The 72,089-nt window shown below is 39.7% G+C and overlaps 1 protein-coding gene across 1 annotated transcript; it reads right to left on the bottom strand.

Annotated features, from left to right (window-relative positions):
- Nucleotides 1-22,476: 22,476 nt before the first annotated feature.
- Nucleotides 22,477-62,866, bottom strand: LOC133550037 (protein TUNAR-like). Its single transcript, XM_061896034.1, has 2 exons — nt 62,251-62,866; nt 22,477-25,327 (listed from the first exon to the last, which is right to left on the bottom strand). Exons 1-2 carry the CDS (start codon nt 62,278-62,280, stop codon nt 25,142-25,144), a joined length of 216 nt encoding a protein of 71 aa, XP_061752018.1. The 5' UTR covers nt 62,281-62,866; the 3' UTR covers nt 22,477-25,141.
- Nucleotides 62,867-72,089: the final 9,223 nt, after the last annotated feature.

The following is a 72,089-nucleotide window of genomic DNA, read 5'->3' as shown; positions in this document are numbered from 1 at the left end:
ATCGAAGGATTTAAGTTGCTCCAGTGTCACAAGATGCGAAAGTCCTGATCGTTTGGTCCGCGCATTTTACCAGCGATGCTAACGCAGGTATTCGGCCATGCTATGGCTATGAATAGCGTCAATAGCTATTCGCTCAATAGTTTCAGTTTCTTCTTCAATACTTTCATACTCCAACCATCCGTTTCAATACATGCGTAATCTGTTGAATCGTTTAAGCCACTGAGATCCGAGTCTGAATCCGAGCTAATGTCGCTATATCTTGCTGTGCTATTCGCCATGTTTGTTTACATTGGCAGCACTGTATGCTGTCACAGTGAAATGGATAGTCGCATCGCAAATAGCGAAAATCAAGCACTTTAAAGATTTTTTTAGGGATATTCGGGGACCGGTAAAATTTTGAAAAAAACTTCAAAAAACACAACAAGCCACTGGGAACTGATTTTTATTGTTTTTAACCCTTTTGAAATTGTGATAATGTTCCCCTTTAAAGTAAAGTACCGATGATTGTCATACACACACTAGGTGTGGTGAAATGTGTCCTCTGCAATTCATTTGACCCATCCCCTTGTTCACCCCCTGGGAAGTTAGGGGAGCAGTGGGCAGCAGCAGCAACGCGCCCGGGAATAATTTTTGCTGATTTAACCCCCAATTTCACCCTTTGATGCTGATTGCCAAGCAGGGATGTAATGGGTCCCATTTGGACTCGAAACCTACCGATCTCAGGGCGAACAACTCTAACCACTATAACACTGAGTAGGGAAATGGTTCCACGCAGTGACGTGCAGTCAGGGGAGGCAGGTGAGGCCCTCATGGAAAGACAAAAAATGTAAAAAGAAAAAAAAAATTTAAATAAAGAAATAAATGTGTTGTACTTGTATCGCGCTTTTCTACCTTTAAGGTACTCAAAGCGCTTTGACACTACTTCCACATTCACCCATTCACACACACATTCACACACTGATGGCGGGAGCTGCCATGCAAGGCGCTAACCAGCACCCATCAGGAGCAAGGTTGAAGTGTCTTGCTCAAGGACACAACGGACGAGATGAGGTTGGTACTAGGTGGGGATTGAACCAGGGACCCTCGGGTTGCGCACGGCCACTCTCCCCACTGCGCCACGCCGTACCCAATTAAATTGTTATATGTATACTTTATAAAGTTATTTTCCATTTAACTTCACCAGTTTTAGATCATTTTTATTCAAAATCACTGAATTTTTACATTTGCCTTTACAAATACTGAGAAGAGACTTGCAGTGAGTCAGCAGCCAGTTGCGCCTCCCCATGGATTGCGCAATGACTCGGCTAACTGCTGGCTGCTGTGCAGTGAGACCGTATTGCTATATGAATGATATTATACGTTTCCATAGTTTAATGAGCTGAGGTATATAATGTACAGTGTATTTTGTCAACAACTGTATATGTGTGTAACGTATTTCTTGTGCTGGGCAATCATAAAACGGCCGCAAAGAAGCACTGTGTGAGGCACCTGTTCGCCTCCTGGTGGTAGAGGGCGCTAATGATCCCAGGGATCATTCTTGCGAATACTAGGCTGCAGAAGAAGTGACAACAAGCTACAGTTAGCAAGTCAAGTGCAGCTGCAGCGATTGTTTATTTTGTACTCTTTTAACATATCTAAAATAAAACCGTTTTCTAAACTGGACTTTCAATCGAAGCCGGAGGTAATAATTAAAAGAAGACCAACCCGGGAGATAAAAGGCTTGCTTCAGACAGTGATCCATCAAAACAGAGAGACTTTTAAAACCGAAAAAGATAAGGAATACTTCTATAAACAAGTTATCGATGCTTTTGTTCAGAAAGAGCGGAGCATGGATTTCATTTATAAGTAAAGGTAAGACCATAATAACGTTTTTTTTTTTTTTTTAATTAAATGTGCTTTTTTTGTGTGCTTCAGTTTGTATGTGTAAAGAATGCTGGTATGAGCTTTTAAACATAATCCCTTAACTGCTGCCAATCAAATGGTGAATAAGATCCTCTTTAGGGTTCATATGTTTATAAATCTGACTGTGATGAAGTCAGTGCCTCACCAGCCATGAACCTCACCGCACGTCACAGGTTCCACGCAGTAGCTCAGTTTCTAAGGATGAAAAGGGTAATGCAGAGAGTAAGTAGACTAAAATGTACCATAGACTTCGACTTCAACTTAGACTTCATTTTATTGTCATTCAAATTTGAACTTTACAGAATAGAGCGATATAGAGCCATACAAAGTATATACAGTAGAGCAGGGGTCACCAACCTTTTTGAAACCAAGAGCTACTTCTTGGGTACTGATTAATGCAAAGGGCTACCAGTTTGATACACTTAAATAAATTGCCAGAAATAGCTAAATTGTTCAATTTACCTTTAATAAATAAAACTATATATATAAAAACATGGGTATTTGTCTGTCATTCTGTCGTACATTTTTTTTGTTTTACGGAAGGTTTTTTGTAGAGAATAAATGATAAAAAAAAAACCTTAATTGAACGGTTTAAAAGAGGTGAAAACAGGAAAAAATACGAAAATTTAAATTTGAAACATAGTTTATCTTCAATTTCGACTCTTTAAAATTCCAAATTCAACTGAAAAAAAAGAAGAGAAAAACTAGCTAATTCAAATCTTTTTGAAAAAATTTAAAAAAGAATTTATGGAACATCATTAGTAATTTTTCCTGATTAAGATTAATTTTACAATTTTGATGACATGTTTTAAATAGGTTAAAATCCAATCTGCACTTTGGTAGAATATATAACAAATTGAACCAAGCTATATTTTTAACAAAGACAAATTCAAAAGACTTTGAAATAAGATTTATATTTGAATCTAGATTTGCCAGAATAATTTTTTGGAATGTTAATCATAATAAGTTTGAAGAAATATTTCACAAATATTCTTCGTCGAAAAAACAGAAGCTAAAATGAAGAATTAAATTAAAATGTATTTATTATTCTTTACAATAAAAAAAAAATACCTGAACATTGATTTAAATTTTTAGGAAAGAAGAGGAAGGAATTTAAAAGGTAAAAAGGTATATGTGTTTGAAAATCCTAAAATAATTTTTAAGGTTGTATTTTTTCTCTAAAATGGTCTTTCTGAAAGTTACAAGAAGCAAAGTAAAAAAATAAATGAATTTATTTAAACAAGTGAAGACTAAGTCTTTAAAATATTTTCTTGGATTTTTAAATTTTATTTGAGTTTTGCCTCTCTTAGAATTAAAATTGTCGAGCAAAGCGAGACCAGTTTGCTAGTAAATAAATAAAACAAAAATAAAATAGAGGCAGCTCACTGGTAAGTGCTGCTATTTGAGCTATTTTTAGAACAGGCCAGCGGACGACTCATCTGGTCCTTACGGGCTATATAAACAGTAGAAACTGATATAGTATTTTATATTATATTTTCATATAATATATAACAAATTCCAAATACCACGTACAATATTACAGTATATGTAACAGCTGCAGCAAAAAAAAAAGAAAAAGGGGAAAAAAAAGGCTGTGAATACTAATATACACATGATTTCTTTTTTTTGTAGTTTTTCATTTTCAATAAATTTGCAAAATTGAAGAACAAAACCAAACTTTTTGCACTGCCATGATGTGGTATTGTCTGTAGAATTTTGGTGACGAAAATGAACGTATCCCATTTTGGAATAAGGCTGTAAAATGTGGAAAAATGTAATCGCTGTTAACACTTTCCGGATGCATTGTGTGTAAGGAGTACACACATGCAGTACAGTATGCTCAGTAAGGCTCAGACTTATCCATAAATCTCCAAATGTATGCTAAGACTTTCCAGTCAGCAGGCACAATACTGAGGGAAATCAGCCCGGATTAAGAAAAATAAAAGTTGACAGTTGACTCACGGCTCTGAATAAATATTAACCTAATTGATTACTCCCAGCACATTTCAGGTATAAAACAAAATAAAATCGCACATTTCATTCTTATTCCTCTAATACAGGGGTCACCAACCTTTTTTAAAACCAAGAGCTACTTCTTGGGTATTGATTAATGCGAAGGGCTCCCAGTTTGATACACACTTAAATAAATTGCCAGAAATAGCCATTTTGCTCAATTTACCTTTAATAAATACATCTATATATATATATATATATATATATATATATATATATATATATATATATATATATATATATATATATATATATATATATATATATATATATATATATATATATATATATATATATATATATAAATGGGTATTTCTGTCTGTCATTCCGTCGTACATTTTTTTTCCTTTTAAGGAATTTTTTGGGGAGAGAATAAATGATGGAAAAAAACACTTAATTGAACGGTTTAAAAGAGGAGAAAAAACGAAAAAAATTCAAACTAAATTTTGAAACATAGTTTATCTTCAATTTCGACTCTTTAAAATCTGAAATTCAAACGAAAAAAATGAGAAAAACTAGCTAATTCGAATCTTTTTGAAAAAATTAAAAAAATAATTTATGGAACATCATTAGTAATTTTTCCTGATTAAGATTAATTTTAGAATTTTGATGACATGTTTTAAATAGGTTAAAATCCAATCTGCACTTTGTTAGAATATATAACAAATTGGACCAAGCTTTATTTCTAACAAAGACAAATCATTATTTCTTCTAGATTTTCCAGAACAAAAACTTTAAAAGAAATTCAAAACACTTAGAAATAAGATTTAAATTTGATTCTAAAGATTTTCTAGATTTTCCAGAATAATTATTTTGAATTTTAATCATAATAAGTTTAAAGAAACATTTCACAAATATTCTTCGTCGAAAAAACAGAAGCTAAAATGAAAAATTAAATCAAGATGTATTTATTATTCTTTACTATAAAAAAAATGTATTTACTTGAACGAATGTTGTCTGTCTATCTGTGTTGGCCCTCCGATGAGGGGGCGACTTGTCCAGGGTGTACACCGCCTTCTGCCAGATTGTAGCTGAGACAGGCACCAGCGCCCCCGCAACCCCAAAAAAGGGAATAAGCGGTAGAAAATGAATGGATGGAATTTACTTAAACATTGATTTAAATTGTCAGGAAAAAAGAGGAAGGAATTTAAAAGGTAAAAAGGTATATGTGTTTAAAAATCCTAAAATCATTTTTAAGGTAGTATTTTTTCTCTAAAATTGTCTTTCTGGAAGTTATAAGAAGCAAAGTAAAAATAAATGAATTTATTTAAACAAGTGAAGACCAAGTTTTTAAAATATTTTCTTGGATTTTCAAATTCTATTTGAGTTTTGTCTCTCAAAGAATTATAAATGTCGAGCAAAGCGAGACCAGCTTGCTGGTAAATAAATAACATTTAAAAAATAGAGGCAGCTCACTGGTAAGTGCTGCTATTTGAGCTATTTTTAGAACAGCCCAGCAGACTACTCAACTGGTCTTTGCAGGCTACCTGGTGCCCGCCGCGTTGGTGACCCCTGCTATAATATATCGTATTTGTTACAGGAAAGCTTCTTTAGTCACCTTTAAGTCTCTGTTAGTAATGGTTAGCCATTTTAGTCTATTGTTATTGTTGTATTGCTCTTAGTATGCATTGTTTTGTAGCCAGTCCTTGCTATTTGTCATGATCTGAAGCCCAGATCATGTTTTTGTTATGTTCTGTTAGTTTTAGACTCCCTTAGTGCCTGTTTTGTGCACCTCTGGGTTTGTTTTGTTTTCTATGGGGATTAATTTGGTTCACCTGCCTCTGGTTAATGGCCGGCACGCTCACCTGCAGTCGACCACTAATCAGAGAGCTATTTATTCACCTCTCACGCCACACGCATCCTAGCTTCTTTGTTTGCTTCATGCTCTCGTCACGTAAATTTTGCTTGTCTCCTAGCTTATACTAAGTTTAGCTTCAAGTGCGATTGGCACATGTTTTTTTCGACTTGTTTTTTGTTCTTGGTGGTGCTTTGATTTTTTGGAGAATTAAATCATGTTCCTACCTGCAAGTCCTGTCCGGAACGGTCCGTTTTCATCCCTGGATGAACAAATAAATAAAGTAGCAGTAGAGTGGAAAAAACAAGTTGACTTCAGATGCTTATTTGTGTTTCATTTTCAGGATTCAAGGCTCATGATTGTCTATTGTCATATGCACAGCTAAACAGAGTTTTCCGTACAATGAAAATCTTACTTTGCTAGTCCACCCTTCAACAAGTCACACGGTACTTAGCTAAAAATAAACATAAAATCAAAAAATCTAAATAAAATTGGATCTACAAGGCACAGTAAGTAACATAACATTATTGCACATTCTGATTATCAGTCAACAGTATAAATATGGAGGTGACCTTGGGTCACAGCAGCAGTTAAAGTGTCTTTAGTGATCACAGGTCAAAAGTGTCTACAGTGATGGTTCACAGTTCGGGGGTGGTCAAGGTAGCTGTCTTTTGTCCAAAAAGACAAAATAAAAACGGGGAGTGGGGGAGCTTTTATCCATTAAACCAGGGGTCGGCAACCCAAAGTGTTAAAAGAGCCATATTGGACCAAAAATACCCCAGAAAATATCTGTCTGGAGCCGCAAAAAAAGGTAAAGATTTATATAAATGTTAAAATGAAGGCAGCACATGATGTAAGTGTCTAGCCTACTATCAAAATGACTATGTGTCGCAGGCTGATGCAAATCTTTGTGGACAGATATGTTGAAATGTAATATTTATTCTACGCTGTGACAGATTCATGCCGTCGTGCGGGTTCCATGGACCACCAAGGAAGGACATTGCTCACAGGTGTAGACTTCTTTATTTTTCCAAATAAGAACAGTCTTTTGCAGGTTGCTTTTCAGCCGTCCGTGCTCAAACTGCTCGCTCCTCTGTGTCGCTTTTCAGCCATCCACGTCACTTGCGTCTGCCTCTCGCTGTCGCTCTCTTCCGTCTTGCACACGCTGCTGCTTGTGGTGTCTCTCGGCCCTCTCCTCCTTCTGCCCCGTTCTCTCCTCCTTCTCCTCTTTTATACATCGAGAGGAGATACATTAATTGTGCCAGGTGCGCGATCCACGCACCTGATCTCGCTTGTGGCGTCGCTCCCGGCACGCCCCGCCTCGCCGCTCGCTCGCATTCTCTGCCTCCTCGCCGCCATCTTGGGCCGGGCTCCAGCGTGCCCTGCCGCTCTGTCGGACCGTCGGCTCCGCCTCTCCACATACGCATTTTTTACAACATTGTAAAACATTACTAAAACGGAGGCTTTTCAGAGGGCGAGATAACTCCTGGAAATTACTGGCTTAGATGGCCAAAGGTAAAGATGTGTGCGTCCAAGTTGAAGGAAATGGAAATTACAAATAAAATGAGCTCAAATACACCGAAAATAGGAGGCATAATGATGCAATATGTACATACAGCTAGCCTGAATAGCATGTTAGCATCGCTTAGCTTGCAGTCATGCAGTGACCAAAGATGCCTGATTGGCACGCCACACAACAAAGCTCACCTTTGTGGATTCCCGCACAGCATAAAAAATTGGATGGACAAATAGAGACAAAAAAGGAGTGGAATAAAACACGTCTTTCTACGGAAGTATCAAGGAAAGTTGTACATGTAAACAAACTATGGTGAGTTCAAGGACTTCCGAAATTAGTAGGACCAAATGGCGCTTGCCAAATACTCTCATCAGTGAAGCATGTTTAGTATAAACAGTGGGATTTCTAACAATTTCGTAAAGTTTGTGTCATGTTTGTTCTCCTAAAGAAACCATATCAAAACAAAATATGTGTTTTTTTTCTCATCTAAAATCCCAAAGAGAGGACACATGTATGCGTGTTAAGGTGAGCAGCACTCCAAGGCCGGGACAAGGGGAAAATTTGCCAATGATACTTGAACTTGCTTTATAAATCCATCCATCCATCCATCATCTTCCGCTTATCCGAGGTCGGGTCGCGGGGGCAGCAGCCTAAGCAGGGAAACCCAGACTTCCCTCTCCCCATCCACTTCGTCTAGCTCCTCCCAGGGGATCCCGAGGCGTTCCTAGGCCAGCCGGGAGACATAGTCTTCCCAACGTATCCTGGGTCTTCTCCGTGGCCTCTATTTATTTAATTAAAGCATTTTTTCTCCACTTGACAGCAGTGTTGGTCCGATGGACCCCATCAAGTCATAATAATGGGGTCCCACAATACTTTTTGGGGGTCCCACTTTTTTGTAAGCGTTTTGAAAACAAATGATAAACGTATGCATTGTCCTGTTATAGTGTATAGTGTAGAGCCTGGAAGAGTTAGTGCTGCAAAGGATTCTGGGTATTTGTTCTGTTGCGTTTATGTTGTGTTACGGTGCGGATGTTCTCCCAAAATGTGTTTGTCATTCCTGTTCAGTGTGGATTCACAGTGTGGCGCATATTTGTAACAGTGTTAAAGTTATTTATAAGGCCACCCTCAGTGTGACCTGTATGGCTATTGAACAAATATGTCTTGATTATCAACCAATCCACACTCCCACTCTCTCTACCCCTCCTTCACTAATTCTGCTGCACGTGCACGCCTTCACAATTTGTTTAGTTTTCTTCAACCCCTTCTTAACCCTTTACTTACATTGAAAATACACGCAACCCTGACTCAAAATGCCGGACATTTGAGGCATTTAAGAAACCCCACCCGTACAGCCCGGACAGGCCCGTATAAGAGGACATGTCCGGGGAAAAGAGGACGTATGGTCAGTCTATTTTAAATAGCTCCAGGGAGCCACTAGGGTGGCGCTAAAGAGCCGCTTGTGGCTCGAAAGCTGTGCATTGCCGACCCCCGCATCAAGCCATACCCGATTGTATTTACAACCAAAAAGATATGTGAAAGCATTGCTTAAACATCACAAAACGCCACATATTGAGTCAGCAATTTTAAATATTTTGCTCCAAATATAGTTGATAATTTCAGTAGACTCTATGTCACTGGAGTAACGCTTCTGCACACTGACCGTTTTATCAGAACAGTCATACTGGAAATACACAACATCGGAAAGAAAATGGATGGATGGCTAATGAGTGAGTGTGAATGTTGTCTGTCTATCTGTGTTGGCCCTGCGATGAGGTGAGGACTTGTCCAGGGTGTACACCGCCTTCCGCCCGAATGTAGCTGGGGTAGGATCCAGCACACCCCGCGACCCCGGATGGGACAAGCAGTAGAAAATGGATAGATGGATGGATGAATGGTTAGTTTGTGTTTACTCTAGCCTTTAAATAAAATCCCTTTTTAGACCAGTTGATCTGCCGTTTCTTTTCTTTTTCTCCTATGTCCCACTCTCCCTTGTGGAGGGGGTCCGGTCCGATCCGGTGGCCATGTACTGCTCGCCTGTGTATCGGCTGGGGACATCTCTGCGCTGCTGATCCGCCTCCGCTTGGGATGTTTTCCTGCTGGCTCCGCTGTGAACGGGACTCTCGCTGCTGTGTTGGATCCGCTTTGGACTGGACTCTCGCGACTGTGTTGGATCCATTATGGATTGAACTTTCACAGTATCATGTTAGACCCGCTCGACATCCATTGCTTTCCTCCTCTCCAAGGTTCTCATAGTCATCATTGTCACCGATGTCCCACTGGGTGTGAGTTTTCCTTGCCCTTATGTGGGCCTACCGAGGATGTCGTAGTGGTTTGTGCAGCCCTTTGAGACACTAGTGATTTAGGGCTATATAAGTAAACATTGATTGATTGATTGATTGATTAGCACCTAGCAATGCTGCGGACGCTATAGCGCCACAATAAAACTGCATCCATTCACTCGGTTTCTAAAATTTATTGCTCATTCTCTTTGTGTTTGGGCTCAACAATATGAGGTCCTGGTTCATTATACCTCACCTACTCAGTGGCCTAGTGGTTAGAGTGTCCGCCCTGAGATCGGTAGGTTGTGCGTTCAAACCCCCCTGCTTGGTACTCAGCATCAAGGGTTGGAATTGGGGGTTAATTCACCATAAATGATTCCCGGGCGCGGCACCGCTGCCGCCCACTGCTCCCCTCACCTCCCAGGGGGTGAACAAGGGGATGGGTCAAATGCAGAGGTCAAATTTCACTACACCTAGTGTGTGTGTGGCAGTCATTGGTACTTTAACTTTAATTATTTCTACAAAAGTAATTGTTGTTGGCGCTCACAAAGTCTGTTTGATTAGCATTGTCGTTGATGGGGAGGGGCTCTGTGGTACCTCACGCGACATCAAGCAATCACGTGGCTGGCTTCCAGAGGTGGGTAGAGTAGCCAGAAATTGTACTCAAGTAAGAGTACTGTTACTTTAGAGATTTATTACTCAAGTAAAAGTAAGGAGTAGTCACCCAAATATTTACTTGAGTAAAAGTAAAAAATATGTTGCGAAAAAACTACTCAAGTACTGAGTAACTAATGAGTAACCTGTTTGTTTAATGATTCCAGCAACAAATAATGCACACAAACATAAAAATAGCAACAAGCAAATTCAGAGCCAGGAATATCTCTTAAGCAACTAAAACAATATTATATATTAAATAATAATACATTAAAATAAAAAAAAATTAAGGCAAATTGAGCCACAATAACTTAACAGCACCATAGGCTCAGTAGGCATTGATTGATTGAAACTTGTATTAGTAGATTGCACAGTACAGTACATATTCTGTACAATTGACCACTAAATGGTAACACCCCAATAATAGTTTTTCAACGTTTATCAATTACTTAATAAATGACCAAGTCGAGGTCATCTACCTCATATATACATATACATACACACATATCATATATATATATATATATATATATATATATATATATATATATTTATATATATATATATATATATATATATATATATATAGATATATATTTATATACATACCTTTATATATATACAGTATATAATTTATATTTATTTATTTTGCATTTTTTGTTGACATGTTAAAGGTGTTTTAATGAATATACATGCATGTTTAACATATAGGTTCCTATCTTTAATGAAGACAAGAATAAAAGTTGGTGTATTACCTGATTTTGATGACTTGCATTGATTGGAATCAGACAGTATAGTGCTGATAACGTCCCGGTTTTCAAATGGAGGAGAAAAAAAGTTCCTCCTTCCTGTCTAATACCACATGAAAGTCGTTGGTTTTTGGCATCTTATTTGTCCAGCTTCCATATTCGTTTTTATACACTTTACAAGAAATACATTGGCGGCAAACTCCGTAGCTTGCTCGCTTGTTTGCGCTGGCTTTCGGAGACTCTTATTTTGTTAACGCAGGCGCGATGGAGCAGCACTTTTATTGTGAAGACAGGAACTGTGCGATCAGTCTTTAGGCTTTTGACGGGAAGTACGGTTGAAATAAAAAGTGTCTTTTTTCCTTTACACTTTTGATTGATTGGTTGATTGATTGAAACTTTTATTAGTAGATTGCACAGTACAGTACATATTCCGTACAATTGACTACTAAATGGTAACACCCCAATAAGTTTTTCAACATGTCGGGTTCTACGTGTGACGGTCACGTGACCACCTGGCTCTGTTTAATTGGTCTAACGTCACCAGTGACTGCATTTGATTGGTGAAACGCAGGCATGCGTAGTTCCTACTTTGAATGCGTGTCTGACAAAATCAAAACAAACAAAGCGTGCATTAAGAGATCGATAAAAAAAAAGTAGCGAGTAGCGACCTGATTGCAGATAAATGGAGCGGAGTAAAAGTATCGTTCCTTCTCTATAAATATACTCAAGTAAAAGTAAAAGTATGTTGCATAAAAACTACTCTTAGAAGTACAATTTATCCCAAAAGTTACTCAAGTAGATGTAACGGAGTAAATGTAGCGCGTTACTACCCACCTCTGCTGGCTTCCTCGTTGTATCTCGAAACGGCTCAGGAATCTCTGTCAAATTGATACTATTTTAATCAAACCTATTAATCCGCAAACTTCGGAAGTCTTTTTGGTGTCATAAATCGGATATATATGGTAAGAGATTCAATGTAGAGGAAAATTGTTTTTCCACTCTGCTAGTACTTTAAGAGTACGTATGTTAGCCTCCCAGGGTGGCTTTTTAGTCGCTGTGTTTCCCAACCACCGGGCTCGATTGGTACCGGGCCGCAGAATAATTTTTTGTCTTTTTTATTCTTTTTCTTTGTCATGAAAAAGGGAGGTTTTTGTCATGAAAAGGAGAGGTTTTTTGGGTTGGTACACTAATTGTATGTGTATCTTGTGTTTTTTATGTTGATTTAATAAAAAAAAAAGAAAAATAAAAAAAGAAAAAGATAGAAAATTCTTCTGCGGCCTGGTACCAATCGAGCCCGGTGGTTGGGAAACACTGATGTAAAGCACGTTTCCACTGGACTCTAAAGCAGTGGAGACGCCTTCTCTGGAGTGATGAATCACTGGCAATCTGATGGACCAGTTTGGGTTTGGAGGTTGCCAGGAGAACGCTACATTTCGGACTGTATTGTGCTGAGTGTGACATTTGGTGGAGGAGGGATTATGGTGTGGGGTTGTTTTTTCAGGAGTTGGGCTTGGCCCCTTTCTTCCAGTGAAAGGAACTTTGAATGCTCCAGGATACCAAAACATTTTGGAAAATTCCATGAGATGACACTTCAAGTTCATATGTGAGTCAAGGCAGGTGGACAAATACTTTTGGCAATATAGTGGACCTACGATTTCAGCCAAGTTCCCCATTTAAGGCATCCATCCATTCGTTTTCTACCGCTTATTCCTTTTTGGGGTTGTGGGGGGAGCTGGTGCCTATCGCAGCTACGATCGGGTGGAAGGCGGTGTACACCCTGGACAAGTCGCCACCTCATCGCAAGGCCCCATTTAAGGAAATGCATGTATATTAAAAAAGAATCATAATTTGCCTATTTCTCGGTCGATTTTCATGTGATTTGCTTTATTGTCAAGATTAAATCGTGTGCTGTTAATAATGTGAATTATATATCGCTTTTCTCTCGTGACTTAAAGCGTTTTACATTATGAAACCCATTATCTAGGGCCGGATCAGGCCCTTGAACAGGTTTTATCCGTCTGACGGGATGAGTTTGCTAAGTATAAAAATTAACCTGAAATTTTTGAATGAAAGAAACTGCTGTTCTAAATGTGTCCACTGGATGTCGCAATAGCAATTCTTTGTATCTTTGTAGATGATGCTACGTATGTACAAAAAATAAATAAACCACATGATGTTAGTAAATACACGGAGCCGTTGTTATCCAGCCTGCGAGATGAGTTTGCTAAGTATAAAAATTAACCTGAAATTTTTGAATGAAAGAAACTGCTGTTCTAAATGTGTCCACTGGATGTCGCAATAACAATTCTTTGTATCTTTGTAGATGATGCTACGTATGTACAAAAAAAAAAATAAACCACAGGATTTTAGAAAATATATGGAGTCCCTAAAGGGACATGGGGGAAACCTTTTTTTTAGATATGTATCTTGTGCGCACGAGATGTTTTCCCCTGAGCACAAAAAACGTATCTAAAAAGATATTTGCCCCTTACCCCTATATGTTTCTTGTATGCACGAGAAACTAGAACAGCAGTTTCTTTCATTCAAAAATTTCAGGTACATTTTCATACTGAGTAAACTCATCCCGCAGGCCGGATAAAACCTGTTCAAAATAGTTCCCCCCATTTCCCTTAAGGGGCTCCGTATGCAGCAGTCGAAGAAAATGATCAAACTACATAAACAACATACTGTAATTACCTTTTTGTTATGATCCGCTGCTCAGATCATTCCATATTCATGTATTGTTCCATTTTTGTATCATAGTCTGCCAATGTTTGCCTTAGTTCCTTGTTTAGTCTGTTACCATGGTTGCTCATTAGTTTTCACCTGCCCCTTGTTTTCGACGCACACCTGTTCCTCTTGAATACTGCCTTATTTAAGCCTGCCCCTTTTGTTATTTCGTCCTCGGTTCCTAATTTGCTCTCTTGCAATAAGTGACGACTGTTTTCCAAGCTCTTACTCGCTAGCTTTCACGCTACGCTTTATTTATTCCTAGCTCTCATGCTAGTTGTTTTGTTTTTCCTTTTTGTGCCTTTGTGCCAAGTGTTAGTGTATCTGGTTGTTTCCCTAGCTTCCATGCTAGCGCTTTTTGTTTGCCTTTTCTGCCTAGCACCAGTATTTTTTTTCTTAGCCTTTTATCAGTTAAATAAATCCTTTATTTCTTACCGTACCCTGTGTTCTTGCCCGACACATCCTTGGAAGAACAAATCCGGCATCGCTATGCCCACCAAACGTCACAATTTTGATATCATTTTTAAATCTTGATAGATTGAAAATTAACACCAATGAGTTGACTGATTAACATTATCACATCATTTATTCACAAAATAAAAAAAAGGAAAAATAAAGATAGAATACTATTAACCGCAACATGTAAGTGTAGAAAAACCCCAACAGCATTAGGATTTGTACAATTTCTTGTTCAATTTTTAAACAAAGAAAACAATCAGAAGTTGTCTTTATTTTACCAGTCCGGCCCACTTGGGAGTGGACTTTTCTTCATGTGGCCCCCCCCATCTAAAATCAGTTTGACACCCCTTAAGCTACATTTAAACCAAGCCTGGTGTTTTTTCATCTTCTCTTCGCACTTTCCGACTGCTATAATGTTTGCATCAGTAGCAATTATTTAGGTTCAGATAAAAGTCAAGCAAGTCATGGTTTTCTCTGGAGTGTCAATGACGTGACGTCCGCCCGCCCCTCCGTCTGTCATTAATGTCCTGCCTCAATTAAAAGATGTGAAGATTTTTTTCCAGCAGATGTTGCTCTAAGTAGATTTGCCGTCACAAAGGGGCACGCATGGCGAGCTCCCTTTTGTCACAGTAACTCATGCGGAGGAATAAATCCTATGGTTTTAAAAATCGAAGGCATGAAAAAGCCCGATATGAACGTTACACTCGACAGACGAAAGTGTCAAAGAGAAGAAGGAGAAGATTAGGATGGGAAATATTTTACTGGTAGTCTGCAGGAACGACAACATGTCGACATTTTAAGGCATTTAAATGCTCACTGAGCTATTAATTTCCAAATTTTCCCCAAAATATCCCTGTTATTTTGTCTTGGTGACATTTTCACTATTATAAATGACAGAATAGACTAAATATTCTCAAACTGTGCTACGTGTATCACTAGTGATGAAAAAAAAAATCACTTAAATATTCAAACACGGTGTTACTGTTCAAACTGTGTGTAAAATATTGAATTAAATAAATAATTAACCTTTTAAGGCCCAAGCTGTTTGTTGACATGTTTTTTCTTAAATATAATTTCTCTTTACTCTTTGGGCTTATTGGACCCTAGTTAGAATAAAAACTAAGAATCATCTTTTGATATGATGTACTTGGTCCATAAGTGCACAAACGTGTACTTCATATTTAGTGACATGCTAAATTCTTGTTATTACACTTTTTTTCCCCAAATTCCATTGTATGTTATACTCTTCTGACACCACCAGATGGCAGTTTAAGTGTCCACATAAGTGGCCATAAGACCCCAATTCAGTAGTGTACACAATTTTGGAAATAAGAGCTAAAAGGTCCACGCATGTGGCCACTAAGCCTTTAGAGCAGTGGTCCCCAACCTTTTTTGTAGCTGCGCTTGATAATTTGTCATGAAAATGGGAGGTTTTTGTCATGAAAAAGGGTGTTTTTTTGGGTTGTTGCACTAATTGTTAGTGTATCTTGTGTTTTTATGTTGATTTAATCAAAAAAATATTAAATAAAAAATAAAAATAAAAATATAAAAAAATTATAAAAACATTTTTTTCTGCAGCCCGGTACCAATCGAGCCCGGTGGTTGGGGACCACTGCTTTAGAGGTAACATCTGCCTTCTTTTAATGAATATTTAGGGCTACTATGCAGCTATAATTTAATGTTGGTCATTAGTATGGTACTTGAAGAGCCAAGTGTTTTCTGAGGTTGTTCTTGGTGAAAACATTTTGAGAACCACTGGAATAAAGAAAAACAAAAAAACAACTATGATACCGCCCGCCAATGGCCAACGGATTTAAACGTTTCCACTGTAAAATGCACAGAAATGGCCATTTAACTATCGTATTTTCCGGAATATAAGGTGCACTTAAAGTACTTTTTTCCCCTCAAAACTCGACATTGCGCCTTTTAACCCGGTATGCTTGATGTAAGGAATAAGTTTGGTTGAGATTGCCAAGAATTGTACGGAATATGTACTGAACTGTGCAATCTACTAATAAAAGTTTCAATCAATCAATCGATCAAACCCACCTCAAAGCTTTTTTATATGATACACGGTGTACTGATAAGTGTGACCAGATGGCAGTCAAACATAAGAGATAAATGTAAACTGCAGTATGATGGCAATATGTATCAAGTAAACAACACCAACATTTTAAATGTTCCTTTGAAAAATAAGGACATTACACAAAATCTATCAACGTAATTTAGTACGACTTTGGCAAGCTATGAAGCCGCACCGCTTGATGGATTGTTGGCGCGTTAAACATACAAGTACAAACGTATTATTATAGTGTGTGTAAAAGGTAAGACATATTATCAGACGTTTTCTTTCGCAAAAGTATGCAAAATCTACTTTTCTTACCTTGTGGAAGCTGCTGATCTGTATTTGAGATCCCCATAAATCCAAAAAAATTGTGCGCGTCCGCCTTTGTAGTCTGGACCTGCTGATCTGTATTGGTGATCTGCATACATCCTAAAAAATTACACGCGTCCGCCATTGTAGTCTGTGACGACACCGTAGTCATCAAGCTTCTTCTTTTTCTCCATCTTCTTGTTATGGGACGTTAAGTACCAATGATTGTCACACACACACTAGGTGTGGCACAATAATTCTCTGCATTTGACCCGTCACCCTTGCATACCACCTGGGAGGTGAGGGGAGCAGTGAGCAGCAGCGGTGGCCGCGCCCTGGAATCATTTTTGGTGATTTAACCCCCAACTCCAACCCTTGATGCTGAGTGTCAAGCAGGGAGGTAATGGGTGCCATTTTTATAGTCTTTGGTATGACTTGGCCGGGGTTTGAACTCATGACCTACCAATCTCAGAGCGGACAATCCTCCACTGTTGCCATTTCTAATACAAAGTAGTGTAAAGTTCTTACTTATAGCTGTCTGAAAGCGCTGAAACATACCGGCGTAGTGAGTCTACATTATTCACCCAAGGAACTTTAGTTATCAAAGTTCTGGTCGGACGTTCTTTCACAGGACACATTTCCGGTGTGGTTGTTTAATGCTGCTCCGGTATTGATTCAAGTAAAGTCTGAATGTCGTTAAAACAGTTAGCTCCATCTTTTGACACTTCTTCCACTCCCGTCCTTGCACGCTACACGATGACGGGGTTTAGATGACACTGCCAAAGGTGAGCAATGTAAATAAGACGGCCCACATCCTGATTCGACTGTCAGAAAGCAGCTCGAAGATCCATTTTCTACCGCTTGTCCCTTTCGGGGTTGCGGGGGTTCTGGAGCCTATCTCAGCGGAAGGCGGTGTACATCCTGAACAATTCAATTCATCGGCAGTGCACCCTATGTTCCGGAAAATACGGTATTAACATTGCAGCTGTTTTACCCCAACAAGATCAGTGCAGAAAAGCTGTGCTTGTTTTTAACATGAATTCTTCAGTGTACTTTTCATCCTACAGATGAAAAAAGATGGTGTAATCCATCTGAGAAGTGCATGTGGACATCGGCCCCCACAGCCTATTGTGCACGCCTGCAGCTATGAAATTGCATCACATACTGAAGCACGTTTGCTCCTGCTTGTTAGCCTCATGGAAAAAGACCATTTTTCTCACCGCTTCGATTTAATTACAGGAATGCGATTATACATTTCGGCTGTTTATATCATAATTATTATTTTTCCCTCCAAGCATACAGTGGGGCAAAAAAGTATTTAGTCAGCCACCGATTGTGCAAGTTCTCCCACTTAAAATGATGACAGAGGTCTGTAATTTTCACCATAGGTACACTTCAACTGTGAGAGACAGAATGTGAAAAAAAAATCCTGGAATTCACATTGTAGGAATTTTTAAGAATTTATTTGTAAATTATTGTGGAAAATAAGTATTTGGTCAACCATTCAAAGCTCTCATTGATGGAAGGAGGTTTTGGCTCAAAATCTCACGATACATGGCCCCATTCATTCTTTCCTTAACACGGATCAATCGTCCTGTCCCCTTAGCAGAAAAACAGCCCCAAAGCATGATGTTTCCACCCCCTTGCTTTACAGTACATATGGTGTTCTTGGGATGCAACTCATTATAACACTTATATAAGTGTTATAATGAAGACAACACATGATGTAAGTGTCCATATTAGTTGTATTGGCCTATTGTCAAAATGACTTTAAAAGTCTTATATAAGTGTTAGAATGAAGGCCACACATGATGTAAGTGTCTATACTAGTAATATTAGCCTACTATCAAAATGACGTGAAATGCCTTATGTAAATGTTATAATGAAGGCAACACATTAAGTAAGTGTCTCAGAAGGTGAGATAATTCCTGGAAATGACTGGCGTAAAACTGCTAAAGGTAGAGATGTGTGTGTCCAAGTTAAAGGAAATGGCAGGCTGTCTTCTAATGGATTAATTACAATCTTTGCAAGCTGGGTAATGTTTGCTGTGGCCTGGAACAACATGGCACAGAAATGCAGCCAATATTACTTACAGATAATGTGTCATGAGAGATGTAAATGTAAATGAAATACACAGGCGAAATAAGTAAAGGAAATTAAATAAGCTCAAATCTCCCTACAAACAAGGCATAATGATGCACTATGTAAACACAGCCAGCCTAAATAGCATGTTAGCATGGATTATTAGCACTCCACACAAGTCAATAACTCAGTATTCTTCTTCCTCCAAACACGACGAGTTGAGTTTATACCAAAATGGATACATGGATGATACGGCAGAGGATTGGGAGAATGTCATGTGGTCAGAGGAAACCAAAATAGAACTTTTTGGTATAAACTCAACTCGTCGTGTTTGGAGGAAGAAGAATTCTGAGTTGCATCCCAAGAACACCACACCTACTGTGAAGCATGGGGGTGAAACCTCTTGCTTTGGGGCTGTTTTTCTGCTAAGGGGACAGGATCATTGATTTGTGTTAATGAAAGAATGAATGGGGCCATGTATCGTGAGATTTTGAGCCAAAACCTCCTTCCATCAGTGAGAGCTTTGAATGATTGACCAAATACTTATTTTCCACAATAATAAATTCTTTAAAATTCCTACAATGTGAATTCCTGGATTTTTTCCCCACATTTCTGTCCCTCACAGTTGAAGTGTACCTATGATGAAAATTACAGACCTCTGTCATTATTTTAAGTGGGAGAACTTGCACAATCGGTGGCTGACTAAATATTTTTTTTTCCTCCCAGCATACAAATGCCACTATTAGGGTACAGTGTTTATTTTTCCGCTCATATTCAATTTTACTGTATTTTTCTGCCATCGCTGAAACCTGGTCTTGAATGACAATAGAAAGCGTCGGCTATTGTTAGTCATTAGCACGTCTTGTTGATTTGGTGTGGCGCATGTGGCGGATGAATTAATCGCCCGCGCAGCTTTTCTTCAAGTTGTCAGCTCAGCGAGATTGAACGTCTTGCATGGAAAATCTGCTGAGCTCAAGCATCAATCAGCAATTCAACACAATCTGCTCTGTATGTTCTGTAAAAAAAAAAAAGAAGGCCGAGGAGGTTACAGTAGGCTACTCTATGTTTATCATTGCTGTTTTGGGAAGTTTTGTCATTTTGTCATGATCTGTGGTCTGGATTATGCTTTTTTATTTTCAATCTAAGACTCCTTAGGTTCCTGTTTTTTGTGCACCCTTGTTTGTTTTAGTTACCATGGTTACTTATTATTTCCACCTCCTTCTGATTAGTGCTGCCTGAGCACTAATCAGAGGCATTATTTAAACCTGCCTTGCCCTCCAGTGAGGGCTGGAGTATTGGACTGCCTTTTTTTTTTTTTGGAAGCTGAGAGCTATTTCCTGGATCTTGACTCCTGTCCCTGTTTGCTATTTCCTGGTTTCTGGTTTTTGTTTTCCTTGCCTTTTTTTTTTGACATTAAAACCATGTTTTCATTTTCCAAGCCTGTCATCTCTGCATCTTGGGGTTTGTCACCACCACTTTGTGACACATTTGTCACTTCTTGAGAAGGTACCCAGGGGGTAAGCAACCCGCATACGGCTCTTTAGCGCTGCCCGAGTGGCTCCCTGGAGCATTATTTTAAAAAAGATTAAAAATAAAAAAAGATGGGGGGAAAATAACTTTTTTTTAAATATGTTTTTTTTGTTTGAGGACAAACATGACACAAACCTTCTGTCGCCTCAGTGCGCATTCATGTGTGCGCTGTGTTTTAGTTCATGTTTTGCGCTCCTATTTTGGTGGCTTTTGCTCTCTTTTTGGTGTTTTCCTATAGCAGTTTCATGTCTTCCTTTGAGCGATATTTCCCGCTTCTAGTTTGTTTTAGCAATCAAGACTATTTCAGTTGTTTTTATCCTTCATTGTGGGGACATTGTTGATTGTCATGTCATGTTCGGCTGTACATTGTCTTTGCTCCACAGTAAGTCTTTGCAGTCGTCCAGCATTCTGTTTTTGTTTACTTTGTAGCCAGATCAGTTTTAGTTTTGTTCTGCATAGCCTTCCCCGAGCTTTAATGCCTTTTCTTGGGGGCACTCAACTTTTTGTTTATTTTACGTTAAAGCATTTCACCCCTTTTTTACCTGAATGCTGCCTTCCGCTGTTTCCGACATCTACAAAGCAATTAGCTACCGGTTGCCGCATACTGATATAAAAGAGTATTATACAGTTACTCTGCCGAGCTCTAGGCAGCACCGACACTCAACAACATCACATCATTTGCAGACTATATTTACTGGTTTGCAAAAAATATTTTTAACCCAAATAGGTGAAATCAGATAATTTCCCACGGCACATCAGACTGTATCCCACAGTGGTTGAAAAACACTGGCTTAACCTATTTTCGAGCCACAAGCACCACTTGAAGGTCAGTCATACACATCTGTTTCAGTTGTAATGCACTTTTTGACTTGTGTCCTTTGCAATGTAAAAAATGTGTCCCCAGAACGATACGGTTGAATAGCCCGGCTCTATTGGCGCTACGTTATTAATTGGATATTTTCTATTACCGGAACAAACTTTTTGGAGAGAAAAAAAACAAAACCATTGCTTTTGCTTCTCAGGATTCAATGAGTTTAATCATCTGCATGAATGTAACACCAGTATAGCTGTTGGAGTTCAGGAATAATGTTTACAAGAATCACAAATACATTCAGTATATTTTTCTGTGTGCTTACAAGGCGGTTTTTCCTCATGATTTCAGCTTAAAGCAGACTTTCTCGATCCACCTGGTAGGAGTTCGGTCCCGCAGTGGCCGCAGAGCGGATCCAGAACGCAGCTTGTACTCGCAGGTACGGCTTCTTCCTGGCGGTCTGGTAAAGTTTTGACCGAGTTCGATAAAGTCACTGTTGTGTCGTTTCTGTGAGTATGGAGACAGGCAGGTCTCAGGCACTTTCTGAAGTCGTGATGTCGGGGACTGGCAAACAACATGATGCAGTTTTTCCTTGTAACCTTTTGGCATAAATCCTTAATGATTTAATTAAATTGATAGAATACGTCAAAGCGGCTGCCGGACCGAAAACTCACTCTTTTGGGACACCCCTGCATTGGACTGTACACCAATATGGCGACTCAGAACTGAACAATTTGTACAAACAGTACCTCCATGCATTTAATTGTGGATTATATCTTTCCTCAAACAATTTAAACAAAAAAATATTAACCAAGAAAAATTGGGTATCAACACAAAGTCAGGGTTCATCAGAGCTGCATTGTGTCACCACGGATCAGGTATAGGAAATCATTTTTCGATTTCATACATTTTAAGAAACAAAACGTTTATAAAATTGACCATTAAGTCAGCATTATTAAAAATGGGACATTGGTACTGAACTGTACATATACTGTACATGACAAGTGAAGTATTTCACGAGATAATAAAAACCTGATAATTGAACATGTTTAAGGCGCACAGTCAACATGCAGAAAAACTCTACATTTGTACCACAGATCCATCCAAACTACCAAATGACCTAGAACTCGGTTGTTTGTGTACAACGTAGCATTTGTCAAGTAATTCAATGACATTTACATGAATATAAAATAACCTAGAACTCAATTGTACGTGTACATCGTAGCTGTTGCGTCTTGGACGCATTGTGGTGCGCGTGAGTTGTCACCCCCGGATGCTACAGGACTAGGAGCCGGCAGGATTGCAGGTAGGAGCTTGTTTAATATACAAAATACAAAATAACACTTGACAAAAGGTAAAACAAAGGCGTGCCAAAGCACGGAGAGCTAAATGCTAAAGTTTAGCAAGAGTCGAGTTCACAGTCCACAAAAGTGCGCGGAAGCTAAGCTAGGACTTAGCAAGGTTAATACAAAAAGCAAGAACCAACGCAACTGTTGCATAGAGCAAACAAAACATCCAGAACGAACTAAGGTAGCAGGCGGGCTTAAATACTCAAACAATAATCACAAACAGGTGTGTGCAGGAGGAGAAAATTAAGTCGCCATGGTGACAAATGAAAACAAAGGGATCGGCGGAGTCCAGAAATAAGCAAAACACAAAAAGGGACTTAAACATAAACTCAAGATGTGATCCGGAATGGGATCACATCAGTAGCATCTGTAAAGTAATTCAATGACTTTTACATGAATATAAAAAACATATACCTTATTGACTCAAGTAAAAGACAGGATTTGTTTTTTTGCGAGAACTAACTGACTTTTTTTTATTTTGCAAATCAAATGAGTGTTCTCCAAGAAAGTCACCGCTTTTCTACCTAACACTCACACATGCAAGCAAATTTGATTTTTTACTGTAAACAACCCTGAAACATTTTTCCAAAAACAAGTCTTGAATAGGAGTGTTTGTTTTTCGAACACAGGTCAATTTTAGAATTGTGTTACTAAATGTTGCTAAACATAGATGATAAACTACCACCAAGTCGTTTTAGTGATGATTAAAAAAAAAAAAAAAGTTAAAGTACCAATGATTGTCACACACACTAGGTATGGTGAGATTATCCTCTGCATTTGATCCATCGCCCTCAACCCACTGGGAGGTGAGGGGAGCAGTGAGCAACAGCGGTGGCCGTGCCCGGAAATCATTTTGGTGATTTAACCCCCAATTCCAGCCCTTGATGCTTAGTGCCAAGCAGAGAGCTAATGAGTCCCATTTTTTTAGTATTTGGTATGACTCGGCCGGGTTTTGAACTCATGACCTACCGATCTCAGGACACTCTATCCAGTAGGCCACTGAGTAGGTTTATTTTTGTATGGTGTGTGGTCATTAAATATGTATTCTGATATATGTTCTTCACAGAAAATGAGCTACGGCCAGTGAGTCTCAGTTTGAAAAATTAATTAATTGTATGATTTTTCTTATAAAGGCCTACTGAAACCCACTACTACCGACCACGCAGTCTGATAGTTTATATATCAATGATGAAATTTTAACATTGCAACAGATGCCAATACGGCCCGTTTAGTTTACTAAATTAAATTTCCCACGGAGTTTCTGGTTGAAAACGTCGCGGAATGATGACGCGTATGTTTGTGACGTTATTGGTTGGAGGGGACATACTAGCTCAGCACCACTTACGGCTAAAAGTCGTCTCTTTTCATCACATAATTACACAGTAATTTGGACGTTTGTGTTGCTGAATCTTTTGCAATTTGTTCAATTAATAATGCAGACTATAAAGACCAATGCTGTTGGCAGCTGCCTTTAGCACCGAGACACAGCCGATGTTTCTTTGTTTGTTGTGAAGCTTTAACACAGAGCGGTCAAACCAACATGTTTGTCTACGTCATCCAGCATGTTTTTGGATGGGAAAATTGTGATATATATCTTACCGGAGACAGTGGATTATTCGTCCTCCTGCAGTAGCTGTCATAAAAGACAGCTGTGAGCTTAGCTCCTCGGCTTCTCTCTGAGACACTGGCGTGTTCACCGCAGCCATATGACTATCAGGTATGTCTTTACAATCTCACTAAAATGCTAGTAACACAATAAGCAGATAAGGGATCTTCCAGAATTATCCTAGTAAATGTGTCTAATTTCATCTGAAACGCTCACACTGCCGCCGCCCGGAGCCGTCGCTTTTTATTTTATTTTATTTTTTTCTAGTCCTTCACTATCAATATCCTCATCCACAAATCTTTCATCCTCGCTCAAATTAATGGGGAAATTGTCCGAATTGCTCTTACTGCTGGTGGCTCACATTATAAACAATGTGAGAATGTGAGGAGCCCTCACACCGGTGACGTCCCGTGCACATACTTCCCGTGAAGGCAAAGCTTTTTATTAGCGACCAAAAGTTGCGAACTTTATCGTCGATGTTCTCTACTAAATCATTTCAGCAAAAATATGGCAATATCGCAAAATGATCGAGTATGACTCATAGAATGGACCTGCTATCCCCGTTTAAATAAGAAAATCTAATTTCAGTAGGCCTTTAATAAAAAATTGTCTAAATCAACAGCGCCTCTGCTGGTGCCAGCCATGTACTGCACTCAAAACTGATTGCAGTACAGGGCTGGGACCAGCAGAGGCGCTGTTGATTTACTCACAAATAAAATGTTAGTAATGTGAAATGTAGTCAAAAAATGTTTCTTATATAAACGAGTTCAAATTCTCCCTTGTTCTTGAAATATGAAATGAAATATATTTAGTGATATATCCATAAAATTCCATGAAATCTCTTTTTAACAAAGTTTTACACAAATTTACACACTTTTTTTTTCTCCTCAAGAATATAGCACAAAAACGACCACATTTTAAAAGTCAACTGTATGATCATATCTGATCTTTTACACACGTCTGGTCAAAAAGACACAGGTTTTATTGAGAAAATATTTTTAGAAAAAGCCCCAAAACCCGCATGTTGAATTAAAAGCACACGTTACAGCTTTATTTGACTTAATAATATTCATTAAAAAAGAAGTATTTGCCATCTTTTGATGTCCATGAGTGGAGAAAAGCTGCTCCTTAAAGCCTGATCGGCCCGCAGTCTTCATGCATTATGTACAAGTCCCAACTAACTGGATGTTTGTATGGCTTGGCTTCTGTCCGCCAACGCGCTCCTCTGCCTGTCTCCTCATTGGTCCACATGGCCGCAGCTTGGCGGTCCAGCGCTGCAAAAGCAGAGCGCTCTACAACGTGGTGTAGATGTAGACAAAGATGATGACTAGCAGGTTGAGAATGGTCCCAATGATGCCCAACATGGCCAAGATGGTCTCCTCTTTGCTTTCCCTGTCTTGGATTCCCTTCTCCTCATCACTGTAGACAGTGTTGACCATTTTCCCTGGAAGCATCCGGAGTTTGTGTCTCAGACCAGTCTGGAATGAAAGCCACAACAAATTCCTTTGTTAGCTAAAGTGATTATTTTTCTGAGTGCGGGGGTCGGCAACCCGACATGTTGAAAGAGCCATGTTGGCCCCAAAATACAAAAAAAACTAATCTGTCTGGAGTCGCAAAAAGTTAAAAGCCTAGTGTTCTAACGAAGGCAACACATTAATGAAGTGTTTATTTTAGTTGTATTAGCCTACTATCAAAATTACTTTAAAAGTCGTATAAGTCTTACAATGAAGGCAACACGTGATGAAAGTGTCTTTATTAGTTTATTTGCCTACCATCAAAATTACTTTAAAAGTATTATATAAGTGTTATAATGAAGACAACACATTGTGTAAGTGTTTGTATTATATTAGCCAACTATCAAAATGACTTTAAAAGTCTTATATAAATGTTATAATGAAGGCAACACATGATGTAAGTGTCCATATTAGTTGTATTAGCCTACTATCAAAATGACTTTAAAAGTATTGAAGTGTTAGAATGAAGGCACACATTAAGTGTCTATATTAACTATATTAGCCTACTTTCAAAATGACTTTAAAAGTCTTATATAAGTATTATAATGAAGACAACACATGATGTAAGTGTCTTTATTAGCTGTATTAGCCTACTATCAAAATGACTTTAAAAGTTGTATATAAGTGTTGTACTGAAGACAACACATTAAGTGCCTATATTAGCTATATTAGCCTACTATCAACATTACCTTAAACGTATCGTATGAGTGTTATAATGAAGACAACACATGATGTAAGTGTTTGTATTATATTAGCTTACTATTAAAATGACTCTAAAAGTCTTATATAAGTGTTATAATGAAGGCAAAACATGATGTAAGTATCCATATTAGTTGTCTTAGCCTACTCTAAAAATTACTTTAAAAGTCTTATAAGTGTTAGAACGAAGGCACACATTAAGTGTCTATATTAACTATATTAGCTTACTATCAACATTACTTTAAAAGTCTTATATAAGTGATCTAATGAAGACAACACCTTAAGTAAGTGTCTGTATTATTTTTATTAGCTTACCATTAAAATGACTTTAAAAGTCTTATATAAGTGATCTAATGAAGACAACACCTTGAGTGTCTGTTTTAGCTGTATTAGCTTACTATCAAAATTACTTTAAAAGTCTTATATAAGTGTTATAATGAAGACAACACATTAACTAAGTGTCTATATATTAGCTGTTTTAGCCTACTATCAAAATTACTTTAAAAGTCTTATATAAGTGATCTAATGAAGACAACACCTTAAGTAAGTGTCTGTATTAGTTCTATTAGCCTACTATCACAATGACTTTAAAAGTCTTATATAAATGTTATAATGAGGCAACACATGATGTAAGTGTACATATTAGTTGTATTAGCCTACTATCAAAATGACTTTAAAAGTCTTATATAAGTGTTAGAATGAAGACAACACATGATGTAAGTGTCTATACTAGTAATATTAGCCTACTATCAAAACTACTTTAAATGCCTTATGTAAGTGTTATAATGAAGGCAACACATTAAGTAAGTGTCTCAGAGGGTGAGATAATTCCTAGAAATGACTGGCGTAAAACGGCCAAAGTTATAGATGTGTGTGCCCAAGTTAAAGGAAACGGCAGGCTGTCTTCTATTGGATTAATTACAATCTTTTTCCAGCCGGGTAATGTTTGCTGTGGTCTGGAACAACATGACACATAAATGCAGCCAATACTACATACATATATTGTGTCATGAGACATGTAAATATGAATTAAATACAGAGGCAAAATAAGTAAAGGAAATTAAATCAACTCAAATCTTGCTACAAACGAGCCATAATGATGCACTATGTACACACAGCTAGCCTAAATTGCATGTTAGCATGGATTATTAGCACTCCACACAAGTCAATAACATCAACAAAGATCCCCTTTGTGCATTTGCGCACAGCATAAAACATTTGGTGGACAAAATGAGACAAAGAGAGAATGGCAAAAAAACCAAAAAACGTCTTTCTGTGGCAGCGTCGGAGAAAGTTGTACATGTGAACAAACAACGGTGGGTTCAAGGACCGCCAAAATTAGTAGGACAAATACTCTCATGAGTGACGCATAAAGAGTAACGTATTAAACAATGGGCTTTCTAACAAATAGGAAGGTTTGTGTCATTTTCTGTTCTCCTACAAATATCCCCCCCCATCTTTTTTTCCATCTTTGAAAAAACTCCAGGGACTAAAGATGTACCAACCTCTGCCTTGTTTTTAATGAATACCTAGGCCTGCTACTAATTGGCCTTAGTGTGTGAATGTGAGTGTGAATGTTGTCTGTCTGTGTTGGCCCTGTGATGAGGTGGCAACTTGTCCAGGGTGTACACCGCCTTCCGCCCGAATGCAGCTGGGATAGGCTCCAGCACCCCCCGCAACCCCGAAACGGACAGGTGGCAGAAAACAGATGGATGGATGGTAAGGAGTCAGATTTAGGTCTCTTTATGGTTATTCTGTTCAGTTTTACAGTTCCAATCAGCGAGATTATAGATGTCACACACGTCACATTACACCGGCTGTAGAAGGGCATGACAAAAAGTATTCCTGCAAACTTTTTATTGCAGCGACATACTGAAAAACAAAAAGTCATCGGCAAGTCGACCATTTTGTGAGAGGTTGCATATTCTAGGTGTCAACTCGCTTTGGTTTTTTGCCCTTATATGTGCAAATTCAGTGATCTTTATTTTTTTACCCCAAGAAATGCTTGAAATTGATTGGAATCATGCAGAAAACAGTTCTAACATTGATTTTCGGACAAGTATTGCTGTTATTGTTTAGTTGTAATCTGCGTTCAAAAGACTCCGGCTTATTAGTGATTCCTAGAGCTCAAAAAAAGTCTGCGGGCTATAGAGCGTTTTCCGTTCGGGCTCCAGTACTCAGGAATGCCCTCCCGGTAACAGTTCGAGATGCTACCTCAATAGAAGCATTTCAGTCTCACCTTAAAACTCATCTGTATACTCTAGCCTTTAATTAGACCTCCTTTTTAGACCAGTTGATCTGCCGCTTCTTTTCTTTCTCCTATGTCCCCCCCTCCTTTGTGGAGGGGGTCCGGTCCGATGACCATGGATGAAGTACTGGCTGTCCAGAGTCGAGACCCAGGATGGACCGCTCGTCGGGACCCAGGATGGACCGCTCACCTGTATCGGTTGGGGACATCTCTACGCTGCTGATCCGCTTGAGATGGTTTCCTGTGGACGGGACTCTCGCTGCTGTCTTGGAGCCACTATGGATTGAACTTTCACAGTATCATGTTAGACCCGCTCGACATCCATTGCTTTCGGTCCCCTAGAGGGGGGGGGGGGGGGGTTGCCCACATCTGAGGTCCTCTCCAAGGTTTCTCATAGTCAGCATTGTCACTGGCGTCCCACTGGATGTGAATTCTCCCTGCCCACTGGGTGTGAGTTTTCCTTGCCCTTTTGTGGGTTCTTCCGAGGATGTTGTAGTCGTAATGATTTGTGCAGTCCTTTGAGACATTTGTGATTTGGGGCTATATAAATAAACATTGATTGATTGATTGATTGATTGTTTATTTTATTGTTTTATTTCATGACAGATGGCATGGATAGGTTTGATTTTTGGTGTGATAAGTTTAAATCTTGGGTCTCAAAGTTTTCTTGTAAAAAATATAACGTGCGCATTTTGATGATTTCACCTTCTTTGAATGACTTTCCCGCCCTAGTAACATACTTGTCGACTCTAGCGATTCTACCGGGAAACGCCCGATTATCAGTGCCCCTCCCGTCCATTCCCCAGGGAAATCATTCTCCCGGTTTTCACCAGGACAACAATAGTAAGGATGTGTAGTGATGGCAATGTCTTTAGCGTTCTTTTCGACTTGCCGTCTCGTCCGCTTTCCCGCCATACAAACAGTGTGCAGACCCAGTTACATATTGTATGAGGCTTCTGCACACTCACTGAAGCGACTGCAAGACATACTTATTCAACAGCCATACAGGTCACACTGAGGGTGGCCGTATAAACAACTTTATCACTGTTACAAATATGCGCCACACTGTGAACCCACACCAAACAAGTTTGACAAACACAATTTGGGAGAACATCCAAAACACAAAAGAACAAATACCCAGGATCAAATACAGCCCTAACTCTTCCGGGTTACAATAAGGGGTGGTGTTTGGGGTGGGGGAGTACATCGTAGCCCGGAAGAGTCAGGGCTGCATGGGATTCTGGGTATTTGTTCTGTTGTGTTTATGTTGTGTTACAATGCAGATGTTCTCCCAAAATGTGTTTTTCATTCTTGTTTGGTGTGAAGCATATTTGTAACACTGTTAAAGTTGTTTATATAGCCACCCTCAGTGTGACTTGTAAGGCTGTTGATCAACTATGACTTGCAGTCGCTCATTGTATCTATCCATACTGACTACAATATGTGGCTGGCCTAGGACTTGTCTGTACAGGATGAAGAGGACGCTAATGACGGTGCCCTCCTAATATTTTTGTTAAGGTGAAATTTAAGAGAACATTATCCCTGGAGTGGCTCTAACATGGGGAGAATCCTGGAAAAATCGAGGGTCTAAAAGTATGACACTGTAAAGCGCCAGTCATGTAAAACTTGCGGGCCGCACTAACATTAAATATTCATATTAAGGTGCGGGCCGCAATTGGCCCGCGGGCTGTGTGTTTGAGACCCTTGGTTTAAATGCAGCTGAGATAGGCTTCGGCACACCCCGCGACCCCAAAAGGGACAAGCGGTGGTAAATGGATGGATGGATGGATCGTTTGTTTTGCGGTTTCCCTTTTTAAGGCAATTAATATAATATACGTACATCCATTCAACCAAAGAGATCCTAACAAAAATAACACTTTTTAAACCATCTATCCAAAGAGTGGCTTGTGGGCCTTGGCAGGTACCATTACGAAAACATTTAAAATTAAAAACTAATAAATGTAATAAACAGGATTGATGTAAAGGGAAAAAGTTCAAAGCTGTTTTTTTTGCAGGATATTTTTTTATTTCATGTTTAGCAGGCAGGGGTTCGATTTTTGGTGTGATCAGTGTGGTGTGCAGTTTACTTTTTTTTAAAGTTAATTCATTTTGTATACAAAACCCAAAACCAGTGAAGTTGGCACGTTGTGTAATTCATAAATAAAAACAGAATACAATGATTTGCAAATCCTTTTCAACTTATATGCAATTGAATAGACTACAAAGACAAGATATTTAATGTCCGAACTGGGAAACTTGTTTTTTTTTTTTTTGCAAATAATCATCAACTTAGAATTTAATGGCAGCAACACATTACAAAAAAGTTGGCACAGGGGCCTTTTTACCACTGTGTTACATGGCCTTTCCTTTTAACAACACTCAGTAAACGTTTGGGAACTGAGGAGACCAATTTTTGAAGCTTTTCAGGTGAAACACTTTCCCATTCTTGCTTGATGTACAGCTTAAGTTGTTCAAGAGTCCGGGGTCTCCGTTGTGGTATTTTAGGCTTCATATTGTGTCACACATTTTCAATGGGAGACAGGTCTGGACTACAGGCAGGCCAGTCTAGTACCCGCACTCGTTTACTGTGAAGCCACACTGTTGTAACACATGGCTTGGCATTGTTTTGCTGAAATAAGCAGGGGCATCCATAATAACGTTGTTTGGATGGCAACATATGTTGCTCCAAAACCTGTATATACCTTTCCTTACCCAAGTTACCCTTGCCTTGGGCACCAATACACCCCCATACCATCACAGATGCTGGTTATTAAACTTTGCGCCTATAAAAATTCGGATGGTTCGTTTCCTCTGTGTTCCGGAGGAGTTTCCAAAAACAACTTAAAAAGTGGACTCGTCAGACCATAAAACAATTTTCCACTTTGCATCAGTCCATCTTAGATGAGATCGAGCCCAGCGATGCCAGCAGCTTTTCTGGGTGTTGTTGATAAATAACTTTGACCTTGCACTTACAGATGTAGTGACAAACTGTAGTTACTGACAGTGGTTTTTGAAGTGTTCTTGAGGCCATGTGATGAAATCCGTTACACACTGATGTCGCTTTTTGATGCAGTACCGCCTGAGGGATCCAAGGTCCTTAATATCTTCGTTTACATGGAGTAATTTCTCCAGAGTGTCTGATCCTTTGAATGATATTAAGGACCGTAGATGGTGATATCCCTGAATTCTTTGTAATAGCTCGTTGAGAAATGTTGTTCTTAAACTGTTCAACAATTTGCTCATGCATTTGTTCAGAAAGTGGTGACCCTCGCCCCATCCTTGTTTGTGAACGACTGAGCATTTCATTAAAGCTGCTTTTATACCCAATCATGGCACCCACCTGTTCCCAATTGTCCTGTCCAAATAAGTGTTTGATGAGCATTCCTCAACGTTCTGAGTCTTTTTTGCCGTTTGTGCCAACTTTTTTGAAACATATTGCAGGCATCAAATTCCAAATGAGCTAATATTTGGAAAAAAATAACAGTTTTCCAGTTCGAACGATAAGTATCTTGTCTTTGCAGTCTTTTCAATTGAATGTAGGTTGAAAAGGATTTGCAATTCATTGTATTTTGTTTTTATTTACGGTTTACAGCAGGGGTGGGGAACCTATGGCTCTAGAGCCAGATGTGGCTCTTTTGATGACTTCATCTGGCTCTCAGATAAATCTTAGCTGACATTGCTTAACACAGGGCTGTCCAAAGTGCGGCACGCCTGTCATTTTTTAACGGCCCCACGGCACATTTTAAGAATACAATTTAAAAAAATTAAAAACATAAAAAGAGGTATAAAAGAGCAAAAAGGTGAAATGTAACAAGAAATTGTTGCAATGCTTACTCTTATAACACAAAGCTGCCATGCAGGCAGTTTCTTTCGTTAAGAAAGAATAATGAATCAAAATCAATGTCATTTTGAATTATTGACCTATTCAAGGCTTCGATTACGTCACATTAAATATTCCACATTGAGATATTTTTGGGGGAAAATGTTGCATATTTTGTGTTTTACCATATAAAAAACTGAGCTGTTTTTTTTTTTTTAAAGAAGGGCCTAAAACAAAAAAACAAAACATAAACAACAATAAAACTTAAAATTGACGGATATATCTGAAGTTGATCTCGAGATTATTGTGCTAAAAGTAAACAGTAAAAAAAAATTATAATTTATTTTTCAACACTTTAATAAGTAGGACACTTTTGGATCCCCAATTATTTTTGTGTGATTTGTTTTTAAGTGTCATTGCTCAAAAAATAATAATGAATCAACATCCAAAATTAAGGCTCCATTTATTATATAATCTCAAATATCCCACCTAAAAAAGTTATTGGGTGAAAATATTGCATATTTTGTGTTTTTTCCATTTTTTTTTCTAATGTTGATCTAGAGATTTAAAACTTGCATAATAATAAAAATTATATTACTGAATATTGACACATTTTTAATATTTTTTTTGACCAAAACCCTTTGGGGTCCCCGGGATCATAACTGAGTGGAGGCCTAAATGTATATTTTCTATACATATATTGTATTGGTTTTTAAAATCAAAATTATGAAAATGGCCCCCGCTTGCTCTGATTTTTCAGTGTGTGGCCCTCAGTGGAAAAAGTTTGGACACCCCTGGCTTATCACGATAATTATGAATAGTTCCGCTAGTAAGCACAGAACTAAAAATAACGTTCAAAATACGAAACATTCTCATGCATTTTATCCATCCATCCGTTTTCTACCAGACTTGTTCAAGAAGTCGCATTAATGGTAAGAAGTATTTGATTTATTATTGCTTAACTTCAGAATAAGAATGTTATTAAAACGAATGAGGGATTTATTATACTCTAAACATGTTGGTCTTACTTAAATATAAACACATTTCGTTGTATTCAGTGTTAAAAAATATTATATGGCTCTCACGGAAATACATTTTTAAATATTTGGCTTTCATGGCTCTCTCAGCCAAAAAGGTTTCCGACCCCTGGTTTACACAATGTCTTTAACAAAAATGTATTTGACCAAGCAGATTTATACATACATTAAAAAAAAATGGTCAGTTCAAAGTGCGGCTTTTTAAAATAATTTTAAACAGCCCATGGCACATTCTACAAATACTATTACTAAAATAACTGGAATTAAAAGAGCAAAGAGGTGTAATGTAAGGAAAAAAATAAATGTTGATGCTGGTATCTAGGCTGGATTTTTTTTTTTGCTTGTTCTTTTAGAATCTTCGGAACTGTAGCCGAAAAACTCATAACCATTGCGGAGACAGATGTTTTTCATTGGACCAACACTGTTGCGATCTGTGACTCAGATCTTCACATGTTTATTTTTCCATCTTTGTTTCATTCTCTTCTGACCCACTTACTTCCTGTTTAGTCCGTTACCATGGTTACACATTGATTTCACCTGCTCCTCGTTTTCTACACACCTGGTTCTCCTTGATTTCTCCCTATATAAGCTTTCCTCTTTTCTTTGTTCAGTCTCGGATCCTAATTTGCCCACGCGCAACAGTGACGACTCTCGACCTGCATCTTTGTATGTATATTCTCGCTAGCTTTTACGCTAAGCCATTTGTTGATTCCAGCTCACATGCTGAGGAACTGTTTTTCTGTTTTTGGTTTGCTTTCTCTTTACAGCAGTGTTTTTGTTCCTAGCCTTTTATTATTTAATAAATCCATTTATAACTTACCTTGTTGTGTTCATCGCTTCGACGCATCCCCGGAAGAACCAATCCGGCATTACAATGCCACACAAGCGTCACAGTAGGATCCGAGCATCAAAATGTTTTTCCGCGTCGAAACCACGGGAGGAACCCTTCGACTTGGGTTTGTGGTTGGAGCTCGTGGCTTGGGAGCAGGAAAGACTTGACTGTGGGCCTGAAGTCCCCTCCGAAGCCGTTCGCGCTGCCCCGAAGAGGCGGGGGGTCCAGTGGAGAGGCCCCCCGCACGGCAGTAATGTTCCAGCACCACTTATTCCTCCCCATGGACACAGCAAGTTTCACCCCGTCCAGGATTCACCCGTCATTACCGGTAATCCTGCTTGTTTTTTTTCAAATCATTCCTTAAGCTGCCATGACACTTTTTCTGACACAAGCGATGACGTCAATTGGGGAACGCCCACCGGTGACGCAACACCGGCCTCTGTTGATGACATTTTTTCAGAAGATTTTTATATTGTGGACAGTAATTCTCATTCCCAACCTTTTTTGAATATCAATAACATTCATGACAAGATACAGAATTATCAGGATATTTTTTCTTATTATTCTAGTCAACCTCAGTCACCTAGTTTTTCTCCTACACCTCCTTTAAAACCTCATTCTCCGGCCAAGTCCAAGGTGTTTCCTCCCTTTTCTAAAGGAAATTCTGGACAAATTAAAGGGGAGGAGTCGGCCCGCCTCCAAGCCTCCCACCACCCTCCCTTAAGGTCAGTCCCTGACCATAGGGAACGGGTCTGGGATCCCCGTCTGGAGGAAGGGGCTATGACCTATAGCTGTGCTACGGAGGTAGCACAGATACTACCCTCTAAACCACAGCCACCATGTAGACCTCCTCCACCTGTTTTTCCCCCGGCCAAATCTCAACGGCCTTGTAGACCTCCTCCACCTGTTTTTCCCCTGGCCAAGTCTCAACGGCCTTGTAGACCTCCTCCACCTGTTTTTCCCCCGGCCAAGTCTCAACGGCCTTGTAGACCTCCTCTACCTGATTTTCCCCCGGCCAAATCTCAACGGCCTTGTAGACCTCCTCCACCTGTTTTTCCCCCGGCCAAGTCTCAACGGCCTTGTAGACCTCCTCCACCGGTGTTCGGACTCGCGAGGTCATTACCTCCAGCACGTCCTCCACCACCGGTGTTCTGCACTGCTCCCAGTCTGGTTCTCACACCAGCACATGACTCTCGCCTGGTTTTCAAGCCAGAATTAGACTCTCGCCTGGTTTTCACACCAGAAAATGTTGCTAGCCTGGTTCTCAAGCCAGCACTAGACTCCCACCTGGTTCTCACACCAGCCTCCGACCCAGAACTGGTTCTCATACCAGTTACAGACTTTAGCCTGGAGCCCACTCCAGTACCAGCTCCACGCCGCCAAGCGCCGGTACCAGCTCCACGCCGCCAAGCGCCGGTACCAGCTCCGCGCCGCCAAGCACCGCCGACGACGGGGCTGGAGCCCACACCAGCGTCGACGACGGGGCTGGAGCCCACACCAGCGTCGACGACGGGGCTGGAACCTTCACCTGTGTCGACAGGGCTGGAGCCCACTCCAGTGCCAGCTCCTCGACAAGCGCCGGTACCAGCTCCACGCCGCCAAGCACTGCCGACGAAGAAGCTGGAGCCCACACCGGCGCCGACGATGAGGCTGGAGCTCACACCAGTCACGACTCCTGCGGCTCCCAGGCCGCCTCCGACGACTCCTGCGGCTCCCAGGCCGCCTCCGACGACTCCTGCGGCTCCCAGGCCGCCTCCGACGACTCCTGCGGCTCCCAGGCCGCCTCCGACGACTCCTGCGGCTCCCAGGCCGCCTCCGACGACTCCTGCGGCTCCCAGGCCGCCTCCGACGACTCCTGCGGCTGCAGCACCCGCATCATCCTCGCCAGCTGCACTCGGGCCTTCTTTGGCTGCAGTCCCCGCACCCTCGTCTGCTGCTTCCAAGCCTGCTGGGATTTCGGTGCTGAGGCGTCGTCCACCACGTCGACCACGGGCGTGGCCTCTGCGAGGTCATCCTCCTCGCCAGACACTCCCTCCTCCATGTCGGCCACGGATGTGGCCGTGCCCGGGTCGTCCGCCTCGCCGGGCACCTCATCCTGCGAGGCGGCCACTAATGTGGCCTTTTCGAGGTCGCCCGCCAAAACTTGTTCGGCAGCAGCGTTCCACCCGCCGCCGCCACATGATGTGTCCTCGGTGGATTCGGGGACATGCGATCTGGCGACCCTCCACCGTGGCCTCCCTCCGCCCTCCCTTCGTTTGTGGACTTTCTGGTTTTGGGGAGGGGGTTCAAGTTTTTGTTTTTGTTCTCTTTGAGACATCTGGAATCTGTCTTTTTGGGGGGGGGAATACTGTTGCGATCTGTGACTCAGATCTTCACATGTTTATTTTTCCATCTTTGTTTCATTCTCTTCTGACCCACTTACTTCCTGTTTAGTCCGTTACCATGGTTACACATTGATTTCACCTGCTCCTCGTTTTCTACACACCTGGTTCTCCTTGATTTCTCCCTATATAAGCTTTCCTCTTTTCTTTGTTCAGTCTCGGATCCTAATTTGCCCACGCGCAACAGTGACGACTCTCGACCTGCATCTTTGTATGTATATTCTCGCTAGCTTTTACGCTAAGCCATTTGTTGATTCCAGCTCACATGCTGAGGAACTGTTTTTCTGTTTTTGGTTTGCTTTCTCTTTACAGCAGTGTTTTTGTTCCTAGCCTTTTATTATTTAATAAATCCATTTATAACTTACCTTGTTGTGTTCATCGCTTCGACGCATCCCCGGAAGAACCAATCCGGCATTACAATGCCACACAAGCGTCACAAACACTGGACTTAACACACACATTCTCACACACACACTCAAGACCACAGAGCCCGATCTGTGAATCGTAAATAAATAATTTCACTGTCACTGTCATCCTGCCTTCGCGCATGTTACACGGCGTTTCATATCAGCCCTTGTGCAGCCATGTTTTATTCACGAGCGAGAGAAATATTTTCCATCAAAAATAAATTACGTTTTTCCTCAATAGAATATCAGCCATCTGCTGGCTGGTAAGTGCTGTGAAAAGAGCACACAAAGAATGAGGAAATATTCAATAACTTTTTTTTTTTTGTGTGTGTGCAACATCAAGTCGATATTTGTAAGATTTTCCCTATCCTTTCGTTGTTTGTATTCTAAAGTCGTCTTTTAGTGATGATTGTCCAAAATACGGCGTTGGGCTGGAAATGAGCAGTTTTTCAAGGTCATGCAGCCCGCTGAGTGGTATAAAAAAAACGAGTTGTAGTCATCTTTTTCTGTTTTTCTGTTTGTTTTTTTAGTATCCCAAAGGCGCAAGCAGCTTGTTGGAGTCGGCATCCAAACCTCTCAGGAGAAGAGAGCTCTTTTTGCAGGTCAGTGGGTTGCATACGCCGACTCGTCTACAGCAGAGCTTGTGAGCTTATAGTTGACTAAAAATAGACCACTGACATGAATTTAAAATATTTCTGCAAGCGTGATAAACTACAGACCATGCAAATCCAGGTACAGAATTTAGAAAACAAAATGATTATAAATATGTTATTTTGTATTACAGTGGTGCCTCAAATTATAAGCTTAATTGGTTCGGTGACAAAGCTCTTTAATCAAAACTGGTATCTTTCAATATTTACATAACAAAAAGGGTAATCCAAAAAAAAAAGGATAGATACTGATAGTCAGATTCAGATTATTTATTGTCAATTCTTAAAGGGGAACATTATAACAATTTCAAAAGGGTTAAAAACAATAAAAATCAGTTTCCAGTGGCTTGTTGTATTTTTTGAAGTTTTTTTCCAAATTTTACCAGTCCCGGAATATCCCTAAATAAAGCTTTAAAGTGCCTTATTTTCGCTATCTTCGAAACCACTATCCATTTCCCTGTGACGTCATACAGGGCTGCCAATACAAACAACATGGCGGTTACCACAGCAAGATATAGCGACATTAGCTCGGATTCAGACTCGGATTTAAGCATGTATTGAAACAGATGGTCGGAGTATGGAGGCAGATAGCAAAAACGAAATTGAAGAAGAAATTGAAGATATTGAGCGAATAGCTATTGACGCTATTCGGCCATAGCATAGGTGTACCTAATAAAGTGTCCCATAGCATGGCTGCCTTATTAGCATCGCCGGTAAAATGTGCGGACCAAACGATCAGGACTTTCGCATCTTGTGACACTGGAGCAACTTAAATCCGTCGATTGGTGTTTGTTTCGCATTAAATGTGGGTATCTAGTTTCAAATGTACATACAGCTAGCATAAATAGCATGTTAGCATCGATTAGCATAGCAAGTTAGCATCGATTAGCTGGCAGTCATGCCGTGACCAAATATGTCTGATTAGCACATAAGTCAACAACATCAACAAAACTCACCTTTGTGATTTCGTTGACTTAATCGTTGCAAAAGCATCTGCAGGTTATCCATACATCTCTGTGCCATGTCTGTCTTGGCATCGCCGGTAAAATGTGCAGACACTCTGGTACATTCAATGGGGGTTTGGCGGCAGATTTCTTGCCAGTGGTGCAACTTGAATCCCTCCCTGTTAGTGTTGTTACACCCTCCGACAACACACCGACGAGGCATGATGTCTCCAAGGTTCCAAAAAATAGTCGAAAAAACGGAAAATAACAGAGCTGAGACCCGGTGTTTGTAATGTGAAAATGAATATGGCGGGTGTGTTACCTCGGTGACGTCATCGCTAAAAGACCTATAAACAGAAAGGCGTTTAATTTGCCAAAATTCACCCATTTAGAGTTCGGAAATCGGTTAAAAAAATACATGGTCTTTTTTCTGCAACATCAAGGTATATATTGACGCTTGCATAGGTTTGTTGATAATGTTCCCCTTTAACATGCACAAAACACATAAGAACTAAAAATTACATTTTCGGCAAAGTCCCACTAAGAGCAGACATACGTTACAGGGAGACAAGACGGGACCGCCAACGGATCAGCCATTTTTACGGCGCTCCTTAAAAAGGTGAGAAAAGGGTAACATGGGGTGAGAGGAAGGGGAGTAAAAAAATATCAGTCTAACGCTAGACCCTCAGGAGGGGTCCAGACTAAGTCCAAGGAAAAAAACCTTACATAGCATGGCACACATTTAGACATTGCACGTATATCGCACCAATTGCAACAGAGGGAGGTTTTGGGTTTGAGGAGACTCGCTGCCGCTGTACAGTGCTGCTCAGCCATCCACAGCCCCAGAGGAATTAAGCGGTGGTGAAGGCGTTGATTTCAAGGGTTGGGGTCATGTGCGTGCATATATACCCAAATAACTTTGGGAGAGATGATGAATGTTTTTGTCTGAGGCCGATAAAGTTCAGCTACAGGTGTTGTTGACAAAAAGGAAGGTCAAAAGTGTCTATCTTTGAGGAGGCCTCGGGAGATTTTCTTCAGAGCAGCCCGTTCCCATGCACAAGCTATGGAGATGATATCAGTTGAAAAAACTGCATTTAATTTAGATAGTAATGAGTCATATATTGTTGTATGGCAGTGGTTTTCAACCTTTTTTCAGTGATGTACCCCCTGTGAACATTTTTTTATTCAAGTACCCCCTAATCAGAGCAAAGCATTTTTGGTTGAAAAAAAGAGATAAAGAAGTAAAATACAGCACTATGTCATCAGTTTCTGAGTCATTTAATTGTATAAAAGTGCAAAATATTGCTCATTTTAGTGGTCTTTCTTGGAAAAAAAGATATAAAAATAACTAAAAATTTGTTGAAAAATAAACAAGTGATTCAATTATAAATAAAGATTTCTGCACATAGAAGTAATCATCAACTTAAAGTGCCCTCTTTGGGGATTGTAATAGAGATCCATCTGGATTCATGAACTTAATTCTAAACATTTCTTCACAAAAAAACAAATCTTTGACATCAATATTTATGGAACCTATCCACAAAAATCTAGCTGTCAACACTGAATATGGCATTGTTGCATTTCTTTTCACAGTTTATGAACTTACATTCATATTTTGTCAAATTATTATTCAATAAATATATTTATAAAGGATTTTTGAATTGTTGCTATTTTTAGAATATTTTTAAAAAATCTCACGTACCCCTTGGCATACCTTCAAGTACCCCCAGGGGTACGCGTACCCCTATTTGAGAACCACTGGTATATGGGATTAATTATTTAAATAATTTATAACCATTAAATTAACCTGTGGAGGGAGGCGTGGCCAGCGCGCTTGCAGGAGCAAATGTCACCGACTCTGTCTATGGTGCTGAGGACGAGCACCGCCGGATAGGAGCGGGGCACGTGCTGACGGCGAAACACAGCTGGCAGGTGATTAAATTTCACAGGTGGTACGTGTTAATCTAAACATCTGTTGTCTTTAACAGTAAGCGGCCGAGAGCAGGAGGGGGATAGAATACGGAGGTGGCTGAAAAGTCACGTCCTGCTGGAGAAAAATTTATGAGAAATTCTATGGACATTTAAAGCATTGCTAAAACACTGCAAGCTTGGCTCCTGTGCCGTGTATAATAGTGGAACGGATAGGAAGCGACTTCCCCAGAACCAAAAATATGACTTATTTTATGTTTGTGGAAAATATTGGACACAATGTGTTGCGATGCAATTTTTAAATGTTTTTATTGTAATGATAATGTCACTGAGGGATTTCTAGTCACTGCTATGTTGGAATTGTTATTAATGTCGATACTGTCGTTGATAAGCCATTTTTGTTTGACTGCTTTTGGATTGTTTTGTGTCATGATTGTGTGTCCTCTCAATTGCTCTGTTGATTGCTATTCTGAATGTTGCTGGGCCGGGTTTTGGTTTTGGAATTTGAATTGCGTTATTATGGTATTGTCGTGTATTGTTTTGTTGGACTGATTAATACAAAACAAAAACAAAAAAACAAACAAATTGAAATCTCTATTGAAATTAATTAATATCAGTTCATCCCAGGGGTAGGGAACCTATGGCTCTCGAGCCAAATGTGGCTCTTTTGATGACTGCATCTGGTTCTCACATAAATCTTAGTTGACATTGGTAATCACAGTGTTAAAAATAACGTTTACAATATAAAACATTCTCATGCATTTCCATCCATCCAACCGTTTTTCTACTGCATCTGTTCAAAAAGTCGTATAAATGGTAAGAAGTATTTTATTTAGTATTGGTTAACTTCATAATAACAATGTTATTAAAAAGAATAAGAGACTTATTATACTCTAAAAATGTTGGTCTTACTTAAAAATGCATGCATTTAATTGTATTCAGTGTTAAAAAAATATTATATGGCTCTCACAGAAATACATTTGAAAATATTTGGCTTTTATGGCTCTTTAGGCCAAAAAGGTTCCCAACCCCCCCAAAAACAGCCCCATTTTAACATGCCTTCCAATATGGAAAACACGTTTCGAAAATATCTCATAAAAAAAACAATATGATAGAATCTACTTCAAGCAATGACAGTAGTTTTCTAAGGTAATACAAAAATAATGTACATGATTGTTCTTGGAGAGTTCACCTGTATCGGTACCGCAGTCAAACACACCATCTGGAGCTCATCCATGTTTTAATTGACCGCCATCTATATATTATTTTAACATGACGTTAGCTATGGCTTGTATTGGACTCAATCTGCCTCAGTATGGTGAGGACTGTTAGTGATTTGCTTAATTAGGCTCCGCCAGGCCCATTGTAAAAGGACTCCCAAAGGAGTCCTTTTACAAAGGGCCAAAAGGACCCTATTGAATCTGTAAGGTTTTATTCTTTCTTTCTTTATAATTATTATTCCGCACCGTCGCGCTGTAATTTGACCCCCTCAACATGCTTCAAAACTCACCAAATTTTACACACACATTGGTATGGTGCGGCAGCCCAACTTATCAAGCAACCAAACCCCAAAAAACAAAATTGCACGCTAGCGCCCCCTAGGAAAAAAAAAACAGACTGCTTGTAACATCCGTTAGCAATGTCGTAGAGACATGAAACAAAAGCCATTATGTAGGGCTGACTTAGACCTAGATTTCATAATTTTACTTTCTAGGGCAAAAATCAACCCAAAAAAATCAAAGCAACATTTTTGCAAAAAATGCTATTTTTGCCTCTTTGAGCTGTAATTTGACCCCCTTAAAATGCTTCAAAACTCACCAAACTTGGCACACACATCAGGACTGGCGAAAATTGCGATCTAATGAAAAAAACAAAGCCCAAAACTGAAAATTGCGCTCTAGCACAATTTTTTAATAAAACACAGCAAAAACTGCTCCTAAGAAGAAAACACTGACAAAATTGCTTGTAACTTCCAATAGGAATGCCGGAAAGACATGAAACAAAAACCTCTATGTAGGTCTCACATAGACCTACATTTTAATATTTGACATCATTCAGCAAAAATCAACAGGAAGTTAAAAATTACCCCTTCAAAATAAAAGTTTTGTAAAAACCTGTCACCTTTTTTCAAACATTATCTCCTCTGAGCGCGTTTGTCGTGTCGGCTTCAACCTCGCACAGGAGAGAGATTGAACCCTTCTGATTAAAAGATATTCACAGAGTTTTGATTACTGCGCCTTCAAACAACCCCTGCGCAAAGTTACCTAAAAAATTACATTTTTGCCTCTTTGAGCTGTAATTTGACCCCCTTAAAATGCTTCAAAGTGCAAGTTAAAGCTCTACTATGCAAAGCGAAAGCCATTTATCAACAACATCCAGAAACGCTGAGCTGCAATTTGACCCCCTTAACATGCTTCAAAACTCACCAAATTTTACTCACACATCAGGACTGGCAAAAATTGCCATCTAATAAAAAAACAAACCCCATAAATCTGAATTTCGCTCTAGCGCCCCCTAGGAAAAAACACAGACAAAACCGCTTGTAACTTCTGTTAGGAATGTCAGAGAGACATGAAACAAAAACATCTATGTTGGTCTGACTTAGACCAGGGCTTAGGTCATGGGGGCAGCAGCCAAAGGCGGGCCCGACCAACGCTGCATACAGCTTTAATTTGCTTTGGTCTGTCATGTTTTTGATTATGTATTCCTTTGACTCAATGAATATCACCTGTCCTTCACGCACACTTTCTTCCTTCCCATGGTTGGAAAACAAAGTTATGTCAATTTCTAGCAAAGGCTAATACTAATGAGTAAGATCAATACGCCAACTAATGGCAAAGATGCTTGCTTGTAATCTTAAATTTTTGCCTGCAACTTGTCGCATAATTAGCCGAGGGACAGCTCTTGTCTCAAAACACCCTTAACTCTCAACACTCAAATTCGTAAGTTGAGGTACCACCGTGTTACAAAATGTCGAACCATTTTTCTTAAGTGGAAACGCGAAGATGCGAATTGTTCCAGGAAGATGATTATACTTCAATTAAAAAAAAAAAAAAAAAAAAATAGTAATGATAATTTCCTAGTGAATGAATACCATTCTCATAGGAAATCATCCATAATGATGAAGTTATGATTAAAAACTCAGAGTCTCAGAGTCCTAATGGTTTATTTTGTATAAAGCGATTGACAACATTTTCTCAAGAAGAAGCTCCTGATGCAACATTTGCTGCTGTATATACAATGGACCAAAGGGGGGAGTGGAGGGTCATGTATCTAGTAACTCTTTCTGTTGAAGACATTGTTATCACCTGCCTGTTCGGAACTATGATAATAGGGCATCCGTTGATTGGATTGAGCGTTGCTCTGGTATATCGACAAATTCAGAAAATGCGGGCAGCCAATTAAGGCACACGGAAGCTGCCCGTCACGACTGATGGGATAGGCAGGGCGGTTGACACTGAGACCGTGGCGATTTCAGAACTAAACGGCAAACTGGACAACATCTCAGAGAAGCTTTCGGCTCTGCAAGACACAATTATGATCAATTTGAGGGCCATAATGGAGAATTACAGTAGACAAATATTAGAATGTATCTATTCGCCCTAACCCCAATATCATAATCTGCATTTTGCCTGGGCTGCGTGTGACGTCACGCCCGGTTGTCGACTCGCCCGTTTATTCGTACTTCGGTGCCTGGCGATTATTCGAGCAGCACTGAGAAAAGACTCAGCCAAACTGCCACTGGGTAATGTTGCGATTTTCAATCCATCCATCCATCCATCTTCTTCCGCTTATCCGAGGTCGGGTAGCGTGGGCAGCAGCCTAAGCACGGAAGCCCAGATTTTCCTCTCTTTCTGTATGGTGTGTGGTCATTAAATATCCATCCATCCATCCATTTTCTACCATTTGTCCCTTTTTGCGGTCACGGGGTGTCCCTGGAGCCTATCTCAGCTGCTTCGGGCGGTAGGCAGGGTACTCCCTGGATAAGTCGCCACTTCATATGTATTCTGATATGTTCTTCACAGAAAATGAGCCAAAGTCTGTGAGTCTCAAGTTTGAAAAAATAATTAATTGTATCATTTTTCTTTTAATACACCACAGTTTCTGAATGTAATTTTAAAGTGATTTCGAGGTAGAATTGATTGCTCCCATTTGCTTCATTGCTAGCCACCAAGAGCAAGCTGATTTTTACATGTTAGAACGCAGAAGAAAAAAAATAAATTTTTGTTTCTCGTAGTGATTGTGAAAGATAGGCAAATTCCCCCCCCCCCCCAAAAAATGCAGTTCCCTTTCAAACGTGTGAAACATGCAAGAAAAGTTTATTTTTCGACCGTGTTTGGGAAAAAAATAAATCGATTTTTGTCTTCAACACATAGGGAGTAAAGGGGTTGACTTGCATCTAAAAAGATAGTCCTACAAAATGAGGTATACTGGAAAATGTGTTTAAAAATGTCACTGTGGAGCAGAATTGACACAAAAACGTATTATTACATACACTATATTGCCGAAAATATTTAGCTACCCATCCAAATGATGAGAATCGGGTGTTCTTATCACTTGGCTCGGTGTATAAAGTTAACCACTTAAGCATGAAGACTGTTTCTAAAAACATTTGTGAAAGAATGGGCCTCTCTCGCTGATTTCCACCTGTGCAACAAATTCAGTCGTGACATTTGCTCGCTCCTAAATATTCCAAAGTCAACTTTATTATAAGAAAATGGAAGAGTTTGGGAACAACAGCAAGTCAGCCACCAAGTGGTAGGCCACGTGAACTGACAGAGAGGGTTCAGGGGATGCTGAAGCGCATAGTGCTAAGACTTTCTGCACAGTCAGTTGCTACAGAACTTCAACCCTCACGTGACCTTCCAATTAGCCCACATACAGTACGCAGAGAGCTTCATGGAATGGGTTTCCATGGCCGAGCAGCTGCATCTAAGGTATACATCACCAAGTCCAATGCAAGTTATACATCACCAAGTCCAATGCAAAGCATGGGATGCAGTGGTGTAAAGCACGTCACCACTGCACTCTAGAGCAGTGAATACGCCTTCTCCGGACTGAGGAATTATACTTTTCCATCTGGCAATCTGATGCACGAGTCTGGGTTTGGAGGTTGCCAGGAGAACGCTACATTTCGGACTGCATTGTGCCAAGTGTGAAATTTGGTGGAGGAGGAATTATGGTGTGGGGTTGGTTTTTCAGGAATTGGGCTTGCCCCCCCTAGTTCGAGGGAAAGGAACTTTGAATGCTCCAGGATAGCAAAACTTTTTGAACAATTCCATGGGATGGCACTTCAAGTTCATATGTGAGTCAAGGCAGGTACCCAAATACTTTTGTCAAAATAGTGTATTACCCAGACTGGGGGCCTCAACATTGCAGCCAGCTGCCCATTTTTTGTGTCCCTTTACTTATTATCATTATTTAGTGTAATTGTGGTCCACGCAATCTTGCCGGCTAATGGTAAAACTTATTATGGCGATTTTGACTCTGACTGGAAAGAACATTAACTAGAATAACAGTGCAAAGAGGAAAAAATACAACATAACCAACTGAGTCTCTCTGACCATCTTTTGGGGAACTCAACAGTTTCAAAAAAAATAAAAATAAATAAATAAATAAAAAAATTATAAATACAATAAAAAAATAAAAAAAAAAAAATATATATATATATATATATATATATATATATATCATTATATATATATGTATGTAGGTGTGGGAAAAATCACAAGACTACTTCATCTCTACAGAACTGTTTCATGAGGGGTTCCCTCAATCATCAGGAGATTTTTAAAATCTGTTTCATGAGGGGTTCCCTCAATCATCAGGAGATTTTTAAAATCTCCTGATGATTGAGGGAACCCCTCATTAAACAGTTCTGTAGAGATGAAGTAGTCTTGTGATTTTTCCCACACCTACATATTGCGCTCTACCACGGTATTGAGCACTATTCTCTGGATAATCCAATCAAGACATATATATATTTATATATATATATATATATATATATATATATATATATATATATATATATATATATATATATATATATATACATATATATATATATATATATATATCCATCCATTTTCTACCGCTTATTCCCTTTTGGGGTCGCGGGGGGCGCTGGCGCCTATCTCAGCTACAATTGGGCGGAAGGCGGGATACACCCTGGACAAGTCGCCATCTCATCGCAGGGCCAACACAGATGGACAGACAACATTCACACTCGCATTCACACACTAAGGCCAATTTAGTGTTGCCAATCATCCTATCCCCAGGTGCATGTCTTTGGAAGTGGGAGGAAGCCAGTGTACCCGGAGGGAACCCAAAAGAAACAAAACCAAAATTTTTACATAAACTATAAACATAACGCAAACAACAGTTACCGTGACTTGAAAAGAACAGCATGAACCTTGGCATGAAAAACGAGTACGACTTACTGTGGCAAAAACAGAGTATGGAACGAACACAATGACGCCAGAAGGACTGACTGGAAATGGCAAGCTTGAATCCTGATGTGGTGATTGAAAACAGGTGCGTGAGTTGTGAGGACAGGTGAACTGATTGGTAGTCATCGTGACAAAACAGGGAGGGAAAAAACAGAAACTGACAAGAGTGCAAAAACCAAACGGAACATGATCACCAAACATGACATTTAAGAGTATGTGAAAGTACTTCCGTGAAGACCTTTTGAAAGCTTTGTAATCAATCAAAAAATATCAAGCAGCTCTAAGTCAAACATTGGTATGTGTGGCAAAAGTGTTTTGCATTTTTTTCCACCATTTGAATGGGTGTAATTTCGAGTTTTTTGTCTTGATTGGACGTTTTTTTTTTCATATAAAGCCACAAAGTTTACTGAGCAGGTTGTGTTATGTGTGACCGTGTGTTTACTTTTTGTGCTAAATGGATTTTTTTTTTGTGCACCATGACTAGGAAAGGTTGTTTGGATTCGGTCAAAAAAAGGTGAATAATAATAATGGATTAGATTTATATCGTTTTTTCTATTATTAGATACTCAAAGCGCTCATAGAGAAGTGGGAACCCATCATTCATTCACACCTGCTGTTCTTGTGGAGTTAAAGAACTGCACATCATGGTCACTGACCCAATGCCCCAAAAATGGTGACAAATTGCCACTTGTCAGACCCCTGAGTACTTAAATGTTATATGAAAACACCCCACACGACCAAGTTGGTTATTGAAATTGAACCCGGCCAAATGGAAGATGCCGTGGCTCGGACACACCTGATTTAGAGCCTAATATAGCTGCTGACAGAAGTAGTAATTTAGTCACGTTGTTAAACCCGATTCTAAAGTGAACATTCTGAGTGACCCAGCCTCACCCTGACTCTGATCTCCATGCAGCTCCCCAGGTAAATCAGGTTTGAGATCACTGACCTACACCACAAGGAAGTGTGTTAAATGTGTGTTCGAGTGCGAAGAGATGGAGAAGTATGTGAAAGGAATGAAAAGAAGGTCACCTCGCCCTGGGCGTATATGAAGAATATAGCTCAGATAACTAAATGAGAATAATCAAGTTCTTAATAGTAATTACATTCAGGGGGTTGGGTGGAAATTTCTGTCCCCCATGGGGGTCATGACTGAAAGTAATTGAGACGCACTGCCCTAACTCGGTTTAATTATACTCCAAAACCAGTGAAGTTAGCGCGTTGTGTAAATGGTAAATAAAAACAGAATACATTGATTTGCAAATCTTTTTTAACCTATATTCAATTGAATAGACTGCAAAGACAATACACTTAACTTTGTTATTTTTTGCAAATATTTGCTCATTTGAAATTTGATGGCCGCAACATGTTTCCAAAAAGCTGGCACAAGTGGCAAAAAGGACTGAAAAAAGTGAGCAATGCTCATCAAACACTTATTTGGAACAGGTAAACAGGCTGATTGGGAACAGGCGGCTGCCATGATTGGGAATAAAACCAGCTTCCCTGGAATGCTCAGTCGTTAACAAACGAGGATGAGGCGAAGGTCACCACTTTGTGAACAACTGCGTGAGAAAATTGTCGAACAGTTTAAGAACAACATTTCCCAACGAGCTATTGCAAGGGATTTGGGGATTTCCCCAGCCAAGGTCTGTAATATCATCGAAAGGTTCAGAGAATCTGGACGAATCACTGCACATAACATTGAATGCTCGTGACTTCGGATCCCTCAGTCGGTACTGCATCAAAAAGCGGCAACAGTGTCTAAAGGATATCACCACATGGGCTCAGGAACACTTTAGAAAAAACACTCTCAGTAACTACAGTTGGTCGCTGCATCTGTAAGTGCAAGTTAAAACTCTACTATGCAAAGGGAAAGTCATTTACCAACAACACCCAGAAACGCGGTCGGGTTCGCTGGGGCTAAGCTCATCTAAGATGGACTAATGCAAAGTGGAAATATGTTCTGTGGTCTGACGAGTTTAAAAGTTTTTTGGGGAATTTGTGGACGTCGTGTCCTCCGTAACAATGAGGTAAAGAACAATTCTGGATTGTTCTAGGGACAAAATTCAAAAGCCAGCATTTGTGATGGTATAGGGGTGTATTAATGCCCAAGGCATGGGTAACTTACACATCTGTGAAGGTCAAGGTAAAGGTCAAGGTTCAACTTTATTGTCCCCGCGGGGAAATTTGTCTTGGACACAGTGCATCATTGCTTTCTTAACATACACAAAAACAACAGAACAAAAACACAAGCACAGACACAACCACAACCACACAAATAATATTTAAAAATATAAACATCAGAACATGGAGCTTGAAGGCACCATTAATGCTGAAAGGTACATACAGCTTTTGGAGCAACATATGTTGCCATCCCAGCAATGTTATTATGGACGCCCCTGCTTATTTCAGCAAGACAATGCCAAGCCACGTGTTACAACAGCGTGACTTCATGGTAAAATAGTGCGGGTACTCGACTGGGCTACCTGTAGTCCAGACCTGTCTCCTGTTGAAAATGTGTGGTGCAATATGAAGCCTAAAACATCGCAACAGAGACCCCGGACTGATGAACAACTTAAGCTGTACATCAAGCAAGAATGGGAAATAATTCCACTTGAAAAGCTTAAAAAAATGGTCTCCTCAGTTCCCAAACGTTAACTGAGTGTTGTTAAAAGGAAAGGCCATGTAACACAGTGGTAAAAAGGCCCCCGCGCCAACTTTTTTGCAATGTGTTGCTGCCATTACATTCTAAGTTAATGATTATTTGCAGTTCGAAACATTAAAAATCTGGTCTTTGCAGTCTATTCAATTGAATATAAGTTGAAAAGGCTTTGCAAATCATTGTATTCTGTTTTTTATTTACGAATTACACAACGTGCCAACTTCACTGGTTATGGCTTTTGTACAATCCCGTTGGGCGCCAACTTATAAGTTTAAAGAGGTTATTAGAGTTTCAGTACACGTGCCGCCCTCCTCTTCTACAGCCGTGTTTACAAGGAGGAGACGGTGAAGGAAAAACATGTCACATATATGATAAGCCAATTTTGCCCGCGAGGTACATCAAACCTCCCCGAGGCTGTTCAAATCCTCCTCTTTTGATCCGCCCCCATGGGCTTTGATTGCCTCTCACGGGGAGAACCATGGAGAGGGCATCCCTCCACCAGAGTGCTGATCTTTGTGGTGCTGCATCTTCATGCATGAAGATGTGTGCTTGACACAAACTTACAAGAAAATGGAGGAGAGTGCTGGAGGAGAGGCAGTGATGATAGTGATGATTGTGAACATTATTATTAGCAAAACTTACTACAGTATTTTTCGGACTATAGGTTGCGAATATACTACAGAGCGACTTATGTGTGGAATTATTAAAGGGGAACATTATCACAATTTCAGAAGGGTTAGAAACAATAAAAATCAGTTCCCAGGGGCTTATTTTATTTTTCAATTTTTTTTTCAAAATTTTACCCATCATGGAATATCCCGAAAAAAGGCTTTAAAGTGCCTGATTTTCGCTATCTTTAAATCCATCGTCCATTTTCCTGTGACGTCATTTAGTGATGATGTCACACCAAATTTCTTCTCCCTACACCCCCCCCACCCCCATTTACTTCCGGGGTCATGATTAATACAGACGTTTTGTTAACGCTATATTATTAAAATATAACGCTACATTATAAAAATACAGACGTTTTGTTAACGCTATATTGTAAAAACAGTTATAAAGCAATTTACAAACACAAGCTATGGGATGACATAAGAGGAAACGTGACCCCGGAAGTAAATGCGTCATCCCATAGCTTGTGTTTGTATAATGGACCTGCTATCCTCGTTTGAATAAGAAAATCTCATTTCAAATCCAATTAAGACATATATATATTATTCCCATTTGGGTTTGCGGGGGGCGCTGACGCATATCTCAGCTACAATCGGGCGGAAAGCGGGATACACCCTGGACAAGTTGCCATGTCATCGCAGTATGTGTAGACATCTTTATTTATAATTGAATCACTTGTTTATTTTTCGACACGTTTTTAGTTATTTTTATATATTTTTTTCCAAATAGTTCAAGAAAGACCACTACAAATGAGAAGTATTTTGCACTGTTATACAATTTAATCAATCAGAAACTGATGACATAGTGCTGTATTTTACTTCTTTAACTTTTTTTTTTCAACCAAAAATGTTCTGCTCTGATTAGGGCAGGGGTAGGGAACCCATGGCTCTGGAGCCAGATGTGGCTCTTTTGATGACGGCATCTGGCTCTCAGATACATTTTAGCTGACATTGCTTAACACGATAAGTAATGAATAAATCCGCTGGTAATCACAGTGTTAAAAATAACATTCAAAATATAAAACATTCTCATGCATTTCAATCAATCCATCCCTTTTCTACCACACCTGTTCAAGAAGTCGCATTAATTATAAAAAGTATTTTATACATTATTGGTTAGCTTCCGAATAACAATGTCATTAAAAATAAAAAGAGCCTTATTATACTCTGAAAATGTTGGTCTTATTCAGTGTTAAAAAATATTATATGGCTCTCACAGAAATACATTTTTTACAATATTTGGCTTTCATGGCTCTCTCAGCCAAAAAGGTTCCCGGCCCCTGGATTAGGGGGTACTTGAATTAAAAAAATGTTCACAGGTGGTACATCCCTTAAAAAAGGTTGAGAACCACAGCTCTAAAAGCCGTAGATGTTATTGTCACATATGAAGTGAAGTGAAGTGAAGTGAAGTGAATTATATTTATATAGAGCTTTTCTCTAGTGACTCAAAGCGCTTTACATAGTGAAAGCCAATATCTACAGCATGCACAGTAGATGGCAGTATTGTCCTGTTTAAGAGTGTCACAACATTACTGTTTACACAGACAAACTGCTTTACTGTAGACGAAAACGTGACTGCTGTTGTTGTGTGTTGTTGCCACGCTGGGAGGACGTTAATGAGATTGCCTAACTATAAACCCACGTAAGAAACCAAGAACTCGCCCTCGATCATTCTACAGTTAAAACGTCATTGGCCAAGCACTCTGTTTATATTGTTGAAAGCGGACGTGAAAACAGGCTGTCGACACGTCACCCGGTCCGCATGGAGCTGAAGGGGGCGTGGTCTCCAGCTCCGCCTGAATTTCGGGAGATTTTCGGGAGAAAATTTGTCCCGGGAGGTTTTTGGGAGAGGCGCTGAATTTCGGGAGTGTCCCGGAAAATCCCGGAGGGTTGGCAAGTACGCGTACAACCCTACATCGGTGGTTAATTTTGGTCTCATAATAATAACGGCAATATATTGTAGGAATATTTTGTCGGGGCCAAGCATAAGTGGACAAATGGATGAGATGGTCCAATGAATAGAAACACCTCTCTCAGTGCGATACCTCAGCATGATTACCTTTGCAGTGTCAGGTGTAACTAATGAAGTATCCAGTGAGTACAATGCAGTAAGGAGATCATTCCCCCCCCCCCCAAGGAGAACTTCCCCTGATCCAAACGCTCCCATCGATTTGACTGTGACCGATGCTGCAGAAGCAAAGAGGATTCAGTTATCTGACTATTGATTACAACTGTCAATCAGGAGCTCATTTGAACACTTTTATGCCTTTACGTTGCCTCCCTGGGCCTGATTCATGCTGCCAGCCTCACTCAGCATTCAAATGAGGGAATCCACGTGGCTCCAAACACAAACCTCAAATCTTACCGCCCCCGAGTTATTATCCTTCCGAGACAGGGATCGCACCTGTGCAGCGACAAGCCCGCGGGTGCTTTAAAAACAGAAAAAGAGCAGACTGTGTTTGAGAAGGCATGCTGCCATACCTGGGACAACAAATCCCAACACTCCTGCTGCGCCTAATAGAAGCTAACGTGCTCAGATCAGTGGAGAGTGAAACCGTTTGCCACTTGAATAATCCCCAGCATGTCAAACAAGTCCAGATGCTAACGCGCTCCGACAAGGCACGCTCGCTTTTGGCGTCGTTTCGCCGCTGACTCCAAGCGAGCGGAGCGGGCGTACAGGTGCACGCCCACCACATGCAATGAAAGGGGGGATTAGAAAGCATCTTGTCGAAGTCGCACGTTTTTTCCATATTTAACGGACGGATACGAGTCTAAATCGGATGGGAGGGGCCAAGGTTAGTTTAAACAGGCACAAAACTGACGCGGAATATCAATAAAGTCACCGCTGCATGGGCTGAATCAATAATGATGCCTCTTAAAAAAATACTATGGCATTCTACAGTCTAAATCATAGGTCCCCTAACTATTTGACTCAGGGGCCGGGCTCTATATATACACACATACACACACACACACACACACATATATATATATATATATATATATATATATATATATATATATATATATATATATATATATACATATATATATATATATATATATATATATATACATATATATATATATATATATATATATATATATATATATATATATATATATATATATATATATATATATATATATATATATATATATATATATATAATATGTACATCCATCCATCCATCCACCCATCCATCCATTTCCTACCGCTTGTCCCTTTCGGGGTTGCGGGGGGTCGCTGGAGCCTATCTTAGCTGCATTCGGGCGGAAGGCGGAGTACACCCTGGACAAGTCGCCACCACATCACAGGGCCTATAAATACATACATACATACATACATATATATATATATATATATATATATATATATATATATATATATATATATATATATATATATATATATATATATATACATATATATATATATACATATATAATATAATAAGTATATATATATATAAATTATACATATACAGTATATATATATATATATATTTGCAGTGTGTATATGTATATATATATATTTGTGTATATATTTGTATATAAATATATGTGTGTATGTATACATGTACATATATATGTATATATATGTATGTGTGCATATATGTGTATATATAAATATATATATATACATAAATAAAACATATATATACATATAATATATATATATATATATATATATATATATATAAGAATATATATATATATATATATATATATATATATATATATTCTACCGCGTGTCCCTTTTGAGGGTTGCGGGGGGTCGCTGGAGCCTATCTTAGATGCATTCGGGTGAAAGGCATGGTACACCCTGGACAAGTCGCCACCACATTGCAGGGCCTATATATATACGTATACATATATATATATATATATATATATATATATATACATATATATATACATATACAGTTTGTGGTCCCCTGATCTATATAATGAATGAATGTAGTAACTCGCAGAACCGGCACCCAAGGTTATCAAAAAGTAGATTTTTAATCGAGAATCGATTTGAATCAAGAATTTATTCTAACTCATATGGAATTGTCTTTTCCCAAAGATTGACAGCCCGAGCGGCGAATCATCAATAACATTTGGGAGGAAAGACAAACAGAATTATATGACAAGTCAAAGTCATGTGCTTAATTTTTTTCATGTTTTTGTTGGCAATGATCAGAGCTGCTGGGAGGAAGGAGCATATTCATTAAATGAAAAGTTTAAATTGTCTGCTTGAGGTTTTACCGCAAAATATTTCAAGTCGCTCTTTTATTTCCTGCTGCACAAGATGGCCCTTTTCAATTATTTCCATTCTATTTGCTCTCTAAATTGACACCTCTACGTTCCGTGCTTGCGCATGCTGCAGGTTTTTGATCATTTCAAGTTATTTCCGCAACGAAAAGGTGGCAATAATCCTCAATAACCGGCTGAAGGACTGTTGGCAGTGCTGGAGACATGCCTTTATCGCACATTTGGGTTTTGTTTTTGTCGATTCTTTGGATTTTTACACAAGCCACATTTATTATGTAAGTTCTCCAGGTCAGGTGTCAGCCTCATGGGAATATAAAACTTGGGTGACACTTTATATATACTATGCTATATGAAATACTTAGATATCTGGTAACACTTTAGTATGGGGAACATATTCACCATTAATTAGTTGCTTATTAAAGTAACAAAGACTTCATTTAGAGATAATTGGACAGTAGGGAAACATAAAAGGCCGTATAGCTCGGCTGGTAGAGTGGCCGTGCCAGCAACTTGAGGGTTCCAGGTTTGATCCCCGGATCCATACTAGTCACTGCCTTTGCGTCCTTGGGCAAGACCCTTTCCCACCTGCCTCCAGTGCCACCCACACTGGTTTAAATGTAACTTAACTATTGGGTTTCACTATGTAAAAGCGCTTTTAGTCACTAGAGAAAAGCGCTATATAAATATAATTCACTTCACAAAAGTGTTAGGGAGCGGGAGAGGGAGAGGGAGAGGGAGAGGGAGAGGGAGAGGGAGAGGGAGATAGACAGATAGATAGATAGATAGATAGATAGATAGATAGATAGATAGATAGATAGATAGATAGATAGATAGATAGATAGATAGATAGATGGATAGATAGATAGTACTTTATTGATTCTTTCAGGAAAATTAAAATTCCAGCAGCAGTGTACAGAGTTGAGATCAATTAAAAAGTAAAAAGAAATTAATGGGGGTATAAATGGAAACAAAATTGAAAAATATTAAAATAAGAATAAAAATAAAAAGCAACAATGGGAATACAAATATAACAGTAAAATAAGAATATAACAAGAGAAACTAGGCAGTAGTGACCATGTTGTGAAAAAGTATTGCACTGTTATTGTTTGGTTAGGGTTACTAATAAGCAATAATTTTGAGTTTAATGAGGCAAGACTCTGAGTTAATGGCTTACTGGTTGTCTCATTAGGCCATGCAGAATAAGGAATTAATAAGTACTTAATAATGAATAATTAGGAGCCAATATGGTACTAATTTGCATGTTAATAAGCAACTAATTAATGGTGAATATGTTCCCCATACTAAAGTGTTACCAAATGTGTATTTATTCCTTGCTGTAAGACAGTGGTTCTCAACCTTTTTTCACTGATGAACACTCTTTGAACATTTTTTTTTTTAATTCAAGTACCCCCTAATCACAGCAAAGCATTGTTGGTTGAAAAAAAGAGATAAAGAAGTAAAATACAGCACTATGTCATCAGTTTCTGATTTATTAAATTGTATAACAGTGCAAAATATTGCTCATTTGTAGTGGTCTTTCTTGAACTATTTGGAAAAAAAGATATACAAATAACTAAAAACTTGTTGAAAAATAAACAAGTGATTGAATATAAATAAAGATTTCTACACATAGAAGTAATCATCAACTTAAAGTGCCCTCTTTGGGGATTGTAATAGAGATCCATCTGGATTCATGAACTTAAATCAGAACATTTATTCACAAAAAAATAATTCTTTAACATCAAAAATGTATGGAACATGTTCACAAAAACAATCCATCTGTCAACACTGAATATTGCATTGTTGCATTTCTTTTCACAGTTTATGAACTTACATTCATATTTTGTTGAAGTATTATTCAATAAATATATTTATAAAGGATTTTTGAATTGTTGCTATTTTTTAGAACATTTTAAAAAAATCTCACGCACCCTTTGGCATACCTTCAAGTAGATCATGAATTGTCATGGATGAAAGTTGGTGAAAGACTAGCATGTAGTTTGATTCTAATTGAAAAAAACATCTATACATACCATAAACCAGGGGTCACCAACACGATGCCCGCGGGCACCAGGTAGCCCGTAAGGACCAGATGAGTCGCCCGCTGGCCTGTTCTAAAAATAGCTCAAATAGCAGCACTTACCAGTGAGCTGCCTCTATTTTTTAAATCGTATTTATTTACTAGCAAGCTGGTCTCGCTTTGCTCGACATTTTTAATTCTAAGAGAGACAAAACTCAAATAAATTTTGAAAATCCAAGAAAATATTTTAAAGACTTGGTCTTCACTTGTTTAAATAAATTCATTTTATTTTTTTACTTTGCTTCTTATAACTTTCAGAAAGACAATTTTAGAGAAAAAATACAACCTTAAAAATGATTTTAGGAATTTTTAACACATGTACCTTTTTACCTTTTGAATTCTTTCCTCTTCTTTCCTGACAATTTAAATCAATGTTCAAGTATTTTTTTTCTTAATTGTAAAGAATAATAAATACATTTTAATTTAATTCTTCATTTTAGCTTCTGTTTTTTCGACGAAGAATATTTGTGAAATATTTCTTCAAACTTGATTAAAATAAAATAAAAATATTCTGGAAAATCTAGAAAATCTGTAAAATCAAATTTAAATCTTATTTCGAAGTCTTTTGAATTTCTTTTAAAATTTTGTTCTGGAAAATATAGAAGAAATAATGATTTGTCTTTGTTAGAAATATAGCTTGGTCCAATTTGTTATTTATTCTAACAAAGTGCAGATTGGATTTTAACCTATTTAAAACATGTCATCAAAATTCTAAAATTTATTTTAATCAGGAAAAATTACTAATGATGTTACATATATTATTTTTTTAGTTTTTTCAAAAATATTCGAATTAGCTAGTTTTTCCTATTAATTTTTTTGTTTGAATTTTGAATTTTAAAGATTCGAAATTGAAGATAATCCATTCATCCATCCATCTTCCTCCGCTTATCCGAGGTTGGGTCGCGGGGGCAGCAGCCTAAGCAGGGAACCCCAGACTTCCCTCTCCCCAGCCACTTTGTCTAACTCTTCCCGGAAGATCCCGAGGCGTTCCCAGGCCAGCTGGGAGACATAGTCTTCCCAAAGTGTCCTGGGTCTTCCCCGTGGCCTCCTACCGGTTGGACGTGCCCTAAACACCTCCCTAGGGAGGCGTTCGGGTGGCATCCTGACAAGATGCCCGAACCACCTCATCTGGCTCCTCTCGATGTGGAGGAGCAACGGCTTTACTTTGATTTCCTCCCGGATGGCAGAGTTTCTCACCCTATCTCTAAGGGAGAGCCCCGCCACACGGCGGAGGAAACTTATTTCGGCCGCTTGTACCCGTGATCTTATCCTTTCGGTCATGACCCAATGCTCATGACCATAGGTGAGGATGGGAACATAGATCGACCGGTAAATTGAGAGCTTTGCCTTCCGGCTCAGCTCCTTCTTCACCCCAATGAATTGGTACAAAGTCCGCATTACTGAAGACGTCGCACTGATCCGCCTGTCGATCTCATGATCCACTCTTCCCTTACTCGTGAACAAGACTGAAGATAAACTATGTTTAAAAAATGTATTTTCATTTTTTTTGTGTTTTCTCCTCGTTCAATTAAGTCTTTTTTTCATCATTTATTCTCTACAAAAAACCTTACGTGAAAGGAAAAAAAATGTAAGACAGAATGACAGACAGAAATACCCATTTATATATATATATATATATATATATATATATATATATATATATATATATATATATATATATATTAAAGGTAAATTGGATATTTCTGGCAATTTATTTAAGTGTGTATCAAACTGGTAGCCCTTCACATTAATCAGTACCCAAGAAGTAGCTCGTGGTTTCAAAAAGGTTGGTGACCCCTGCCATAAACCTTCATATCTGTATTCCCAGCTGTTGCTTGCCAGTGACAATCACAACTACGGTACCAGGCTAGCCCTAAGAGGTCCTCTCACCCGTCTTAAACCCAAAAGTGATATTTTGAAAAAGACTGTAATGTATCGGGCAATCATTTACTGGAATCGACTTCCACAATATCTGCTATCAATCACCAGCATAGTGGGTTTTAAGAATAGACTAAGCGGAGAAGAGATTATTCTAGATTGTACCTTATGTCATGACTGTTTTTATTGACTATTGAGTATTTTATTGATTATAGGATAAGTAGTAGAAAATGGATGGATGGTACTTTTTCGTCACTTATTGCTTGTCTTTGGTACACTAATGTGTATATTTTAGGCCATTGGTTCTTAGTTTTATTTTTGCAAAAATATATACCGTATTTCCTTGAATTGCTGCAGGACATATAGTATGTGCCTGCCTTGAATTACTGCCGGCTCAAACTCGCTTCCCAAAATAATTAGCGCATGCTTATTATCAAACTCGTGACGTCACGAGTGACACCACCCCTGTCATCATTTTCAAAATGGAGGAGGCTGATTTCAATACAGGTAATTTAAAATCGCATAAAGGGAAGACGATTAAGTGCTATTCAGTAGGATTTAAGGTCCAAGCTTACATCACACTCAAATTTTTACTGCATACCTTTGGTAAGAGGTTTTAAAATAATTAGCGCATGCTTACTTTTACCGCATGCCTTTGGTAAGCGCAGGAGTGAGAAGAGGTTTTAAATTAATTAGTGACCCAGCGGCAATTCGAGGAAATACGGTATATCTATTTTTATATTTATATTTTTATCTTTGTTATGAAAATTATTATGTAGTATAAGTTATTATTATCCATTGTGGTGAAGAAGGAGCTGAGCTGGAAGGCAAAGCTCTCAATTTACCGGTCGATCTACGTTCCCATCCTCACCTATGGTCATGAGCTTTGGGTCATGACCGAAAGGATAAGATCACGGGTACAAGCGGCCGAAATGAGTTTCCTCCTTCGTGTGGCGGGGCTCTCCCTTAGAGATAGGGTGAGAAGCTCTGTCATCCGGGAGGAACTCAAAGTAAAGCCGCTGCTCCTTCACATCGAGAGGAGCCAGATGAGGTGGTTCGGGCATCTGGTCAGGATGCCACCCAAACCCCTCCCTAGGGAGGTGTTTAGGGCACGTCCAACCGGTAGGAGGCCACGGGGAAGACCCAGGACACGTTGGGAAGACTATGTCTCCCGGCTGGCCTGGGAACGCCTCGGGATCCCCCGGGAAGAGCTAGACAAAGTGGCTGGGGAGAGGGAAGTCTGGGCTTCCCTGCTTAGGCTGCTGCCCCCGCGACCCGACCTCGGATAAGCGGAAGAAAATGGATGGATGGACGGAAAGTTATTTTTATTTTTTGGGTTCTTTGTTGTTGCTATTTTTGTATTATAACATTTTATTATTGGATCATGTTGTATTGTATCTTTAATATGTTGTTTTTTGCCTGGACCCCAGGAAGAATAGTCTCCACTGCGGTGTAGACTAATGGGGATCCTTAATAATATAAACTAAACTAAACTAAACCCACTGGGGCACGCGTACCCCCATTTGAGAACCACTCTCTTACTGGTTGTCTCATAAGTCCATGCAGAATTTGGCATTAATAAGTTCTTAATAATGACTAATTAAGAGCCAATATGGTACTTGTTAATAAGCCACAAATTAATGGTGTATATGTGTTCCCCATACTAAAGTGTTACCAAATGTGTAATTAGAATAGAATAGAATATAAAGTACTTTATTGATCCCTGGGGGAAATTCAGCACCACAGTTCGCTCACAATAAACAATAATAATAATAAATACTATATGACATATATAATATACATTATATGAATAATATAAATATATTCTACATATATTCTACATTTAAGTGCAGTCAAGGAACATATACATTATACAGTCTGATGGCTGTCGGTATGAAGGACCTCCTGTGTGGTTCCGTGTTACATTTTGGGAGTCCGAGCCTTCCACTGAACGTGCTCATTCTCTCCACAAGGTCCGAGTGTAGTGGATAGGAGGTGTTGTCCATAATGGCTAGGAGTTTTGCTAGACTTCTCCTCTCTGACACCACCTTCAGAGAGTCCAGATTGATTATTTATTCCTTGCTGTAAGACACCTCACAAAGCTCATTTAAGTTAGGGCTGATGTTGACTGAATAGTGAGGTAGCGGTTCAATGAGATTCTAACATTTTGCATTGTGCACCAATTGTCGCGGCACATTATCTACACTTGCCCAAACTTTTCATGGAAGTGTGCAAGCTTTGTAGTAAATCGCAATATTGTGTCACACCTGTGGATCATGTTTTGTTTTGGTCATGTTCGGTTTAGTTTTTTGGACATTTAGTTCTGTTTTGCATTTCCTTGTTTGTCTTGTAACCATGCAAACTCATTAGTTTTCATCTGTCATGTCTGATCTTGAGTTTACTACCCTGAGCATCCGCAATCTTGTTGTTCTCAAAGCTAAGCAGTGTCTGGCCTGGTTAGTACTTGGATGGGAGACTTCCTAGGAATTCCAGGTGCTTTGGACTCTTTAAGTTCCTTTTTTTTCACTCCATGTTTTGTCACCATGACGACCAATCAGTTCACCTGTCTTGTCTCACACCTGTTTGCACTTATCATGTTCATTATTTAAGCCACAGTTACCAGGTAGTCAGTCAGGCAACATCACCTCCTGCACCCATGATATCTATGCTGTTTTTCTCATACCCTTGTCACAGTAAGTGTTCTTGTTATTTATGCCACAGTGCAAGTTTTTTTTTCATGTTTACAGTTAATTGCCTTTGTGCTAGTCTTTTGTTTCTTAGCCCAGTTTGTTGTACCGCCATTGTGCGGGCTTTTTGTTGGTTCCTGTTTTTAGTTTTAGTGTTAAAATAAAAATGTCTTTACCTTCACGCCGTTTCCACTCCATTCGCTTTGCACCTCGGGAAAACAACTCAAGACCAAGTCCAAGCCTGACAGGATCATGTTTTGTTTTGGTCATGTACGGTTTAGTTTTTTGGACATTTAGTACTGTTTTGCATTTCCTTGTTTGTCTTGTAACCATGCAAACTCATTTGTTTTCATCTGTCATGTCTGATCATGAGTTAGTATGGGAGACTGCCTAGGAATACCAGGTACATTTGACCTTTGGACTCTTTAAGTTCCTTTTTTTTTCACTCCCTGTTTTGTCACCATGACGACCAATCGGTTCACCTGTCTTGTCTCACACCTGTTTGCACTTATCATGTTCATTATTTAAGCCACAGTTACCAGGTAGTCAGTCGGGCAACATCACCTCCTGCACCCATGATATCCATGCTGTTTTTCTCATACCCTTGTCACAGTAAGTTTTCTTGTTATTTATGCCACAGTGCAAGTTTTTGTTTCATGTTTACCGTTAATTGCCTTTGGGCTAGTCTTTTGTTTCATAGCCCAGTTTTTTGTACCGCCATTGTGCGCGCTTTTTGTTGGTTCCTGTTTTTAGTTTTAGTGTTAAAATAAAAAATGTCTTTACCTTCACGCCGTTTCCACTCCATTCGCTTTGCACCTCGGGAAAACAAACCAAGACCAAGTCCAAGTCTGACATACTGTGGTTTGACTAATGGCTAAGCCAAAGCGTAGGTCTCATGGGGGGCAACTTAAAGTGGACCCTGCAACAAAGGACGCTGCACTAAAGAGGAGACCTCCAGGCCAAGCAGGGGTCAGACTTCAACAGAAGTCGCGGTTACGTAAGTGGCACTTTAAACTGTCAGGAGCATGCATGACGTGACATGACGGGCAAACTCCCGCGGGAAAATAAGCACCAGCGCTGGCCGAGCGACCCTATATTTGACACACGGAGCGCCCTTTTAATGTTTCATCCAAACACAACTGAGCGTGGAAAACACCCCCCTGTTGCCGCTCGTGTATAAAGTATACATCGCCTCACATCATAAATTCATAGCCATACAGGGGAAGAGGGCTCATTAAAAATGCACCTACCTTGCAAAGTATCAGGAATAACATGGACATGCTGGAGATGGACACCTTCCCCAACTAAAGTGATGGTGGACCCCTCTCATCTTTCAGCTCTTTATGGGGTCCACGGTCCATCCGAGTGGTCCAGGTCTTCCTCACCCCAGCGTTCATCTCACTGCTGGTGGAAGTTGCTGCCACTTTCCCGCTCAGCCTTGGAAGCGTTAAAAACTGCATGTGCCACAGACTCTTCTCGCCTCCTCCTCCTCCTCCTCCTCCTCCTCTTGGTCCCCTTGTCTGAGTGGTGGAAGGAGGATGTCAAGTTGAAGAATGGATGACGGGCAGATGCGGGGTGGAGGTGGGCAAAGCTGTTTCATGTGAACACCTCCATCCCTCTTTGTCTCCGCTCTGCAAACAAACAGAAAAAAAAAAGAACGCTTTCAGTCTGCCTGGTGGAGCTGTAAGGACTTTTTTTAATCAAACTTTTTTTTGTGTGTCTCTCAGTGAACAAAAGGAGAGATCAGGTGTTGCTTCTGAAGCATCCGACACCTTTTTTTTTTTTCAGGCCCCCTTCTGGTTTTTTTTTCATCCCCCTTTAAGTGAAAAGATTAAGACAGCATGCACCCGTCACCTCGCGCTGATGCCATCCTGCTCGCTGCTTTCGCTCAGCAGACAAGAGGCATCCCCCTATACCCCCCCCAACCCCCCCACACACACACCCTCCCACATATTAATGCAGCTGCGGTTGCCCGGCAACGCACTCGAGGGAGTCTCACACAGAGCCTGGCGACAAGAAATGAATGTGACAGAGGCCAGGATGAGGGCCGAGGGTCCCTTCCGATAAATGTATGAACGACTTTGTGCATTTGTGTGTGTGTGTGTTTGTTTGTGTGTTTGTGTGGTGGGCGGATGTGCGTGCTGCTTGTTCGTGCAACTTGTGCAAGTGTTAATAAAAACCCACGTAATTGCGTCTAAACCGTCGGTGAACCAAAAGATTCCAAAAGTTGCTTCCGTCGATAGGTAGTGATGGGTCAAATGATGCCTCGGTGAGCGTGGGAGACACTCACTAGCTGACGCCGTTCTGCTGTTTCATGTCGGCCAGAGATGCACAGTGGGGCAAAAAAGTATTTAGTCAGCCACCGATTGTGCAAGTTCTCCCACTTAAAATGATGACAGAGGTCTGTAATTTTCATCATAGGTACACTTCAACTGTGAAAGACAGAATGTGAAAAAAAAATCCAGGAATTCACATTGTAGGAATATTAAATAATTTATTTTTAAATGATGGTGGAAAATAAGTGTTTGGTCAACCATTCAAAGTTCTCACAGATGGAAGGAGGTTTGGGCTTAAAATCTCACAATATATGGCCCCATTCATTCTTTCCTTAACACGGATCAATCGTCCTGTCCCCTTAGCAGAAAAACAGCCCCAAAGCATGATGTTTCCACCCCCATGCTTCACAGTAGGTTTGGTGTTCTTGGGATGCAACTCAGTATTCTTCTTCCTCCAAACACGACGAGTTGAGTTTATACCAAAATGGATACATGGATGATACAGCAGAGGATTGGGAGAATGTCATGTGGTCAGATGAAACCAAAATAGAACATTTTGGTATAAACTCAACTGGTCCATCAGATTGCCAGACGGAAAAGCGTGATTCATCACTCCAGAGAAGGCATCTCCACTGCTGCATAGTCCAGTGGCGACGTGCTTTAGACCAGTGGTCCCCAACCACCGGGCCGTGGTCCGATTGGTACCGGGCCCCAGAAGAATTTTTTATTTTTTTTTATAAAGAAAAAAAATAATATATATATATATATATATATATATATATATATATATATATATTTTATTTTTTATTTTTATTTTATTAAATCAACTTAAAAAACAAAATATACACTTACAATTAGTGCATCAAACACAAAATACTCCCTTTTTCATGACAAAAACGTCCCTTTTTCATGACAAAGAAAAAAAAGAAGAAAAAAAACAGGATCCCCCCACATCAGGACTGGCAAAAATTGCGATCTAATAAAAAAACTAAACCTCAAAACTCAAAATTGCGCTCTAGCTCGTCCTGGGAAGAAAACACAGACAAAACTGTCTCTAACTTCCAGAATGTCGTAGAAACATGAAACAAAAACCTCTATGTAGGTCTCAGTTAGACCTATATTTCATACAATGACACCCCTCAGCTAAAATCAAGAGGAAGTTTGCAATTCCCCCTTCAAAACAAAATTTGGCTAAAAAATGTTGTTTTTTTTCAAGCATTGTCTCCTCTGAGGCCGTTTGTCGTTTCGGCTTCAAACAAGCAAGAGAAGGGTGATTGAACCCTTCTGATAAAAGTTGATGAAAGAGTTTTATTCTATTAAGTTATTGAAGTGAAACTAAACTATGGAATTCTCTTTACAATGAGATAAAAGATTGTAGAAATGTATTCCAATTGAAAAAAATATATAGATCATATGGACAGCTATAAGTGTTTACAATTTTTTTTTTTTTTTATTATTTTTCTTATTTTATTGCCTGGTTTTGCATTTGTTTTGTATCATTCCGTGAGGTGTATATTATTATTTTTTTTGTCCGGTTTGTACTTCATTAAATTTTGCACTTGTGTTTTTCTTGTGTGTTTTTGTTAGTTTTCATTACATTTGGATGTATTTTTTGCTTTGTATGATATCCATATAGTAAGACTACGTATTATCTTGAAGGGGCAGGAAAATATAAGATTTTTCTTCATCCTGCTCCTTTTCAGGCATTGGTGTGTAAATGTAAAATTGTACAATTGAGGTATAATTGTCTATTGATCAAATATGCACATCAATGAAGAATATAAATAGGGATTTTACCGTCTACGGTCCGTAAAATCATCAAAAGGTTCAGAGAATCTGAAATAATCACTGCACGTAAGCGAAGATATTACAGACCTTTGATCCCTCAGGGGGTACTGCATCAAAAACAGACATTAGTGTGTAAAGGATATCACCACATGGGCTCAGGAACTCTTCATAAAATCACTGTCAGCAACTACAGTTGGTTGCTACATCTGTAAGTGCAAGTTAAAAACTCTAATATGCAAAGCAAAACCCATATATCAACAACACCAAGGAACACCGCTGGCTTCTCTGGGCCCGAGCTCACCTATGATGGACTGATGTAAAGTGGAAAGGTGTTCATTTAGTAAGACTACGTATTATGTTGAAGGGGGCAGGAATATATAAGATTTTTCTTCATCCTGCTCCTTCTCAGGCATTGGTGTGTAAATGTAAAATTGTATAATTGAGGTATAATTGTCTATTGATCAAAGATGCACATCAATGAAGGATATAAATCAATCAATCAATGTTTACTTATACAGCCCTAAATCACTAGTGTCTCAAAGGGCTGCACAAACCACTACGACATCCTCGGTAGGCCCACTTAAGGGCAGGGAAAACTCACACCCAGTGGGACGTCGGTGACAATGATAACTATGAGAACCTTGGAGAGGAGGAAAGCAATGGATGTCGAGCGGGTCTAACATGATACTGTGAAAGTTCAATCCATAATGGATCCAACACAGTCGCAAGAGTCCAGTCCAAAGCGGATCCAACACAGCAGCGAGAGTCCCGTTCACAGCGGAGCCAGCAGGAAAACATCCCAAGCGGAGGCGGATCAGCAGCGCAGAGATGTCCCCAGCCGATACACAGGCGAGCAGTACATGGCCACCGGATCGGACCGGACCCCCTCTACAAGGGAGAGTGGGACATAGGAGAAAAAGAAAAGAAACGGCAGATCAACTGGTCTAAAAAGGGAGTCTATTTAAAGTAAATAAAAAATGAGATGAAAAAATTTAAAATCTATGCTTAGAGAGCAAGAAGACTCATTCTAGAAGTTTTTCCTTCTTCGGAGATATTGATATCATGTAACCATTATTGCTGATATCGTTACAATGGCAATTGTATTGTCCCCCCGCCCTCACTCCATGGAGCATCCCATCCTTGCAAAATGCGCAACTGCACAATCCAACACGGGTAACCTCCAAGATTTTTTTACAAGGCAGTGAACCACCAGCACGAATCGGGCCGTCCACAGCCCCAAATCTCCCTCGCCCCCCCTCTTCCTCTCTCCTTTTTTCCTCAATTCAACCTCCGACAGACAGAAGGACGCTGGTTTCTGTGTTTGTCTTTCCAAGAAGAAGAAAAAAAATGACTCATGCCGAGGGCCAGACTGAACATTTCTCATTTTAAGACATGGGCACTTTCACGCCCTGAATATTTATGGTTGCTCATCAGTAGAAAGGAGATACTATAATGGGCACTTTATTAAGTACACCTGATCACGTCTTTACACATTATCCCATTTGTGGTCATTTTTTTATTACGAGTAGGTGTGGGAATATTTCATGATTCATTTACGATTCAGGGGCTTGGACTTGATTATACAGTGCTTTCCGAGAGTGCTTCACTTTTTCCACATTTTGATATTTTACAGCTTTATTCCAAACTGAAATACATTTTTATTTGTCCTTCAAAATTCTACACACAATGACAATGTGATTATTGAAAATGTTTTGCAACTTTATTAAAAATAACAAAAATAAGCAATGACATGTACATAATCAGCCGTGAGACTCTTGAACGCATCATAATAATCTCCTCAATTCCCCCCCAAAAATGGATTAACTGGCTGGAATATAAAGACAATATAACATACTGTACATCCATAAATGTGGATGCAAATGCAAAAGTGCAATACAAACCCCTTTCCATATGAGTTGGGAAATTGTGTTGAATGTAAATATAAACGGAATACAATTATTTGCAAATCATTTTCAACCCATATTCAGATGAATATGCTACAAAGACAACATATATGATGTTCAAACTGATAAACTTTTTTTTTTTTCAAATAATGATTAACTTTAGAATTTGATGCCAGCAAGACATGACAAAGAAGTTGGGAAAGGTGGCAATAAATACTGATTAAGTTGAGGAATGCTCATCAAACACTTATTTGGAACATCCCACAGGTGTGCAGGCTAATTGGGAACAGTTGGGTGCCATGATTGGGTATAAAAGCAGCTTCCATGAAATGCTAAGTAATTCACAAACAAGGATGGGGTGAGGGTCACCAATTTGTAAGCAAATTGTCAAACAGTTTTGGAACAACATTTCTCAACGAGCTATTGCAAGGAATTTAGGGATTTTACCATCTACGGTCCGTAAAATCATCAAAAGTTTCAGAGAATCTGAAATAATCACTTCACGTAAGCAATGATATTACAGATCTTTGATCCCTCAGGCGGTACTGCATCACAAACAGACATCAGTGTGTAAAGGATATCACCACATGGGCTCACGAACACTTCATAAAATCACTGTCAGTAACCACAGTTGGTTGCTACATCTGTAAGTGCAAGTTAAAACTCTACTATGCGAAGCAAAACCCATATATCAACATGACGCATGTTACAACAGCGTGGTTTCGTAATAAAAGAGTGCGGGTACTTTCCTGGCCCGCCTGCAGTCCAGCTTACTGACGGATATAAGTAAGAACTTTACACTACTTTATATTAGAAATTGAAACAGTGGAGGATTAATGTCACATAACAAGAAGATAGAGAAAAAGTAGAAGCTTATCGACTATGTCGTCGTCACAGACTACAGTCGGACACGCACAATTTTTCAGGATTTATGCAGATCCCAAATACAGATCAGCAGGTACCAGAAGGTAAGAAAAGTTGCTTTTGCACAATATTGCAAAACAAAACGCCAGATAATATGTCTTACCCTTTACACACACCATAATAACCTGGGGATAGGTTGATTGGCAACACTAAATTGGCCATAGTGTGTGAATGTGAGTGTGAATGTTGTCTGTCTATCTCTGCTGGCCCTGCGATGAGGTGGCGACTTGTCCAGGGTGTACTTCGCCTTCCGCCCATGTGCAGTTCGGAAAGGCTCCAGCAACCACCCGCGAGCCCGAACGGGACAAGCAGTAGGAAATGGATGGATGGATGGATGTCGAAGCACATTAAACGGTGCAGCCTACACTTACCTCTTATGTTTGACTGCCATCTACTGTTCACACTCATAATTACACAAACATTTTCATTTATTAAAAATAAAATATAATTTTCACATTTCAGAGTCATTATGGCGTATTGTCCATAGAATTTTGAGGAGAAAAATTAATGTATTCTATTTTGGAGTATGGCTGTAGCATAACAAACTGTGGAGAAGTGGAAGCGCTATGAATAATTTCCAGATGCAGTGTAGGATTAATCTGTTTTTGGAAATAAATCAAAAAAAGGAATTTAGAGTTGTTTGTTTTAGTTGCACAATTTGTACAGAGTCATACACATTTCATTTTTGTTATGAATTTGCATCTTTCGAATTGAGAAATTAATTTTGGTCGTTAGAAACAATTCAATTGCAAACTCAGAACAGCTGGACGGCTGTTTAATGAAAAGCTTTGAAAACATTGATTCAAACTGCGATGAGATGGCGACTTGTCCTTGGCGTACGCCCCGCCTTCCACCTGAATGCATCACCCCCGCGGCACCGAGAGGGACAAGCGGTAAAAAAAATATGAATGGATGTATGGAACATTGATTTAAACAAAAACAAGGGAAACTAATTAATCCGTTTCTTTGCCTGAACTCTTCAAGTTTAATATTCTTAATTCACCACAATGAAAAAACTTCAGGAATTTTACCACTACCCACACATTTACCTTTTAACACCACTTCATTATTTGCACGGTCGCTGGTCCCACAGGGATAGGTTGATTGGCAACACTAAATTGGCCCTAGTGTTTGAATTTGAGTGTGAATATTGTCTGTCTATCTGTGTTGGCCCTGCGATGAGGTGGCGACTTGTCCAGGGTGTACCCTGCCTTCCGCCCGATTGTAGCTGAGATAGGCGCCAGCGCCCCCCGCGACCCAAAAAGGGAATAAGCGGTGGAAGATGGATGGATGGATGGATGGTCCCACCGGACATGTTTGAGAGCGCCTCTGCCAACAAGTCAAAGAGGGTGCGCAAAGTGACCCGCAGTGAACAACAATCAAAATGCAAAAGGACGATTTCTTCTGAACCGAAGCTGCCGGCGTGCATAATTTCATTGCCGATGTTTCCGTGGCACTCTGGCCTCCAGAGAGTTGCTGCCTGCAAGGACATTTATAACAATTAATCTGTCTTTCCATCATATTTACCACCCCCTCTCCAGCCAGTAACCAAATCCACAGAGTGCTCCCTGAATACATGCTGATAATGCTGTGTGTGTGACATGTTTAACAAGCTAATATCAGCCTGGAAACAGGCCCTGCCACTTGTAACCTCATCTATTTTGTTATCGAGCTGCCGGTTTGTTTGTGCGGACCCGGAAAACCGACCTGAAGCCAACGCTGGGGTTCTTGTATAAAAAGATTTCAGCTAATAAGTCACGCATTCTATCCGTGTGTTTTGGGGAGTTTAAACGACATAAAGTATATGAAAATTACTTCAAATGTTTTGCCAATTTTGTTACTATTAGCACATTCTGTGTTTATACTACAGTAATATTTTTTTTTATTGGAATCTGAGATTCATTATCCATGCGTTTGTTACGCCTCGTCTCGATTACTGTAACGTTTTATTTTCGGGTCTCCCCATGTCTAGCATTAAAAGATTGCAGTTGGTACAAAATGCGGCTGCTAGACTTTTGACATGAACAAGAAAGTTTGATCATATTACGCCTGTACTGGCTCACCTGCACTGGCTTCCTGTGCACTTAAGATGTGACTTTAAGGTTTTACTACTTACGTATAAAATACTACACGGTCTAACTCCATCCTATCTTGCCGATTGTATAGTACCATATGTCCTGGCAAGAAATCTGCGTTCAAAGGACTCCGGCCTATTAGTGATTCCTGAAGCCCAAAAAAAGTCTGCGGGCTATAGAGCGTTTTCCGTTCGGGCTCCAGTACTCTGGAATGTAACAGTTCGAGATGCTACCTCAGTAGAAGCATTTAAGTCTCACCTTAAAACTAATTCGTATACTCTAGCCTTTAAATAAATAGACCTCCTTTTTAGACCAGTTGATCTGCCGCTTCTTTTCTTTTTCACCTCTGTCCCCCCCTCCCTTGTGGAGGGGGTCCAGTCCGATGATCATGGATGAAGTACTGGCTGTCCAGAGTCGGGACCCAGGATGGACCTCTCGTTGGGACCCAGGATGGACCGCTCGCCTGTGTATCGGTTGGGGACATCTCTACGATGCTGATCCGGCGCCGCTTGGGATGGTTTCCTGTGGACGGGACTCTCGCTGCTGTCTTGGATCCGCTTTGAAGTGAACTCTCGCGGCTGTGTTGGAGCCACTATGGATTGAACTTTCACAGTATGATGTTAGACCTGCTCGACATCCATTGCTTTCGGTCCCCTAGGTTCTCATAGTCATCATTGTCACTGGCGTCCCACTGGGTGTGAGTTCCCCTTGCCCACTGGGTATGAGTTTTCCTTGTCCTTATGTGGGTTCTTCCGAGGATGTCGTAGTCGTGGGGGTTTGTACAGTCCTTTGAGACATTTGTGATTTAGGGCTATATAAATAAACATTGATTGATTGATCTGACTTTTAAAAATATTTTTTCATTGAAAATTACTAAAAAAAATATTTATTTTTTGTCCTTCCCAGCATCTCAGGCAGATCAAATAGTTGATGTAGGCTGTTCAGATTTACTTTACAAAAGAGAAGGGTAGGATACTTCTCTTGTTGCCTTATTCGTATTTGACTTTATTAAATGTATTTATATTATTATTTGGTCCAGCCGGGCCAGAGCAGGACGGGATAGAAAGAGAAAAAGGAAGACAAAGGGGGAAATTGTGGGGACAAGAAAATATCAGTCCAAGGCTAAACCCTCAGGATGGGTCCAGACTGAGTCCAAGGAAAAAACCTCACATAGCATGGCACACATTAAACATGGTACGTATAGTGTATCGCACCAACTTGCAACAGAGGGAGGGGTGGGTTTGAGGTGACACCGCTGCCGTTATATAGCGCTGCTCAGCCATCCACAGCCCCAGAAGAATTAAGTGGTGGTGAAGGGGTTGATTCGAGGCTGGGGGTCGTGTGTGCATATATACCCAATTAACTTGGGAGAGATGATGAAATGTTTTTATATGGACTGAGGGTGATCTCAAAGTTCGACCACAGGTGTTGTTGACAAAAAGGAAGGTCAAAAGCGTCCATCTTTGAGGAGTCCTCGGGAGAGTTTCTTCAGAACAGCCTGTTCCCGATTGTGTCAAGGCCATTTGAGGGAGTCAAATCGTAGATTAAGAAGTTGTTTTTCTTTGAGAAGACAAAATAGTGACTTATCTTCTCTGTTTGTCCATGCTGGATTTCTTCTATTCAAATTTAATTATTCCTTCGCCGCAAGCTTTTCCAAGATGAGATCCATTTTGCGATTCAACTCAGAAATCGCCCCGGTCTGTGTTCCCACAGCCCGACCCAATCCTTCCATTGCGTTGAACAGACGTTGGGCCCCTTGAGTGGCTGCCATCGTCTTCCGAATTTGTCGATACACCAGAGCAATGCCCAGCCCAATCAGAAAGTGCCCCGCGATCACAGCTCCAAATAGGTAGATGTCTTCGACGTCCTCGATGGAAAGGGCTGAGAGGCACATAATCCTCCATTTATCCCAGGAGTCTCTCACGTACCCTGCAGCAATGGTTCCATCAGGGCAGTCCAGCTGATCATATTCATATTTGACTGATCATATTCATATTTGATGTTTAGATTAGAGGACAGTGGAAAAAAAGAGGCTTTAGAAAAGTTGAGACAAAGACAAGACAAAGAGAGCAAGCAGGGAAAGAGGGAGCGGAGAAAATTGCGACCGCCTCACCCTTAATCA

This window comes from Nerophis ophidion, linkage group LG03, assembly GCF_033978795.1.
Source record: "Nerophis ophidion isolate RoL-2023_Sa linkage group LG03, RoL_Noph_v1.0, whole genome shotgun sequence".
In the NCBI taxonomy this organism is placed as follows: domain Eukaryota; kingdom Metazoa; phylum Chordata; class Actinopteri; order Syngnathiformes; family Syngnathidae; genus Nerophis; species Nerophis ophidion.
This window is presented reverse-complemented; position numbering and strand designations above follow the sequence as displayed.

What these genes read in the sequence shown, in the direction of transcription:
- LOC133550037 (XM_061896034.1), bottom strand. Translation starts at nt 62,280, where the DNA reads ATGTCCATGTTATTCCTGATACTTTGCAAG. An exon ending in TATTCCTGATACTTTGCAAG is followed by an intron (nt 25,328 to 62,250) that starts GTAGGTGCATTT and finishes CTTTCATTCCAG; the next exon opens with ACTGGTCTGAGACACAAACT.